Source organism: Rhododendron vialii, chromosome 9a (genome assembly GCF_030253575.1).
Source record: "Rhododendron vialii isolate Sample 1 chromosome 9a, ASM3025357v1".
NCBI lineage: Eukaryota > Viridiplantae > Streptophyta > Magnoliopsida > Ericales > Ericaceae > Rhododendron > Rhododendron vialii.
This window is the reverse complement of record NC_080565.1, coordinates 23,341,184-23,413,272: the sequence shown is the minus strand read 5'-3', so window position 1 is coordinate 23,413,272 and position 72,089 is coordinate 23,341,184. Positions and strand designations below refer to the sequence as shown.

Sequence of the window (72,089 nt, the reverse complement as noted above, 5' to 3'; positions counted from 1 at the left end):
ATCCCAAGGGAAAACTACTATTTTTGTGGTGGTTGATAGACTAACCAAGTATGCCCATTTTATGCCTCTCTCTCCATCCTTATACAGCCAAGGATGTGACACAACTCTTTTTGGATAACATTTATAAGCTGCATGGCCTACCTACTACCATTTTTTCTGACAGGGATGCAGTATTCACTAGCACATTTTGGCAAGAATTCTTCAAGTTGCAGGGAAGCTAGCTCTGTCTCAGCACAACATAACACCCATAGTCAGATGGACAAACTGAAATTATGATTAAATGCTTAGAAAATTATTTGAGATGTATGTGTGGGGATTGTCCTAAGCATTGGGCAAAATGGTTATCTTTGGCAGAATGGTGGTAAAACACATCTTTTCATTCTTCAATCAAAACCACACACTTTTATGCAGTGTATGGACAAGAACCACCAGACCATAACTTCATGAATTTGAAAACTTCTTTAGTGGCAGCTGTGGACAATTGCACCAGGGAAAGGGCTACTATTTTGAGAATGCTCAGGAATCTTCAACAAGCTCAGAATGGAATGAAGCATTATGTTGACAGATTAAGAACTGAAAGAGAATTCGATGTGGGAGACTGGGTTTACCTCAGGTTACAACCCTGTAGGCAAACTTCTTTAGCATTGCAAAGGAGCATGAAGTTGGCTCCAAGATTTTATGGTCCATTTCAAGTCCTTTCAAGGGTGGGCAAAGTGGCATACAAGTTATTACTACCTGATTCTGCACAAATTCATCCTGTGTTTCATGTATCCTTGCTTAAAAAGAAGTTGGGACAACATTCCATAGTCTAACCAACTCTACCACTTGTCAGTGAAGATGGGGTTTTACAAGTGGAACCAATTGCAGTGCTGGAAAGGAGGATGGTGAAGCGTAACTGTCACGCCCTCAATTTTTGACATAAATAATTAATAATCACTTTAGATAAATAAAGTCCTCTCTGTTATACAAAATATTACCCAAAATAACCTTTCTTTCCCTTGTTCTCAATTTAAATTCAAATATTACATTTCTAGCTCGAAGGCCCCAAGTGATCAAAATATTAGCATCCGAAGAAAAATATTGTAAAGTTTACATTAATCATCCTTTCAAATACTTCGTTCGAACCAGATGCAATGTAACTTCTCTTGGATACCTTTCAAAGTTATGACCACACATGCACATCAAGTACGCCATGTCAACTCCTTTCATTTGTACTTGAAAATGATAGGGTGAGCTACACTAGCCCAGTAGAGAAATCTATACTTAAACTATATGAAAATGCGATGAATGATATACCAAAGAGGTTTGAATGCAACAAGATATCACAATGAATATGAGTTTATCACAATGAGCAGTCATACTGTAACCAAAGGGATTAAGACTTCTCAAAAGTATTCCTAGCCGTTCACTCGTTAAACTAGAGGCAATAATACACTCAACATGATCTAAATAAACCAATAACGAATTCTCCACCTGCTTCTCAGATGAATACTCCAATCTGTCTCAATTTCACGTTGTCGGTTATCAAAACCCTTTTTCACATAAAACTTCCCTTTTGGATTGCACAATAGTGTAGAGGAATACAAAACTAGTACAAGTCAAGCTCCGTTGATTCGAGCTTGAATACCGGAATCCGTTGATTTATGCCCATATACCGGAGACCGTTGATTCGCTCATGAATACCAGAGGATTTTTAATAAAAATCTTTTTTCCAAAATCAAAATCCTTTCTTTTCAAAGTCTTGATAAAATCAATCATTTATCCCTTTCTCGATAATAACATATTAATCCATACATCATCATTCTCTGGTTTGCGGAATTTCACATCGCATATCTGTCACGTGTTTCGATTTCATTCCGGGCATTAGGGACCCAGTGCGTCCTTTATTCATTCTGGCATCACACCATATAGTAGATCTGTGGCTTTCTTGTACACTTCCGGGCATTGGGGATCCCGTGCGTCCCATTTTCGATATCACACCTTAAGGTGGATCCGTGGCTTTCTTGTGCACTTCTAGGCATTAGGACCCCGTGTGTCCCATTTCCGGCATCACACTTTAAGGTGGATCCGTGACTGTCTTCGTATACATTTTATCATCTCAAATATGTTTTCTCATCTCACTTTATACTCAACATATAGCAAGTTTATAACATTCATCACAACATGCCACTTTACTCACGTAATCACCCGAATACCTAGACAATGAACGAGTACTGTAATCATCTAAAATCAACACCTTACTTTCTTACTACGAGAACCAAAAAGATGGAAATCATCGTTGAATCATTTGAGTACAAGTAACCAAGCTTAGAGGTGGTTTGAAGACGTTTAGAAGGTGCTAGAAGTGATCAGAGGTCAAAACAACCCAAGTGGGAGCAACATGAACAAAATTGTCTTATAAGGGATACACTTTTTGTTGTATTGATACGGGAGCGGCTGGAATTCTGAAAAGCTGATGGTATAGATACAACCATTTTGGTTGTATCGATACTAGAATGTTACGATAGCGATTCTGCAGATTTTTAAGGATCAACTCAACAACAAAACCAAACGATTTATGGCACAAATAAGGTACAAAATCAACTTATAAACACATAGAATGAGCAAGAAATCTCTACCTCGAAGATTAGAAGCAAAATCGAGCACTCCGAACAAGCCCTAGACCATTCAAAGCCAAAATCCACCAAATACGCTTCCTCCGAGCCAAGCTACGCAATTTCCAAGCTCTAGAATGCGAGCACACGATGGAGAGGGTATGGATGATCCTTGTGGGTTTCGAGTTATGGGGTGGAATTTTAGGTAGGGGGGGGGGGGGGGGGGGGGAGAGAGAGAGAGAGAGAGAGAGAGAGAGAGAGAGAGAGACATCAGAACGAATAGAGAGATGTCATTTTATCCCCTACACACACCCACACTTATATATACTAGCATATACACAAATTACACTTGCACTCCCTCAATTAACAAGCCTAACACATTGACCCCAATTCATATAAACTTAACAAATTTCATATTTTCCTCAATTTTTAACATTTATAAAACTTTTAAATAATTTCTTAAAATACGGGCCCGGGTCTTTACAATAACAATAGGGCTGTAGTCCATTAATGGCTGGTGCAATGGTCCAGATCATTTCCAGAAGATGCAACATGGATGGACTATGAAGAATTGGTTTCAAAATTCCCTGACTTCCAGCCTTGAGGACAAGTTTGTTTCTAAGGGGGCAGGAATGTTATGATTAGCCAATTTAGCTATTTTTGTTACTTGAACTACCTGTACTAATTAGGTGCTGAGTCAGCACTAGTTTGTTAGTTAGTTTGATAGCCTTACGGTTGAGGTATAAAGAGGGAATTGTAGAGAGGGAAAGGCACGTCTGTTTTCATTTGTAAACTCCTGGGTTGGAATAAGCAACATTCAAACACATAGTGCCACCAACCCACTCTGTTGGATTCTCCTGATCTCTTCCTCTCTTCTTTGTCTTCTAGCTATTGTCCCCAACATATCTCTCTAATCGACCCAGCGAAACCCTAACTCTAGTGACGACTCCAAAATTTCTTATCAAGGTGTCATTAAATTTTTTTTGTCAAGAACTCTTATAACTCATCAAACCGATTAGTCATTTTTTAAGTCTAATTGTACTAAAAAATTTGGTTTTTATTATTTGAAGATGCAAATAATTTAATAGACAAAAGAGGTCATGCTCTTCTTCTTTTTTGGGATAAGTGGCCTCCTAATCATTTACACAACGTAAATATATACAAAATTTAGTAGTAGTATTTGACAATCTATTTAACCAGCATATGAACAAAATTATTATACATCAATTTGCCAAGTTGATTACCAATACAATGACAAGAAATGAAGTAGATTGTGTAGAAATTTTATATCCATCTCAAAACCAATTGGCAATGAGTGGAGAGGTCCCGAATGTTATTAAGTGATCATCCATTCTACTCCCAAGTAATGTGGGACTTTATTACCTTAACATCCCCCCTCACGTGCAGCCGCGTTCTGAAATCTGTCACATGTGACTACTTTTGGGTCCTATCATTGTGCAGCCTTTTTGCTGGTCTGTCATCATGGGGTGTGATTGTAAATTTTTTAAAATGTGGGGTGGAATGGGCCCCGCTCTGATACCATATAGAAACTTTATATCCATCTCAAAACCAATTGGCAATGAGTGAAGAGGTCCCAAATGTCATTAAGTGATCACCCATTTCACTCCCAAGCAATGTGAGACTTTATTACCTTAACATATAGTATCAGCAAACAGTGGAGAATACATATGGAATTAAGGTGTTCAAAATGGAGGCTAGAGGGTACTGTTCAATAATCTTGCCATCTGTTAGGATTGTGAAACATGCACTATTAGAGTTCTAAGTTTGAGGATATATATTCAACTGACCACCTCAACGGACCACCCCAAGCTTCATGTGGTGACTTTGCCTAGCTAACTCCGTTCACAAACAGAAATATCATCACAAAGGGGTTGTTTGATAACCCATTATTTCAACATGTAAAACTGAATAGGTTAAGTAAAAATAAAATAAGTTAGTTTGATGACCAAAATAAAGGCTTACTGAAAATTTTAAGTGCACGGAACAGTGAAGAACAAAAAAAATAAGTTGCTCCCCCCTACTTAATTCACTACTACAATAACCCATAAAAATTACAGTTATTGGCCGTGATTGTAAGTTTTCCATCACGCTTTTGCTACCGTGATGGATTTAGTTGTGATTGTAAGTCACTCTCTTTTATCACGGTTATAAATCGTGATTGAAAGAGAGAAACAATCATGGCCAAAAGGCGTGATCGTTTCTCTTGTATCACAGTTATAAGCTGTGATTGTTTCTCTTGGGCGTGATCGTTTCTAGGTGTGATTGTAAGTCCAATACTTTAGATCACGGTAATAAACGTGATTAAAAGTCCAAAATGATCACATCGTATGTCACTTTAAATCACAGTCTATAACCGTAATTGAAAATTCAAAATGATCACACCACAAACTGAGATGAAAAATCATTGCGTGTGATATTTTCTTTGTATCTACTAGACCTTCTTTTTTTGTCATTGTCAAGTTTCGAACCCACACACTCTTGGTTTATTTCTCAAGCCCTAACTACTACGCTAGCCAAGAACTTCTTTTACATTAGGAAAACAAAACTATTTATACTTACTTCCTAAAGTGAGAAAACTTTTTCTTCCTTAAAATTTGCTGAATTTTTTGAAATGCAATTAACATGATATTAAAATATATAAAAATACATATATAAACATTGTTTAAAAAAATTTAAAATTATGACAATAGTTCTTCTGCCAATCAAAATTAGTTGTTGGTCACCAAAGGATTTTCTTGGGGCGAAAAATTTAGTTTTAGCCAGTAAATTTAGTAGATAATAGTATTTTTTGTTGTAGTGTGCGTTTTGTATTTTTATGAAAATTATCACAACCTGCAGATTGTAACATTATGGACAAACTTTAGATTTTATTTTATTTTATAAACTAAACATTTCACATGAATTTTGTGTTTATATTGAATTTTAATTTCAATGGTAGCTTTCCAATTGAATTTTAATCCTTTTGAGACAAGGTTAAACCATAATAATATAATTGCTTTTTTACCTAATGTGTCAAACACTTGGAAAAGGAGTTTTTTCTTTTTCTTTTTCTTTTTCCGGAGACATGGTTGCCTTCCTCTCATTCTCTCAACTAAGGCCATGTTTGCTTCTCTCTCTCTCTCTCTCTCTCTCTCTCTCTCTCTCTCTCTCTCTCTCTCTCTCTCTCTCTCTCTCTCTCTCTCTCTCTCTCTCTATGGTCGAATATCTCTTATTTTGTGAACTCTCTATATGGTCGATCTCTGAATTTGGCTTGGGTTTCATAACTTCTATTTTTTTTTGTTTTACATCGGTTACGTAACTTCAATGCCCAATTTACTAGAAGGCTTCTAATGATGGTGATAGAGCAAATTAGAGGAGGATCGAACCAAATTGATGATCAGATTTTTATGCTCAATGTACGTGAGCAAATTGCAATGTAATTTAACGCCATAAACTACTCTTGAGTGCAAATATAATTTTGCTACTTAAACCATGCATTGACAAAATTTCAGTAATCAACAATATTTAGTATAATTGCCCATCGTTGCCAACATTATATATATATATATATATATATATATATATATATATATATATATCTTGTTATGATTTTGATAGCTATATGTTTTTTTTATATACTTGATTATGTTAACCAGTTTACCATGAATATATGTGTCACACCCTCGATTTTCAACATAAATATAAAGGGGTTTTCCACAATAAAACCTCACGATTAACCGTACCATGCCCCAAAAAAGGGTTTAACGTTTCCATTCTCATAAATTACACTTTAAAGTTCAAATGTTTACAAAAAGTACATCATTGGCTCAATGGCCCCAAATTCAGCAAAAGCATCAAACGGAGTTACAAATACATCTTCCAAAAATAGATTTACAAAGATGGCCAAGTAACTTCTTCAATGTTAGCTTTCAAAAATCATGTCCACGCCCAAGCACTCCAAGCATGCAACTACTGCCCTGTGTTAGTTCCTGAAAATGATGGAGGGTCTGAGCTACACTAGCCCAGTAGAAAGCTCTAATCTAACAACGTATGCATATGAAATGTAGGAATAGTCACGAGATGAACAATGGCAGCAAGATCAAACGGATGGACAATAATAGCAGTTTGAATCCAACACTCCATTTTCAAAACCAATCGTGAGTCTTACCGAACAAACTTTGAAAAACACCATATGTCAAGACGTGTCTCGTACATGTGTCATGAGCCGAAGCTCTAACTGGGCCAATTAAAGGACCCCAATGTCCTCTGCCAGGCTCTTTACCCTTTCGGGATGTCCTGAAATATCAATTATGAGCTTATAACTCATATCGGGCCAATTAAAGGACCCCGATGTCCTCTGCCAGGCTCTTTACCCTTTCGGGATGTCCTGATATATTCTCGTCGTGTCCGCAAGGTTTCAAAATCCATTTTCCATCACGTTTATACCGTTCAACCCAACTTTGATTCATAAAACGATTTTCGTAAGATCATGTCCAAACGAACATTTGAGTCATGGGAACGTTCAATGAGGTCTATGAATACAAATGATTAAGTTAGGGATCGTTTGGGAGGTGTTTGAATGAGTTGGAAGTGATTGAAAACCAAAACGGTGAAGTTTGAAGCAAAACAGTAAAAGCTGGAGATAAGCCAAAGGTATCGATAACAATAGATTTTCTGGGTTTTGGAGTTCAAAGGTATCGATACATATGAAGATGGTATCGATAACAACGGATTTTCTGGGCTTGGTAACGTAAAGGTATCGATAACGATTGCAAAAGGTATCGATAACATAGCTGTTCGAGCAGATTTTCTGCAAATTTCAATGGGTTTCTCAACAACAACAACCACAACAATATCAACGACGATCAATGGCAAGAATCAAGTTACAAGAAACAAGTCATAAACATATATTGATAGTTAGAACTCCCTACCTCAAAGATTGAAGAACGAATTCAAAGAATTTCCAAGCCCTAGCCTCAAAATTTGAAACCGAATGGAATACGCCTCCACCAAGCTCGAACCAGCGAAGGACGGGCCACAATCCGCGTAGGAGTGAATGATTAAAGGCTGGTTTGTATGGATTTTGGATAATTTGGGAGGAATTTGAGTGAGAGTGAGAGAGTGGAGAATGGGAAAGTTATTCCCTACACCCTCACAATATACACACTACACACACATCACACTTTCACCCCTCCATTGCAACACCTTATCACATTAGCCCCAATTCTCGATATTTCAAATCAATTTCCTCATTTTATTCCTTATAGAACATTTAAATCAATTTTATAAATTTACGGGTCTTTACAATATGAAGGATAAAGTTTGAGAATCAGTGAATTTAAGACTTCAACTCCTTGTACAAATCAAACTGCTTATTTAATTTAGTGCTTAAAATTCTGTATGTATCAAACAACTTCTCAATTTAAAAATTTCAGCTTTCAGTTTTTAATTTTTAGTTTTCAGTTTTATAAAACAGTCCCAATTTCACAAACAAAAACTTCCCAAAATTGATAGTTAAGAACCCTTAATTTCTTAAAATTCAAACCATATGAACGTAAATTTTTTCTAGATTCTTCACATTGACATGGCTCCCTCAGTGTAAAATTTGCAAGTCGATCATTGGTTAGAAGGATCATAGCTTTCATAAGAGAGAGATAGAGAGTGACCGCCTAGAGATCCTGTTTCGATCGAGCTAGTGGTGAATTGGCTCTGCCAAGATGAATATTATATAATACAATCCGAAACTAACAAAATTTCCAAAAAAGTCGAAATAGAAAATTTAAGTGAAATTAATGACGTCTTCTTAATTCTTATACGACATACTACTACTACCCAGGGGTTTATACCTATAACCGCTAATTGCCTTTTTCTATTCATACACATAGTCCGCCAACAATGAGTTGTCATTGATCCACATGCAGTAGTACGTTCCAGTAGCACGACGAGCAGTTCCAATAAGGGATAATTAAGTCATATACACTAATAATAAACAATGTGTGTGTGTGTGTGTGTGTTTATATATATATATATATATATATATATATATAAAACTAAACTTTAAATGTGGATTAATTTAGTGTGTATATTACTGATCGATTTGTAGATTACAGTGTTTAATATATACCTGTGGTACCATTGCTCACCAAAATGATGAACCATTGGCAAATCCAAGGGAATGAATGCAAATTAACAAATATTAACTAGCTAGCTAGGACTGGTGAAAAAATTAACAATTAAGCAAGCTGAAACAAGAGAAGAAGACTTCCAAATTAAACTCACATCGATCATTAGAGTCAATAACCTGTACATGCTGAAAGCCATCAAAACAATTAATGTCTTAGTTTTTTTCGAAACTTCTAATAAAAACACTAGACTTAATTGCCTATCACCCACATGCAGTTCTTTCACACACACCATTTCATTATTTTCCGTTTTATACTCTTATTTTATTAGCCGCCACCATCTCTCTCTCTCTCTCTCTCTCTCTCTCTCTCTCTCTCTCTCTCTCCTAGTACTTTTTTTTTTTTTTACTTTTTCTTGTTCTTGTTCTGCTTCTTCTTGGACCCACTGGTTGCTGTGGACCCTTCATCAACATTTCCAGGAGGAGTATTATTCACTTCCACCTTAACCTTATCATCATCATCAGTCACCATGGTCAGGACACTTTCTTCGCTAGTGGACTGGCGAAGAATTCTCCCACCATTGTTGCCACCATGAATGGCTAACTTGGTTCCATCAGCGGCGACGGGGATGATAAGATGGAAGTTCTTATCACAGCCACAGGCTTCACAGTACCTGGACCCCACAGAGTCGCGAGCGAACTCCCCACAGCCGTCTAAGACGTATCTGCCTAGTTCTGCAGCGTAGTTTCTTACGCATGCACCGTACACCAGATTGTTCTCACCCTCCATCTGTGTGTGTGTGTGTGTATTTTTTGTGGGTAAACTGTGAGTCCAGAGGGTCTCATTTGTAGCGGTGGTGGACCTACTCTCCCATAAAGAGATTTGTTGGTTCTAAGGCGTGTGTATGGGTGGGAAAATTATTCTATGTCCCTGGGGCACCGTCATGTGGTGCTCCAAACCGCCATGTGATGCCCCAAATTATTTCTCTATCACATATTTGTGTGATCCCCACCACAAAGTGTATAGAGTCCACACAAACGTGGGGTAGAGAAGAATTTGGTGCACCATCACATGGTGCCCCAATGGCATGAAATAATTACTCGCGTGGGTGGGTCCTTCTTTTTGGACTCACATCCAAACCAATCTAACTTTTTTTTTTTTTGTTGGCAAAAACAACTACTTCATCCGTTCCAAAATGAGTGACCTTTTTGGGACTTCGTGCTATTTTCAAATGCTTATAACTTTCGATTTATGAAATTTTATGTGATCGATTTTGAAAACTTTGTTTAATAGAACTAATTATAATCTACCAAACAAGATTCATATTGCATATTTTTTGACATTCATATTGAAAGATATAAGCAATTGAAAATGACACGCTTTTTCAAAAAGGTCACTCATTTTGGAACGGAGGAAGTATTAGGGAAATCTTGATAAATGATACATCAAGATGGGGGAAATCTTGTCTCTTGTTTGGGTTTTTTTGGCCCGGGTTGGCTTCTTGCCATCTAGAGGTGGTTATTTTTCCCTCCTTGTTCCTAGTGGCATATGATTGTCAAAGTTCTTCTTGCTCTGTTTGATACCTCGTGCTTTGGATCATTTTAATTTTTGTAATCTGTTTTCAAAGATTAATAAATTTTCTTTGCTGTTCAAAAAAAAGATGGGAGAGAGGGGAGAGGGATCCAACTAATTAAAGGTTAGAAAAAACAAAAATACACCTATTGGGACGAAGCCCAAAAAACCCAAGGGACAAAGCCCAAACATCTAAAAAGACCAGCCCAAACAAAAGATGTCCTGAGCACAACCCAAGAAAAATCTAAACCTAACCAAAAGATACAACATATATTCCCGCTACAGCCACCCAAGATCCGGATACCACTACTTGATGACCGCTAAGAAACCGCAACTCCGGCCCCTATAAACGATCTGAGACGTTGTCCATTGGAGTTCCATAACACCGGGACAAGCCGCCTGATAAGAGTAATGAGAACACTGGTACACCTAAGCCACAACAGCAGAACGCAGCTCACTTCACCATAGTTAGGTCGGTTTACAGTTGTACAGAGTAGTGCTATGCTAGTGCCAGCTGTATACCAACTGTAGTAGTTGTTTTAATTAAAAGGAGAAATATCTTCATCTTGTATAAGACCTCCTGATGTACTCTTGAATTGAATAGTGAGACTACGATTTTGGATCTCTTCATGGTATCAGAGCTTTCTTGAGCTCCAACAAGTCTTCGATCCTCACTTTCCTCTTTAATTCTCATTTTTCCTCTTCAATCATGACTTCGATTAGTTTATCATCGTCTTCTTCTGTTCTTATACCAGAAAATCTCAAATTGCTGATCTTAAATCTCAGTTCTCTTATCACGATGAAACTCGATCACACCAATTACATCCTCTGGAAGAAATAGGTTCAAAATATTCTTCAAGCAACCTATTTGTTTGGTTATCTCGATGGCTCGATCGCTTTCCTGTCTCCGATTGTCAAGGATTCGACTAGAAAAGATGTTGCAAACACAAAATTTATGAAATGGAAGGTCATTGATTCACATTTGGTGAGTTGCCTTACTGCAACCCTAACTACACAAATTTTCTCACTTGTTCTTGGTCTTTCTACTACTCGAGAGATGTGGCTTGCCTTAGAGAAGCGTTTCACCACACTCTCACGATCTCACATTCATCAGTTGAAAGATCGTCTTTCAATTATAGAAAAAAGGGACAAAATCCATGGAGGATTATCTGAAACAAGTTAAAGACATTGCTGATCAATTAGTTATAACTTTTTGCCCTATTCACGATGAGGATTTGGTATTTCACATCTTGCATGGTTTGCCGAATGTCTATGATGCTTTTAAGACCTCCATCCGAACTAGATCTGAACTAATCACGCTTGATGAATTGACTTCTCTGCTTTGTTCTGAGGCTATACATCTTAAGTCTCATTCAAAGGCTTCTTCTTCAAATGGTGAACTTACTGTGGCTTTCTTTGTTGTGACGGCATATAATCGGAATGCCTCTCATTTCTCTAGCAATCGAGGTTCCAATTTCATGAGCAGAGGTCGTTTTTCCTATAGATCTGGTTATAGAGGTGGCCAATTTTCACATAGAGGTGGCGGTGGCAGAGGTTTTGGAAGGAACGATTTTAAGGCCACAAGTTTCTCTCCTAGTTCTGGATTCCATGGCACTGCTGATTCCTCTGGTGCTAATTTTTCTAGTGCTTCAACCTCTACTAGATAAGGTTCTATTGTTTGTCAAATCTGCAATAAGCCTAATCACACAGCTTGGAACTGTTGTTATCGGTTGGACACTAATAGGCGCGTGATATTGCATATATTAGCACCTGGATAGGGCATACTAGTGCATTAGATGCGCGGTTTATCTCATTTTTCCACTTAATGCTGTTGTTTCCTTGGTTTTTGTGTTTGTGGTTAATTTCAAGAAATAAGGTGGTTTTGTTGCCAAGTTTGGTTGGCGAGGTGTGAGAATCATTGGATGTGTGTGCATGACAAGATGATTCAGTCGAGGCGAGCATGAAAGGGCTTGGAATCCCACGAAAAGAACGCTTATTGATACTAGGAATGTTAGTATCGATACAGTTGAGCTTAAAATTGGTCCGGAACAAGTCAGAGGAATTCATATCGATACAGTACTTTTTCGTATCAATACAAGGAATGTTAGTATCGATACGTGTCCGTTAACTCTAGAATTTCCTTTATCCATTTTTTATTTTGGAATTACTTTGTTTTTAGGAAAGATTAGTATAAATGCTTTAAAGTTTTAGTTTATTAGGGTTAAGAATTTTACTTAGCACAATTGAGTTTTTGAAGATTTCGGATTCGAAGTTTTGTTCTTGAGCTTTCTTGTTCTTCCGTTTGGAATACATCATTCGGAGATTCGTTTCAGGTTTTCTTATTTATTAAAGTCTTTTGTTTTCCTTTATTTGTTTTGAATCTTTGGTTCCCTTATTTATTTAATTTTATAAAATTTAAAAAGCATGATTAATTCTAGGGTTTTATTCTTTTTATTTTTAATAATGAGTGAGTGGTTTTTATGAGGTTTGGCCATTAGGTAAAGGTGCGCCGCGAGCCAATTAGGTTTCATCTTGCAATTTTTCCGTACATTAATTTAATTAAATAATTTTAATTAGTGAAAACCATGTTCGTTGGACGAATTTGAGGCATTGCCAGGACTCATGTGAGTGGGAATGGGGGACCAAAACCTGTTCGCCGCTGTGTACGGGACCGACAACCTTAAGATTAGCATCCTTTTGGGTTTTCAATTCTCCCTAATTTTAACCATTTTTAGAACTTGAAAAGCGAGCGGATTCTGATTGAGTAGCGAGCGCCAGATTCCCTACGACTGTGCCTCTCTTTTTAATCGTTTGAACAAGTTTTCTGTTTGTATTAGTTAATTAATCAATTAAAAGACAAGGGGTGGCTACCTAAGAGCTAATTTTAATACTACAATCCGAGGTTCTACAGCACACACTTCACTGTCCTTAGTGGATTCGACTCCGGTCTCACCTGGTATTGTGCTACATCAGTTTCAGCCCTACATTTAGGGCAACCCATTATTTTAGGTCTAGGAATCCGTCAAGCATTTTTGGCGCCGTTGCAGGGGACGGTAACGTTTCTTAAGAATTCGGGTTGTCAATTTTATTTTATTTTATTTTTAGTTTCTTTAGTTGTTTCAAGTCAACATAGGTAGAGGTAAGCAATCCTCAATCGTAGGAAAGCAATCACCTCTAAAGCCTAAGTACTATCGAGACAATACCAAGTGTCTTGTAGCCATTGAGAGAGTTCTGAGAGTAACTGTGGAGGAAGAGTCTTTTAGCGGCGAGTCGTTTGATATCGGTGGCTTGTTCGTTGATTTAATAATCGAACCACCGATGGCAGAGCCACCAAGGTCGATGCGTGAACTCATGCATCCTGAAAGGACCACTCCTCTCGGACCAAAAGTTTTGCCGACTAAGACGGTAGAGGCACGCAATGCCTTCACCATTAAGCCTAGTATGCATAATGCCTTCCCCTTTTCTACGGGAAGGAGAATGAGGATCCGTATGCTCATATTCGCTATTTCGAGCGGTTGGTATGCACCATTGCTACCACTGCTCAGTGGGAGAATGCTTGCCTTCAACTTTTCCCATCCTCGCTTAAAGATAATATGGATAAGTGGCCGCGGATGCAGAAAGCCCAGTCTCTCATGACGTGGGCTGTTGTCCGAGATCTATTTTATAAGAAATATTTCTCGAAGAGTAAATCGAAGCACCTAACTTGCCAAATTCAGTCGTATAAGCAGAAAGAGGGCGAGTCGTTTTTGAGATGTTGGGAGCGGTTCAAGGACTTGCTTTTGTTCTTGCCACACCACGGGTTTATCAAACCACAATGGGTGTCTTTTTTCTACTTGGATCTGAATGTTGTGACAGCCCAACAGATTGAGTATCTCTGTAAGGAGAAGAATTTTCTCGAGAAGTCCCCAGACGAAGCGTGGGACTTTCTTGACGAGTTGGCAGAGAAACACCGAAGTTGAGAACCGTTTGAACTTAGTGATAGGGCCATGGTTGCACAGGGACCCAGTGGGTTTGGCATTTTCCCATCGAGCCTGCGAGAGCATAATGTCCAGTCTCAACTGGACAAAATGGCTAGGCAATTAGAGGACTTGAAACTTAAGCAAGTCCATTAGGTGATTGAGGTGAGAGTCGAAGAGGTGTGTGCATTATGTGAGTGTCCGAGGCATCTTGTCACTGCTTGCCCTGGGTTTCCCATTATTCAAGACGCATACCATAGTAATAAGGCTGAGGTGAACGCGATTAGCCAGCGTTGGGACCCGTATTCAAATACCTACAATCCAGGGTGGGCCCAAAATCCACTTCTGAGTTGGAGGGATGGAAAAGCCCCGGTGCAACCCCAGGCACCTCTTCAGCCACAAGTTCATCAATCCAGGCCTCGAGGCCAAATGACCCAGTTTCGTTACCCACCTCAGCAACAGCAAGGGTTCGGTCCTTCATCTTTTGGACCACCCACAGGCATTAACCATCCCTTGCAGGATAAGCAGACTGATGAGATGATGAAGGCTCTCATGCAGTCTCAAATAAGCTTCACTGAGCAGACTAAGCATGCAATTGGTGACATTAGGACCCAATTGACCCAGTTGACTATGGCAGTTGGACAAGTCCAATAGGAGAAGGGAAAGTTTCCTTCTCAACCTTTAGTCAATGCCGCCGGTACTCATTATGTGGGCGATTCTTCTAGCCCGAGTAGTTTGAATCCCAGTCTGGAAGAGGCTAAGGCGATCACCACTTTTAGAAGTGGGAAGGTGATCGATAAGGACTTACCTCCAAAGCAAAAATCGGTTCCACCTCCGGTGTCGGTAGCTATTCCAGCAGTCGTCCCAAATCTGGGAAGTGTCCCTGAGGAAGAGAAAGATGCAAAGTTTTCTGAAGTGGTGGTGCTTGCATCTGCGGCCCCCATGACTCCAACGCCACCCATTGCTTCGTATCCAAATCGCTTGGTGGCGAAACCTAACGTCAATGTGAACTTTCAAATGCTTGAATTATTCAAGAAAGTTCAGTTTCCTATCTCCTTGATGGAAGCCATTGACGCAATTCCTCAGTTTCCAAAGGTCTTGAAGGATCTATGCACGTCAAAGCGGAGAACTAAGAGTCAGAATAAAGTGCTTCTGATGGAGCAAGTGAGCTCCATTCTCCAGGCTGAGATCCCACCAAGCGCAAAGACCCTGGTTGTCCCACCATCCCAATAGCTATCGCAGGCCAAAAGTTTGATAAGGCTTTGCTCGATTTAGGAGCAAGTGTCACCTTGCTCCCTTATAAGTATACTTGAAGCTAGGCTTAGGCAATTTGAGAGCCACTCTAGTCACGCTACAGTTGGCTGACCGGAGTGTGAGGATTCCAAAGGGGGTGGTGGAGGATGTTTTAATTCAAGTGGGCAAGTTCCCTTTTCCAATCGATTTCATCGTCCTAGATACATGCCCGATACCAGAGGTTTTCGAGAAGACTCTTATCATCCTTGGCCGTCCATTTTTAGCCACCTCCAGTGCTGTCATGAATTGCAAAACAGGACAAGTCCAACTGTTGTTTGGGGACTTGAAAATGGAGGTGAATGTTTTCAATGTGGATAGTCGAGTTGAGGATGATGAGGAGGTATATGAGGTGAGTTTGATCGACACGCTGGTGCAAGAGCATGTCGATGTCGATAGTGTGTTATACAAGGATCCTCTGGAGATAGCCTTAACCGCTGAAGAGGCGTCATTCTTAGATTCTCTAGAGGTAGAGAGTTTGATGGAGATGCTTGTAGTGGAGGATGTGTGTGGCGCCGCTTGGAACCTAGTTCTTGAGCTGCTAGGCGCCCCACTTCCTAAAGCTCTCCCATCGTCTGTCCAGCCGCTTAAACCAGAGTTAAAGCCTCTACCGGATACGCTTAAGTATGCCTTTCTTAAGGTAACAATACTTTTTCGGTGGTGATCTCCTCATCCCTCGAGGCAGATCAAGAGGCTAAGTTGCTTGCCTTGTTGAAAGATCATTTAGGCGCGATAGGCTGGATAATAGCAGATTTATAGGGTATTAGTCCAACGGTTTGTACACACCGCATTTTTCTAGATGAGGACGTGAAGCCTTCTAGGCAACCTCAGCATCGTCTGAACCCCAATATGAAGGAGGTGGTTTGGGCTGAGGTGCTAAAGCTCTTAGATGCGGGTATTATTTACCCGATAGCCCATAGTGAGTGGGTGAGCCCAGTGTAGGTGGTGCCTAAGAAGGCTGGAGTGATCGTCGTGAGGAACGACGAGGGCGAGCTGGTGCTGACCCGTGTTCAAACCGGGTGGCGAGTTTGCATAGATTACCGAAAGCTCAATGCGAACACCCGGAAAGACCACTTCCCTCTCCCATTCATTGATCAAATTTTAGAGAGGGTGGCTGGCCGGGCATTCTATTGCTTCTTGGATGGGTACTCTAGCTATAATCAGATAGAGGTAGCCATGGAGGATCAGGAGAAGACCATTTTCACGTGCCCTTACGGCACGTTTGCCTACCGTCGCATGCCTTTTGCCTCGTGCAACGCTCCTGGAACCTTTTCAATGTGCATGATAGGAATATTTAGCAACATGGTAGAGCAGATCGTGGAGGTGTTTATGGATGACTTTTTAGTTTTCGGGGATTCGTTTGATGAATGCCTCGAGAATTTAGGAAAAGTTTTGCAACGATGAGAGAAAAAACAGCTTGTGCTTAATTTGGACAAAATGTCACTTCATGGTGACCCAATGGATTGTGTTGGGACACATTGTCTCATCCAAGGGAATTGAGGTGGACAAGGAGAAGATTGATTTGATCGCAAATCTTTCCACTCCAAAGTTTGTTAAAGACATTCCATTTTTCCTCGGTCACACCGATTTCTATCGGCGTTTCATTAAGGGATTCAGTGCTATCTCCTGGCCATTGTGCCATTTACTGTTGAAAGATACGCCCTTTGTGTGGTTTGAGGCGTGTGAGGAGGCTTTTCAGACGTTGAAGCGGAGTCTCACTACTCTGCTGATCATGCAGCCTCTGGATTGGAGTTTGCCTTTTGAGTTGATGTGCGATGCTTCCGACTATGCTGTCGGGGCAGTTTTAGGGCAATGACGAGGGAAAGATCCCTGCATCGTGTACTATGCGAGCAAGACATTGAACGAGGCGCAAATGAACTACACCATTACCAAGAAGGAATTGCTCGCGGTGGTGTTTGCCTTAGACAAGTTTCGGTCCTACTTGGAGGGTTCGCAAATTATGGTGTATACCGATCATACGGCCCTGAAGTATTTGATTACCAAGCAGGATACGAAGGCTCGCCTTATCCGGTGGATTCTTTTGCTGTAAGAATTCCACCTTGTGATTAAGGATAAAAAAAGGGGTTGAGAATGTAATGGCCGACCACCTGTCTCGTTTGAGGACCCCAGCTCTCATCTCCCCATCGTGGATACTTTCCCTGACGAGCAATTGTTTGCTGCTAATACGTGCTCATGGTTTGCAGATATCGCCAATTATTTTGTGACTGGGCAAATTCCACCCCATTGGTCTACAGCTGAGAAGCATCGATTTTTGAGAGAGGTCCGACAAATATATTTATGATGATCCATATGTGTTCAAGTATTGTGCGGACCAAATTGTGCGCCGGTGTGTCCCCGAAGCTGATCAAAGGGCAATTTTAAAGTTTTGTCACATCGAGGCGTGCGGAGGTCATTTCTTCGCGAAAAAGATCGGTGCCAGAAATTAGGTAAAATTTGCCCGCAGAATATGATGCCCCTCCAGAACATTTGTGATAGAGGTCTTCGATTGTTGGGGCATTGATTTCATGGGCCTGTTTCCGGTGTCATGCGGGTATGAGTACATCCTCCTGGCAGTGGATTATGTTTCCAAATGGGTTGAGGCTATCCCCACTAAGACTAGTGATTCTAAGGTCATGCTAGAGCTCTTGCGAACTAACATTTTGTCAAGGTTTGGCATGCCACGTGCCATTATCTCCGATCAAGGCTTGCACTTTTGCAATAGGTCTATTAGGGCGTTAATGAGCAAGTATGGCATCTCTCACAACGTGTCTACTGCTTATCACCCTCAAACTAACGGTCAGGCTGAGCTAGCGAATCGTGAGATCAAAGGGATTCTTGAGAAGACCGTGAACCCGAATAGGAAGGATTGGTCACTTTGGTTGACCGATGCCTTATGGGCCTACCGCACTGCTTACAAGACTGTGTTGGGTGCTTCACCCTACCGACTCGTTTATGGTAAGGCCTGCCACTTGCCCGTTGAGATGGAGCACAAAGCCTATTCGGCCATTAAGATGCTAAACGCGCGTTTACCTAAGGAGGGTGCCCATAGGAAGCTCCAGTTGTGTGAGCTCGAGGAGATTAGGAATGATGCGTATGAGAGTACGAGTATTTATAAGGCTAAGGTTAATGTGTATCATGATAGGAATATTCAGCGAAAAACCTTTGGTGTTGGTCAGAAAGTGTTACTGTATAACTCGCGCCTCCATCAATTTCTTGGTAAGTTGAGGTCCCGGTGGGATGGTCCCTACGTTGTGAATAAGGTATATCCAAATGGTTCAGTAGATGTTTGTGACCCTAAGAATAATAATATTTCCAAGGTTAATGGACAGCGTCTAAAGTCATTTTTGGAATATGTGGAAGTAGGTGAACCAGATGAGGTTTTGGTCGATCCTGTTTATTTGGATGACCCTGTTGTGCAGCTGTTGTGGCTACGTTCCGACAGGTAGCTTTTGCGTACCACTCTCTTCATTGAGAAGTGGACCCGGCCCCTAGCAATAGGAGTACCCATCATTGACTTGGGTTTTATAGCTTCGCACGCCACTATTAAAATAAGGATTGTGTGTCTAACTCTGATTAGTATGGGCAATTTTGTGTCGATGACATGAGATTTTACTAAGTTCTGTTGTTTTGGCACCATCTATGTATTTTTGTCTTTTATTTCTTAGTTCTTTGCTTCTTTCATTTATAAAAAAAGGGGAAAAAATAGATAATTGAAAAGAGAACAAAATGAGCATCACGGTCTTGAATAGCCGCCCGTTCCTTGCCCATTGGCGAGAAATGGGGAGAAAAGTATGACATGTTGATCGTGTGAAGATTTGGTGGAGTATTTTTTTTTCTTTTTCTTTTTGTTTTGGGAACCCGGATACCATGAACCGGGAAGTACTACTCTCATTTGTGTTTTTCGGTAGTGGTGCTTTCTTCTTTTGCAGGGTGCAACATTCCACACGGTGACAGGAAATTTCTCGAACATCGGCTGAGGTCATGGTGGTTGGCTGCCACCCGTTGGTCCATTTTTCCTCCCTGGTATTTTTCTTTTGCCGTGTCTCCATGCTTTGGGGACATAGCATGCATTTAGTTAGGGGGAGGGGTGTACTTTGTACACATTTTCATGGCATTGCTAGGGGCAATTTTTATTTTTTTTAATTTTTAATTTTGGGGATACGTTTGTTATACTTGATTGTATGATTGGGCGAGCATGTTAAAATTAGCCAAATTTTTGTGCCTATTTAACTTAGATTCATGCATATATTTGGCACTTTGTGAACATGTTTGTGTTATCGTTAATGTTAAGTAGGTGTCCCCACATGGTTAATTTTGTATCCTAAAACACATTCCCATATTTCTTTGTTTTTCTTTTTCTCACATTTGCGAAAAATAGTAATCTTTTGTTTCAAGCAAATTGAATATTTTTCGTGCATTTGTGAGAGTTAGTAACGTGCAGAGGGGATGAGACAAGGCATTTTTGCATGATTAGACTACAAAGAGTCCCATTGTCCAGTTTAAATCAGTTCGAGTCAATTCCTGAGTCAACTTAGGAATCCGGTGTGTTGGTTGGAGTCAGTTGGGGGGGGGGGGGGGGGGGGGGGGGGGGTGTCTAGCTCTGTGCATCATGGTTGTCTCATTTGGAGCATTGTTGTTGTTGGGAGTAGAGTTGAAGAAGTTTTCTTGGGTGTCATGCTTTAGGAACCAAAAGCCTTTTTCAAAAAAAAAAAAAAAACCAAAACCCTTAGCCACAACAAAAGAAAAAAAAAACAAACAAAGAGAAGAAAAGAGAGAGATAGAAACGTGGCTAGTAGTCCAGATTCACCCCGTACTGCACCAGCATAAGGCTGTAGCGCTTTTGACCTACCTTCCTTTTAAAAAAAGAAGAAAAGAACACGCTGTGCGGAATAAAAAGGAGCAGCCGGCCCTTGCTATTCATCCTCTCTCTCTCTCTCTCTCACTCTTCATCTTCTTTACTTTTTTCCCAGCAAACCCCAAAACTTTCATAACCAAAAACTCCACCAAATTTTACCAAACATCACCAAATTTTTTCTTTCCTCCATCTCTCCTACATAATCCACTCCAAATCCTACCCAACCCATAAAACCTAACCCAACTTTTGCATGGCACCCAAGAAGCAAACTACGGCTGTAGAGAAGGGCAAGGGAGTTAGTTCAAGTGCTGCTCCAGATGTGGATCCGGGTTTGGAGGCTGATATTCGCCCAGTGCAGGGCCAGGCTAGGAGACGAACTCAGGATTAGATTGAGAGAGACAAGAGGGAGCAATGGGAACTTTCATTCAAGACAAGGAAGTTGAAGGCGGATAGGCATATCATCAAAGATAATTTTCAGCTGGAGGACGAGGTCATCCAGGCAGTTGACCGCTAAGGTTTGTCTTTCTGGTTCGAGCCCAATCCTGGGTATAATACTGAGTTGGTGGTAGAAAATTTTATAAGAATTATTCTTTGCCTGAGGACGGGCAAGAGTTTCATCCCAATGCCTTCTTGCTGTCTAAAGTTGGTAGGGCTATTGTTAGAGTGACTTCGGACATCATTGCTGGAGCTTTGCGTTACCACAGGCCCACGGTCCCTACCAATTACGCGGTGTTTAACTTCGAGTTTGTGCTAGAGGATGTAGTTGTTTTGCTATATTTTAAGAGGAAGAATGCCCAGATACCGCACAGGCCTGGCAAGTTTAGGCCGCTTTTCCGTTTTGTTAATCAATTAATTTGTTACAATCTGGACCCTCGGGCTACTGAGAATAAGCCCTCTGTCACCACGGGTAATATAATGTTTTCGTTCATGCATGAGGATACTGTTTGTGATTGGGCCAGGTTCATTTTCTTGAAGATTGTTGAGTTTAGAGATGCGCCAACCCAGACTAGGATGCCTTTCCCATGTTTGATACCTGTTAATTGTTTGGGCGGCAGATCAGGGCGAGCAGTTGGCTGCCAAGTATTACAGGAATGATGAGTTGAGTCCGGGCCCCATTGATAGCTCTATTTTGAAAATGAGTGCAGCCCATTCTAGTGGGGTCGAGAGTGCTTTGTTTGAGGGGCCTCTGGCGAATGCCAGCACGACCACGTGGCTGAAGAAGATTTTCTGTCTGGAAGTGGCAGTGGCCAAGAGCCAGCGGAAGTTGAAGAAAGAGGTGAGGCAAGTTAGGAGGCAGTAGCTGGTTCAGGCCCATCAAAATAAGTGGATCATTAAGCGTATGACTAGGCAGTCCTCAGCTCTGTATCAGCCCGTTAGGCTTCCGGCCCGGGAGGATAGCGATGATTTCAATGATAGTGATTCAGACTGAGTTGGTTCTTGATGCACAGGGCTGGTTGGGGGGGTGTTATTTTAGGTGTTATGTCATATGGTGGTGTGTTTATTAGTGTTGGTGGTTTTTATTATTTTTCGTTCATTATGGGTCTATTTTAACACATTATTCGTAATTTTTTCTTTTCAATGTTGGACTTGTTTGGCTGGCACTGGTTGGTGCAAAGCAGGTAGTTAGGGGTAAGGTGGCGGCTATCTGGGTAGTTATCCTTTAGCTACTATAGGCCGCCACCTATTTTGTAGGTTCCCCTTCGTTTCTAACCACGGTCAATTTTAGCCTGGAAGTCCTTAGTGGACCTTGTGCACAGTTATTGATTTTTATAAATGCATGTTTATATGGACGTTACTTAGTTATGGAATCATTTTGTTTCTTTTGTTACTTTTCGTTGTGGCATTTATTTAATTGGCACGTGGTAGCCTTTGCTTCGGCTCCACGTTATTCGCCAAGCGTCTTTTGTGGGATGTGTGAGTGTTCTAGTGAGTGAGTGGCATTGTTGCTTCATGGGGGCACTTTTCTCCGCATGCGTTAGGCGTTAATATTGTTTATAATTTTGTCGAAGCATGCATGCATTTGAGTTACAGGTTGTTGGCTGAGGTGATATCTTGTGTTTCGCCTGAGTTTTATATATTACGCATAACCCTCGTATCCCTTCTTTTGTGTCTTTGTTTTACTTTCTTGTTTGTTCGTCACTAGGGACTAGTAACACTCAAGTTGGGGGATGTGATAGGCGCGTGATATTGCATATATTAGCACCTTGATAGGGCATACTAGCGCATTAGATGCGCGGTTTATCTCATTTTTCCACTTGATGCTGTTGTTTCCTTGGTTTTTGTGTTCGTGGTTGATTTCAGGAAATAAGGCGATTTTGTTGCCAAGTTTGGTTGGTGAGGTGTGAGAATCATTGGACGTGCGGGCATGACATGGATTCAGTCGAGGCGAGCATGAAAGGGCTTGGAATCCCATGAAAAGAACGCGTTTTTTTTTTGATAGGCAACAAAGTTTTATTAAGAAACTTGACAAGGGGTACATCAAGTGAGGGGAGGGGAAGGAGAATCCAACAAAAAGTTGGAAGAAAACACCTATTGGGACAAAGCCCAAAACACCTAATGGACCTCAAGATGCCCAGATTAAACAATAAAGCTCAAAACCCAAAAGGCCAAAAGCCCAGATTTACAATTCTGCCGAAAACCATAGTCTGGCCCAAAAGGACCAAACCAAACCCTAACGCCCCTAAACTCAGACAGCCCCAGAATGCCGCCACATCCATCGTCGCCGCCGCCACAACCACACACCCAGACCACGACCCAACCGTCTACACCGCCGCGACACCCACGAGCCACTGGATCCCACAAGTGGCCACCGAGAAACCGACGATTTGGCCCTCACAAACGGCTGGAAAATCGGTAGCCGAGCTTCCATACGCTGTTGAGCCGAAGTCCACCACCAACGAGCGAAAGCAGACTAGCACCGCCAGCCAATGCCGCCAACAGTAGATCTGCAAACACCCATCCATCACGAGGTCGCCACCAAGCCGTTAAGCACGAAACCAACTGCACCCAATAGCGCAGCCGGCACGGAGACCCTGAGAACCCTCTCCACCAAACACCGCCACGCCTAGCCATTAGGACAACCAATAACCCCAGATGTGGTTACTGGCGGGAAAACGGTGGCTGGAGAAGATGATCCAGGCGCAAGGCAAAACGGGAATGGACGATCAAAACATGCTGAAGAGAGAGGGGGGAATGCCCGGGGGGAGGAGGGAGAAGGCAGCGCCTCCCCCCAACCCTCCGGCTGAGAAATCAGTCGGTCGGAAACTGGAAATGTTCTTTCTTATCTATTCTGGCATTTCTTACCGAAAAGAATGCGTATTGATACTAGGAGTGTTAGTATCGATATAGTTGAGCTTAAAATTGGTCTGGACCAAGTCAGAGGAATTCATATCGATACAGTACTTTTTGGTATCAATATTGTTGTTAGCATATGCGTTTCAATACAGGGAATGTTAGTATCGATACGCGTCCGTTAACTCCAGAATTTCCTTTATCCATTTTTATTTTGGAATTACTTTGTTTTTAGGAAAGATTAGTATAAATGCTTTAAAGTTTTAGTTTATTAGGGTTACGAATTTTACTTAGCACAGTTGAGTTTTTGGAGATTTCGGATTCAAAATTTTGTTCTTGAGCTTTTTTGTTCTTCTGTTCAGAATACATCCTTCGGAGATTCATTTCAGGTTTTCTTATTTATTAAAGTCTTTTGTTTTCCTTTATTTGTTTTGAATCTTTGGTTCCCTTTATTTAATTTTATAAATTTTAAAAAGCATGATTAATTCTAGGGTTTTATTCCTTTTATTTTTAATAATAAGTAAGTAGTTTTTTCTGAAATTTGGTCGTTGGGTAAAGGTGCGCAGCGACCCAATTAGGTTTTGTCTTGCAATTTTTCTGTACATTAATTTAATTAAATAATTTTAGTTGGTGAAAACTATGTTCGTTGGACGAATTCGAGGCATTGTCGGGACTCATGTGAGCGGGAACGGGGGACCAAGACTTGTTCGCCATTGTGTATGGGACCGACAACCTTAAGATTTTCATTCTTCGGAGTTTCCAATTCTCCCTAATTTTAACCGTTTTTTGAACCGTGAAAAGTGAGCGGATTCTGATTGGGTAGCGAGCGCCGGATTCCCTACGACCGTGCCTCTCTTTTTAATCATTTGAACAAGTTTTTTGTTTGTATTAGTTAATTAATCAATTAAAAGACAAGGGGTGACTACCTAAGAGCTAATTTTAATACTACAACCCGAGGTTCCATAGCACACACTTCACCGTCCTTAGTGGATTTGACTCCGGTCTTACCGGGTATTGTGCTACATCGGTTTCAGTCCTACACTTGGAGCAACCCATTATTTTAGGTCTAGGAATCCGTCAAGCAAACACCTCTTTTCAGCCATCTCTTTCCACTTCACAGTCCAATACCAGAGCATTTGTTGCTTCCACATCCACTTCACCTGCTACGGATTGGTATCTAGACTAAGTTGCAACACATCATCTTACCAATGACCTATCAAACTTGTAGCTCTATCAATCATATCAGGGCCATGATCAAGTACTAGTTGGTAACGATGTTGCACTGCCCATCCAACACTCTGGTAAAGGCCTTTTACCTACTCCTTCTCATTCTTTTCTTCTTAACCAGGTGCTACATATTCCCTCGTTAACAAATAATCTTGTCTCAATCCAGAAACTTACCAAAGATAATCACTGTACTGTCACTTTTGATGATTCTTCCTTTGTTGTTCAGGACAAGGACACAAAGAAATTCCTGTCTAAAGGTCAAAATCTGAATGGACTTTATCAGTTTTCTCCATATCCATCATCCTCTGTCCATCAACCAATAGCTCTACTTAGTACCACAACTTTTTCTATGACTTGGCACAATAGGCTTGGTCATCCCTCTCCCCTTAAGTTTCAGTATCTTGCTAAGCATTTACAATTCAATGCTTTAAATAAGTGTACTTCCCTTTCTTGTACACACTACGCTGTGTCTAAAAGTCATCGACTGCCTTTTGCTTTGTCGAATTCTACTATCAATCAACCATTGTCTATAATCCATAGTGATGTTTGTGGTCCATTCCATGCTTCTATTGCTGGCTTTACCTGTTATGTGCTCTTTATAGATGATTTTAATCTCTTCACATGGATTTACCCTTTATAGTATAAATCTGAAGTGTTTTCTAAGTTTCTCTTGTTTAAAGCTTATGCTGAGAAACAATTTAACTCTCCTCTTCAAGTCCTACAAACAGATGGTGGGAGTGAATATATTGGAAACAAGTTTGCTGATTTTCTGTCTCAGCATGGCATTGTCCATAAAAAGTCTTGTCCTCATACTCCTTCTCAAAATAGAGTTGCTAAGAGGAAACATAGACACTTGGTGGAAAGCACTATAGCTCTTTTACATCAGTCCTCTTTACCATTGCAATACTGGTTTGATGCCTTAGCCATTGCTGTCTTTCTTATAAGTAGAATGCCAAGCTCTATTTTCAACAATAAGACTCCTTTTGAAACTTTATTTCATTCCATACCTGATTATTCATTCTTTAGAGTTTTTGGTTGTCAATATTTTCCTTGGTTAAGGCCTTATACTAAGAATAAGCTTCAACCTAGGTCTATACCTTGTGTATTTCTTGGTTACCACCCTTCTTATAAGGGGTTCAGATGTCTTGATGTATTAACTAGTAGAGTTTATATTTTCAGACATGTGCTCTGCTATGAAACAGTTTTTCCTTTTGCACTTCCTGTTACACCTGGTAGTTCTCCTCCAATTCCCTCTCTAGCTCAATTACAATCTTTCTTTTGGTCCAACCAAGTTGCTCCATCTGTCTCCTCTCAAGTTGCCCCTCTTTCAACTTCTATTCCTCCTAACTCTTTATCCACAGAAGTTTCATCTCCTTCATCCCAAAGTCCATCATCATTTATCTTTCAACCTTCTGCTCCAGGAACAGCTCTTCAAACATGTTCCCCTTCATCTTTTGCAGTTCCAATCCAATCTCTTGAAATCGTCTTACCACATGCATTACCTGAGACTGCTCCTCCTTTTCGTCCACCTCATCCCATGATAACTAGAATAAAGTCTAAATGTACATCCTCAAATCCCTCATGTCATTCTGCTCTTACACTTCCTTCTTCTTTTATTGAACCACTCACCTGTCAGGAGGCCTTTCAAACTCCAGAATGGACTCAGGCCATGAATGAGGAATTTCAAGCGCTTCAAAACTAGCACACTTGGTCTCTAGTTACTCTTTCCCAAGGCAAGCATGCCATTGGGTGCAAGTGGGTGTTTAAAGTTAAAAAGAATTCTAATGGTACCATTGCAAGACATAAAGCTAGACTAGTTACTAAGGGGTATTTGTAGAAAGAATGAGAAGATTTTCAGGATACATGTAGTTCAGTAGATAAGCCACCCACTGTAAGGATTTTGTTATGCATAGCTCTTCACTTTAATTGGCCTTTGAAGTAGTTAGACATTTCTAATGCCTTTCTTTATGGCAAGTTAGAAGAAGAAGTGTATATGGTTCAGCCACCAGGCTTTTTTCACACCAGTACTCCCAATCATGTTTGCAGATTACATAAGGCTTTGTATGGCCTAAAACAAGCCTCACGGGCCTGGTATTCCACATTCTCAGCCTTTCTTCTTCAGCATGGATTTGTCAATAGCCATTGTGATTCTTCTATTTATCCATAAAACTCCATCTGTTATTACCATTCTTCTAGTATATGTGGATGCTATCATATTAATAGGCAATTCAAATGAACATATCCAACAGCTTGTCTCTCACATGCACTTAGCTTTCTCTATGAAAGAGCTTGGTACACTATCCTATTTTCTAGGCATATCTGTTCAGCCTTGTGCCAAAGGTTATTTTTTGTCTCAAGCTAAGTATGCCAAGGAGATTCTCCATAAAGCTGGTCTTTCTGAATGTAAACCCTGTTGTTCTCCATCTGTGGTCAAGGCATCCATTTCTTCTTCTGATTCTTCTGCTCCTTTTGCTTTTCCTGCTCTCTTTCGTAGCATTGTGGGAGCACTTCAATATCTCACTATTACTCGCCTTGACACTTTCTCTGTTAATCAAGCGTGTCAATATATGCATGCCCCTACAGTTGCAGATTTTGCTCCAGTCAAGAGATTGCTCCGAGATCTTAAGGGCACTTTAGATCATGGATTGGGTTATCAACCTTCTTCTTTTGCTCTCAATGCTTTCCCTAACTCTGATTGGGCTTGTAACTGTCATGATTGCAAGTCTTCTTCTGGATACTGTGTTTTCCTTGGTGATAACCTCATTTCGTGGTCCGCTTAAAAGCAAACCACCGTGTCCCGCTTTTCAACTGAAGCAGAATATCATTCTTTAGCTCATACTGCTGCAGAACTGAGCTGGTTGCAAATGGTGCTTCATGATTTGCATATTTTCGTTCCTAGCACTCCTGTTTTGTGGTGTGATAATACTTCAGCAATTGCTCTAGCCACTAATCCTGTTTTTCATGCAAGATCCAAACACATCGAGGTGGATTGTCATTATGTTCGTGATAGAGTTTCTGCTAAGGCTGTTACTCTGCAATATGTTCTAACTTTTGATCAACTGGCTGATGTTTTTACTAAACCATTACCTATTTCAAGGTTTCTTTATTTGAAGGGCAAACTTTTGGCCGTTCCGCCTCCCATTCGTTTGAGGGGGGATGATAAGAGTAATGAGAACACGGGTCCACCTAAGCCACAACCACAACAGAACATAGCTCACCTCACCATAGTTAGGTCGGTTAACAGTTGTATAGAGTAGTGCTATGCTCATGCCAGCTGTATACCAGCTATAGTAGTTGTATTCTGTTAAAAGGAGAAAATATCTTCATCTTGTATAAAAACTCCTGATGTACTCTTGAATTGAATAGTGAGAATACGATTCTGAATCTCTTCACCGTCAATGCCACCCACGTACCACCAACTCCGAGCAACACCAGATCCCGCCATGCTGCAGCTGGACACCACCCAATCCTCGTCGAATGAAATACTACTACATAGACATGTTGTACAAAATATTGCACAAACTGTTGTGTTTGTCGAGTTTCTCAATACTTACACTAAGTCACGTAATTTTAGTCTATTGAGATTTTTTTATTAAAAGATGTGACTTTAAATAATTGGGCATAAAAACTTAAAAATAAACACAAATATTGTATAATTGTTCATTTTTCTGCAAAAATTTGCCAAAGTACCTCAACTTTTTATAATGCATAGACAAAAGCGCATTGGTTCAGACGCAATTGTTTTCGGAACTGTGTTTGTTATACGTGGGTCCGAAACAATAGTTATTGATCCCACACACCTCATAAGATCTTGGAGACATCTATGTCCATAGCATTTTTTTTTAACATTTATCCAAAAAGCAGGCATGACTTTTGTAGTGGACTAATAGTACGAGATGTAGAGAATGCATAATTAGAGTAAATTTGGTTTAGTTTGAATTGATTAAAACAGTTTTCCTTGAAACGGAATCTTCTATGGAAAAATTAATACGAATAAGGGCTGGTTTAGCTTATATAAGTTAGTTGGTTTATTATTATTATTTTTATTCAATTATTTTTTGGATTTGTTAGTTTCATGTTAATTTTTTTGAGGTTATTGGTTTGATTTGATGATAGAAATCAACATAGAAAAATATTACTATGAACAAAATCCTCAATTTTATGAATAAAGAAGTGAGCCAAACAATGTGTCTTTTGATATCAAAATATTCAAACTATTAACAAATACTAGAAATTGAGGGGGTTCAAGCCAATCCTCTGGGTCTGTAAAATATAATACAATTTTAAATTTTTTTTTCATGTATCATTTGATTTTTCTTCACTAGTGTTTGCACTATCTGATCATACTTTAAAATTACTTAAATTTGTGAGTAAGTAGATAAATAAACTCAACAAAATAATATAAATTAAACCCATTAAGTTTTTAACCAAATATTTTTTTCTATATTTAGTTTTGCATTATACAAATTTTGTACAAGATTTCTTCACCGCTCAATTAAATTTTGGAGCCACCAATTTGGTTAGAAATAGAATATTGTGAATCATGTAATGTCTATCAATGAGTTTGTGTACTACACATTTGTACTATTGATAGTTAGGTGTTGTAAGTAAGATAATTAAATGCATTTAAACAAATTTAATTTAATGAAAATAGCTAATTGTTTGTAAATATTTGTTTTACATGGTTAAATACATTTAATGGGTTGTTATACCTGAAAATACCAAACTTTACATAAATGCACACTTTTTTAACCACATGAAAAATATACTCATTGATCCATCCCAAAAATTTCTTGTACTTTTTGGGCAAGTTTGGCATTTTTAAATTACTTACTCTCTTCATCTAACTTTAAATGTCCCTTATGAAAATTCGTGCATTTTCAAATCCAAAAAAAAAAAATTATTATATATTATTTTTACACCAAATTAAAGTACCAAATTCCCTTATGGAACATTTAAAGTGAGATGAAGGGAGTAACTAATTTTAAAATGACAGACTTGCCGAAACAGGACAAGAAATTTTGGGATGGATCGCCGAATATTATATCTTTCATGTGGTTGAAAAAGTGTGCATTTATGCCGAATATGGTGTTTTCACTTATAACAACACATTGAATGTGTTTAACCATATAAAACATGTATTTATTAGCCATTTTCATTAATTGGAATTTGTTAAAAATGTATTTAATTAAGTTAACTTAATTACTCCAACACAGATTTCTGCAGGGGACATTTAAAGTGTAACAGACGGAGTATATTTTCCATCCCATTTATTGTACGTTATGTTTTCATCGTGCTCACTTTTGAAGATTATGTTTTTATCTCAACATTTGAATAAAAATCTGGATTCATCTTTTCTCTCCCTTAATATCCCTAATCATTATGTATCTTAACCTTACTCACATGTACATGAGTAGGGTTCGATTTTCGTAAGCACCCATCCCCCCCCCGGCACCCTTAACTCCCCAGGATAGAGTAAATTAGGTTTAGCGAATCGCAAAAAAAAAAAAAAAAAAATCTTCTCGTTCTTAAATTTTCTCTCTCCCACTAATTTAAATCTCTCTCTCTCTCTCTCTCTCTCTCTCTCTCTCTCTCTCTCTCTTCCAAAACTTCAAATTAAGAGATAAACCAAATATAAAAATTTTAATTTTAATTTTTAAATTTATTTATTATAAACCTAATAATTTTATCGCAAAAATTGACATCAGTGTACACCTTAAGGCTCTATAGTGGAGTAATAGTATTTGATGAAGGGAGTGCTTAATTAGAGTAAATTTGATTTAGTTTCGATTGATTAAAGCTGTTTTCCTTAAAACAAAATTTCATATGAAAAAATTAATACGAATAATGACTGGTTTAGCTTATATAAGTTAGTTGGTTTAATATTTTTTTCTTTTTTTAATTATTTGTTAATTTTGCGTTAAATTTTGGCATATTATTGGTTTGTTTTGATGAGAGAAATTAAAAGACTAAAATATTATGATGGAAACCCATAATTTTTTGAATAAAGAAATGAGCCAAACATTGTGTCGTTTGAAATCAAAATATTTAAAAAGTTAATAGATACTAGGAATTGAGGGGTTCAAGCCAATTTTTTGGGTCTGTAAAATGTACTACAATTTTACATTTTTCCCACGTATCATTTGATTTTTCCTTACTAGTGTTTACACTATCTTATTCATGTATAGTAAAAGTAAATACTAAAAAAAACTACTTAAATTTGTGGGTAAGTACGTAAATAATTAAACTCAACAAAATAATATAAATTAAATCCATTAAGTTTTCAACCAAATAATTTTTTTATATATAGCTTCGCATTATAAAAATTTTGTACAAGATTTTGACACCTTTCAACTGAAATTCTAGAGCCACCATGTTGGTTAGCATTAGGATGTTGTGAATCATGAGTAGCCCATCAATGAGTTTGTGTACTACATACATTTTGTACTATTGATGGTTAGATGTAGTAAGTACTTTAATTAAATGCATTTTAACAAATTTCAATTAATGAAAATGGTTAATTGTGTGTAAATGCTTGTTTTACATGGTTAAATACGTTTAATGGGTTGTTATACATGAAAGGACCAAACTCTGCATAAATGCACACTTTTCCAACCACATGGAAAATATACTCATCGATCCATCCCAATTTTTTTTTTTGTAAGATGCTACATGCACAACGGTTGTGCAAAACATCAAACACAACCAATCTCCACCCGTCCATTGTTGTAATAAATGGTCAAGATTCGTTCAAATTTTTCCTTAGAAGAGTTAAACTTTTCTTTTGAAGAGTTTTTTTAAAATCTAGAACGTCCAAACACATCTGAACGGTCAGAATTGGTTACACAACACACACAACGGTTGTGTGAGTATCATTTTCGATTTTTTTGTTCTTTTTGGGCATGTCTGCCATTTTTAAATCAGAAAGTCTGAGCTTCCCGACGGAAACTCCCGACCGAAATCCCGATGCCGCACCGGGCCCACTCCGGCCACCGGACGGCTAATCGGAGCCGACCAAAAATTCTAAAAAAAAACCGAGTGGGTCTGCGCGAGAATTAATAGCATCCGATGTGTGTAGGTGGCCGATCCAAACACTCCATTTTTTTGTATTGTGTGTATACAAAAAAATGGAGTGTTTGGATCGGCCACCTACACACATTGGATGCCGTTGATTCTCGCGTGAATCCACTCGGTTTTTTTTAATAGAATTTTTGGTCGGCTCCGATCAGTTGTCCGGTGGCCGGAGTGGACCCGGCGCGGCGTCGGAATTTCGGTTGGGAGTTCCTGGTCGGGAACTGTAGCCTTACTCTTTTTAAATTCCTTACTCTATCTATCCAACTTTAAATGTCCCCTAGAAAAATTCGTGCATTTTCAACTTTCCAAATCCAAAAAAATATATTTCTATATACTCCCTCCGTACCAAATTTTTTGTCCGGTCCGCAAAACAGAGTGTTAAAAATAATGCAATTTTTTCAAGAAAAAATTAAAACTTTTTGACAAATTAAAAATACTCATTGATATGTAGTAAGTTGTTGAATTTTTTTTTATTTTTTCTTGCAAAAATTGTATTATTTTTAACACTCCGTTTTGCGGACCGGATAAAGAATTTGGGACGGAGGGAGTATTATTTTTAAAGTTTTTTTTACACCAAATTAATGTGTCAAATTTCCGTATGGATCCTTTAAAGTGAGACAGATGGTGTAAGTAATTTAAATATGGCAGACTTGCCGAAAAAGGACAAGAAATTTTGGGATGGATCAATGAGTATTGTATCTTTCATGTGGTTGAAAAAATGTGCATTTATGCTGAATTTGGTGTTTTCAGTTATAACAACTCATTGAATGTATTTAAACATGTAAAACATGCATTTACACACAATTAGTCATTTTCATTCATTGAAATTTGTTAAAAATGCATTTAATTAACTTATTTACTACACCTAATGAGTTAACTTATTACAATGCGGATTTCTGCAAGGGACATTTAAAGTGGAACGTAGAGGGTATATTTTTCATCCCCTTTAGTGTATGTTATGTTTTTGTCATGCTCACTTTTAAAGATTATGTTTTCATCCCAACATAAGAATAAAAACCCGAATTCACCTTTGCTCTCTCTTAATTTCTAGAAGCTTTCTCTATCTTAATCTTATACTCTCATGCACATGGGATAGGGTTCGATTCCCGGCACCCATCCCCTTTCCTAAGTCCCCTCGAATATAGTAGATTAGGTTTAACAAATGGCGAAAAAAAAAGAAAAAAAAAACACTTCTTGTCGTTAAATTTTCTATCTCCTACTATTTTAAATCTTCCTCTCTCTAGCTCTTCTCTCTTCCAAAACTTCAGATTAAGACAAAAAACTAACATAAAAAACTATAATTTTAATTTTTAAATTCTATTTATTATATACCTAATAATTTTATCACAAAAAATTGGATTAGAGTAAATTTGGTTTAGTTTGGATTAATTAATTGAAACTATTTTCCTTAAAGCGGAATCTTCTATGAAAAAATTAATACGAATAAGGCCAAGTTTAGCTTATATAAGTTAGTTAGTTTTTTTTTTGTTGTCTTTATTCTATTATTTTTTGGATTTGTTTCTTTCCTGTTAAATTTTGTAGGTTATTGGTTTGTTTTGACGAGAGAAATCAAAAAGTACAATATTATGATCGAAATTCATAATTTTTTGAATAAAGAAATGAGCCAAACAATGTGCATGCCTTATGAAATTCAAACTGTTAACAGATACTACGAATAGAGGGGGTTCAAGCCAATCCTCTGAGTCTATAAAATATAATGCAATTTTTCATTCTTTTTCCACGTACCATTTGATTTTTCTTATGTAGTGTCTGCACTATCTCATTCATGCATAGTAAAAGTAAATACTAAAAAACTTCTTAAATTTGTAAGTAGATAATTAAACTCAACAAAATACTATAAATTAAATACATTAAATTTTGGAAATTGATGTTCACACTCCATTTTTTGTCTTTGAGGAAAAAAAATACATACACTTCCAATACTAAAAATCAAGAAAAGGGAGCGTGAATATCAATTCTCTAAATTTTGGACCAAATATTTTTTTCTATATATTCCATCCGTCCCTATTTAATTGTCTATCACGGTTTTACGTGCATTTATAACGGTTTATATCTTTCAATGTATATTGCTAAAAATATACAATATAGATCCTGTTTGATAGATTCCGATTTTTCCTATAAGACAATGATTTCAAAAATATCAAACATAATATGCGTCGAGAGATATATGCGGTTGAAAATGCATGCAAAACCGTAGTGGACAATTAAATAGGAACGGAGGGAGTATAGTTTTGCATTATACAAATTTTGTACAAGATTTGCTCAACTGAAATTCTGGAACCACCATGTTGGTCAGTATTAGGATATTGTGAATCATGTACTGCCCATCAACGAGTTTTTGTACTACTACCCACATTTGTACTATTAATAGTTAGGTGTAGTAAGTAAATTAAATGCATTTTAACAAATTTCAATTAATGAACTACCCACATTTTGTACTATTATAGTTAAGTGTAGTAAGTAAGTTAATTAAATGCATTTTAACAAATTTTAATTAATGAAAATGGCTACTTGTGTGTAAATGCTTGTTTTACATGATTAAATACATTTAATGGGTTGTTATACTTGAAAACACCAAACTCTACATAAATGCACACTTTTTCAACCACATGAAAAATATAGTACTCATCGATCCATCCCAAAATTTCTTGTCCTTTTTGGGCAAGTATGCCATTTTTAAATTACATACTCCCTCCGTCTAACTTTATGAGTCTCGTATGGAAATTCGTACAGTTTCAAATCCCAAAAAATATATATTTCTATATATTATTTTTAAATTTTTTTTTACAACAAATTAAAGTACCAAAGTCCCATCCTGTATGGAACATTTAAAGTGAGACGGAGGCGTAAATAATTTAAAAATGGCAGAGTTGCTGAAAAAGGACAAGAAATTTTGGGATGGATCAATGAGTATTATATCTTTCATGTGGTTGAAAAAGTTTGCATTTGTGCAGAATTTGGTGTTTTCACTTATAACAACCCATTGAATGTGTTTAACTATGTAAAACATGTATTTACACACAATTAGCCATTTTCATAAATTGAAATTTGTTAAAAATATATTTAATTAACGTACTACACTCAATGAGTTAACTTACTTACTCCAACACAGATATTTACAGGGGACTTTTAAAGTGATATTTACTACACTTCATCCCATTTACTGTATGTTATGTTTTTGTCGTGCTCACTTTTGAAGATTATGTTTTTATCTCAACATTTGAATAAAAATCCGGATTCACATTTTCTCTCTCTTAATCACCCTAATCATTATGTATCTTAATCTTATACTCCCGTGCACATGAGCATGGTTCGTTTTCCTAAGCTCCCATCCCCCTCCAGAAATCCCCTAAGATAGAGTAAAATTAGGTTTAACGAATCGCAAAAAAAAAAAAAAAAAATCTTCCCCACCTTAAATTTTCTCTCATACTATTTTAAATCGTTCTGATCTCTCTAACTCTTCTCTCTTCCAAAACTTCAGATTAAGACATAAAATGAATATAAAAAAATATAATTTTAATTTTCAAAATTTATTTATTATAAACCTTATTATTTTATCACAAAAATTGGCCTTAGTATACACCTTAGGGCTCTATGAAGTGAGTTTTGTTCACCCTCCTTAAAAGAGAGTGAACATTAACCACGTTCATATTGGTTAAAATGGTGTAGAGCCCACCACAAAGTGATGTCATGTTGACCAAAAAGTGTATTACAGAAATAAGCATGACATCACTTATAGTGGGATATACATTATTTTAACCAATAAAATAGAGTGTAATGTTCACCATCTTTTATAATGGGTGAACAAAATTGTACTGAGGCTCTATAGTGGAGTAATAGTATTGGATGTATGGAGTGCTTAATTAGAGTAAATTTGATTTGGTTTAAAACTATTTTCCTTAAACCAAATTTTCTATGGAAAAATTAATACGAATAAGGGCTGGTTTAGCTTATATGATTCAGTCGTTTTTTTTTTTTTTTTGTCTTTATTCAATTATTTATTTATTTGTTAGTTTTGCGTTAAATTTTTGCATATTATGGGTTTGTGTCATTTTTTTTTATCTTTATTCAATTATTTATTTATTTGTTAGTTTCGCGTTAAATTTTTGCATATTATGTGTTTGTTTTGATGAGAGAAATCAAAAGATTAAAATTTTATGATGGAAACCCATGATTTATTGAATAAAGAAATGAGTCAAACAATGTGTCTTTTGAAAGTCAAATATTCAAACTGTTAACAGATACTAGAAATTGAGGGGGTTCAAGCCATTCCTCTAGGTCTGTAAAATGTACTACAATTTTACATTTTTTTCACGTATTATTTGATTTTTCTTCACTCGTGTTTACAATATCTCATTTATGCATAGTAAAAGTAAATAGTAAAATTACTTAAATTTTGGAGTAAGTACATAATTAAACTCAACAAAATAATAGTATAAATTAAACCCATTAAGTTTTCAACCAAATAATTTTTTCTATATATATTTTTTGCATTATGCAAATTTTGTACAAGAGATTTTGACGCCGCTCAACTGAAATTCTAGAGCCACCATGTTGGTTGGCGTTAGGATGTTGTAAATCATGTACTGCCCATCAATAAGTTTGTGCACTACATACATTTTATACTATTGATAATTAGGTGTAGTAAGTACGTTAATTAAATGCATTTTAACAAATTTCAATTAATGAAAATGGCTAGTTGTGTGTAAATGCTTATTTTACATGGTTAAATACGTTCAATGAGTTGTTATACCTGAAACACCAAACTCTGCGTAAATGCACACTTTTTCAACCACATGAAAATTATACTCATCATCGATCCATCCCAAAATTTCTTGTCCTTTTTGGATAAGTTTGCCATTTTTAAATTACTTACTCCCTCCGTCCAACTTTAAATGTCACCTATAAAGTTTGAGCATTTTCAAATTCCAAAAAGTAATATTTCTCTATATTCCTATGAACATTTAAAGTGAGACGGACTGACGGAGAGAGTAAGTAATTTAAAAATGGCATACTTGCCCAAAAAGGACAAGAAATTTTGGGATGGATCGATGAGTACTATATTTTTCATGTGGTTGAAAAAGTGTGCATTTATGCAGAATTTAGTGTTTTCAGTTATTACAACTCATTGAATGTATTTAAACATGTAAAATATGTATTTACACACAATTAGCCATTTTCATTAATTAAAATGTGTTAAAAATGCATTTAATTAATTTACTTACTACACCCAATGAGTTAACTTACATACTAAAACATGATTTTTTGCAGGGGACATTTAAAGTGGAGCGGAGGGAGTATATTTTTAATCACCTTTATTGTACGTCATGTTTTTGTCGTGCTCTTTTTTGAAGATTATGTTTTCATCCCAACATTTGAATAAAAATCGGGATTCGCCTTTTCTCTTTCTTATTCTCAATTTTTCTCTATCTTAATCTTATACCTCCTTGCACATGGGCAGGATTTGATTCCCATAAGCGCCCATCTCCCCTCCACCAAATCTCCTAAGATAGAGTAGATTAAGTTTAACAAATGACAAAAATTAAAAAAAAAGTTTCTCGTAACTATAATTTTAATTTTCAAATTTTATTTATTATAGACCTAATAATTTTATCGCAAAAAATTGGTCTCTGTATACTCCTTTGGGCTCTATAGCGGAGTCATAGCTAGTATGGGATGTAGGGAGTGCATAGTTAGAGTAAATTTGGTTTAGTTTGGATCGATTAAACTATATTTTTTTTTTCCCACGAATACGGGAGGGAGTGTTTTCTTTTCCTCTGCCCTCTCTCTAACTTTTGCAGCGGCTAGGGTTCTCTCCTGAGGGGTGGGGGCTGGCCCCTCCTCCTCCATATCCCCTCCTCCTCCCCTCCCCCATCTCCTGACCTCCCACTGTCGTTTCCCCGTTGTTATCCCCGTCCTCCCTGTTTAGCTTGTTTTTGTTTTCTGATTTCTTGACCCAGAGATCCGGCTCTTGTGGCGTTGCTCATCCGTGATGTCCGCCGTTTTCTCCTGGTTCAAGTCGGAGCAAGGAAAGCGGCGTGTGGTGGGCGGCCCAGCGGTGGACGTCGATGCGGCTGAATAAGGGAGATGTGTTCCGGGATGTGAGTTTTTTTTTCTATTTTTCTGTGTTTTCTACTGGCGGGTCTCCCCGTCCGGTTTCTGTACCAGTCTGGGTGTTCCAGATCTGGTGGGTGATGGTGGTGGGCAAATAACTCGGCGCCTATTGAGGAATGGTCCGATGTTGGCGGTCTTTGTGTCTTTGGTTGTCTGTTTTGGGGCTGGTGGGTTTCGGTGGTGTTGTTGGGGTTGGTGGTGATCCGGTGGTGTTTCTTTTGGGCTGCGCAGCAGTTTCGGCTGGAAGAAGACTGGTCTTCGGTCGCCGTGGTCTGGTGGTGTTCAATGCTCATCTTGTTCAGGCCGGTGCCCCGTGTGGTTTGTCCATGAGACCTATTAAATTTTAGTTGATTTGTTGTTTTGCCTTCAGATTTCAGCGATGCTTATTTGTTTAGGGTTTGAGCTGTGGATATCTTTAGATCCTCTGTTATCTAGACCGAGATTGGCTTTTATGTACCGGCGTTATTGCGGGGCCTGCTTCGGCAGTAAGAGCTTGAGATCGACATTTATGTTACTTTGGTTCTTTCCTGTATTTGTTCTGGAATCTGTTTGCCCGATGGGCTTGTGTTGAATGAATGACTCTTTTCAAAAAAAAAAAAAACTATTTTTCCTAGTACGAATAAGGGCTGGTTTAGCTTTATATAAGTTAGCTAATTTATTTTTTGTCTTTATTCAATTATTTTTTATATTTGTTAGTTTCACGTTAAATTTTTGCAGGTTATTGGTTTGTTTTGACAAGAGAAAATCAAAAGAGTAAAATATTATGATTGAAACCCACAATTTTTTGAATAAAGAAATGAGCCAAATAACGTGTCTTTTGAAATCCAAATATTCAAGCTATTAACAGATACTAGGAATTGAGGGAGTTCAATCAAATCATTGGGTCTGTATGTTGTACTACGAATATTTTACTTTTTTTCAACTTATCATTTGATTTTTCTTCACTAGTGTCTACACCTCAGGGCTCTATAGGATAAACTCATGAAAAAAATGATAAGTTTATCAAAACAAAAAAAAAAAAAACAATTAGGATAATTTATTACATTTTTAATCGATTTATAGTATGGAGCCAACATTATAAGTCTGTCATATAAGTTTGCAAATATATAAACACATATGATTAATTTATCTGATTTGAACACCTATATGAAAATTTTATGACGCATAGTCATCAACAGTATTTACAATAAATGAAAAAAATAATGAATTTATGGTATAAGCTAACAAATGTAACAAAATTACTATGCAGAAATTGTGGTAAAATTTAGCGCACAAAAAATTACTAGAATAAAATGGGACTACTATAAAATCAATCTTGATTACCGAAAACGTTTTGAATTTTTGATAAACTTAAATTCAACTATGTAAATTGGTCATTGAGATCAATTTATCTGATTCCATTTAGAAATGATTAATTTTCATTAATGGTTAAATGTATATGCCAATATGATAGAATTATCATAACATAAGAAAAACTTTACGTCAAGACATGTATATATATTTACCATATGTGAAACTCACAGGTCTCGGTTTCTTGGAGATCAAGAGATTGATTGTACGGCAGAATGTAAGGCCGATGTGTGAATTTCAAGCATGGGCTCTAATGGCGGTACATTTAATTGCAACATTTTTCCTGCATGTTCAAATTCCCTTTGTGATTCGAACATTAAACAACATGATGCCCCCCAGTTGTAGCTGCCAGACCAGTGAACACACGTAAGACATCTTCTGCGATTCATGGTTCTGTAATAAGTAGTAACATTTTTATTGAAGGCGCCTATATAAAAAAGTAATGGAGAGAGAAAGGGGGGCACAAATCAAATGCAATTTCTATGAGAGAAGATGAACGAGATAGGAGTAATACTTACGTGTTGGTTTTTTTTTTTTGGAAATTGATGATCTTCGATTTCTATTGTGAAATTGGAGCTTATCGGAAGCAAATCTGTTGCATTTCTTTTCATGATTGTACGGTTCTCTTGGATTTTGTTTATGTTCAATTAAGAAACAACCATATTGCTTAAATATGGCTCCAAGATTTGAAATAAAAACATATCTGGAAACAATATATACTTGTACTGCAAAATAATGGCAAAATGGTAAATCATACATAAAAAAAAGGAAGAAAAGAAGATGAAACGTAACCCACCAAAGTGATCAGGATGAAAACTTACGTGGTATCTATAATTAAGACCATGATTTAATTGATTCTAATGTTTTCTACGATTTTAAAAACCCTTTTTTTTAGTATAACTAATAAATATTAATCGGATAAGATCTAATTTGCATAAGTGCGAACCTTACAGATCCCGATTGAATTTTGATGATACGAACCGTTCAATGTTATCAGAATGTGATTTTAAGAGTCCTCGCGAAAAGTTAGCGAAAAATTTGACCGAAAAGTGTTTTATCCGAGTAGTTTTCATTAAATAGTTTAATAAAAAAACTGCTCAAAACAAGTACTTTTCCGTCATATTTTTTGTTGATTTCTTGCGGGGACTTTTAAAATAACATTTTGCACACCTTGAACGGTTTGAATAATCAAAATTCAATCGGGAAAGGAAGGTCCGCACTTAAGGACCTCACTTAAGGTCCTCACAGTAAGTGAATTGTGTGTGTATGTGTGTGTGTGTGTGTGTGTGTGTGTGTATATATATATATACACAAAACTTCTTATAAGAGCGTCCTTATCGTATTACGGTAAGGACGTCCCTTTCCCGACCAATTTGTGATGATCCGAGCCGCTCAATGTGTTCAGAACGTGATTTTAAGGGTACCTTGTTCAGAACGTGATTTTAAGGGTACCCGCGAGAAATCAGCAAAAAAAAAAAGACTGGAAAGGACTTGATCCGAGCAGTTTTTGTTTGTATTTTATCGAACGGTTCAAATAAAAACTGTTCAAATTAAGCCCTTTCCGATTTTTTTTTTGCTGATTTCTTGCGTGTACCTTTAAAATCACATTTTGAACACATTGAGCGGCTCAGATATTTATTTATTTATACACTCAGCTTTCTATGAGGGTGCCCTGAATTAAGTAAATGCGAACATCCATTTACAGCTGTTGGATCTCATCCAACGGCTCTGATTTTAAAAGCCTATAACTCGCGGGTAGAAAGAGCTCCTCTTGAAACATGTAAAATCTATCAATTGTATATAATTCACTCATTGTTGACTCCATGGGGTATATAGTTTTCAATTGTGGCCTTTCATTGACGTCTTTATGATCGATCGATCCATATCCAACTGATTATGCCGTATGCGTGAAAATGCCCTCTCAAACTGCTCGCATCACAAAGTTCAACAAAGAATTATTTTCAAACACATACCTCTTGAAGAATGAATAGGTAATTTCGGCTCTTTGACTACTAGTCATGTGGACAGAAAAAATGTGTCTAACGTATGTGGGAACCCATCTCTCACGAATTTTGTATAAGTTTTGTAATCAATCATTGCCCAATAAATTATCTTTGTTTACCACTTCTACCCATCCAGCCTCGAATTATTCAGGGGTTTTGGAATTCCATATACAATTTTTGAACTCCTCATCATATTTTTTTGTAGGACAATGCACTTATTTTTTCAAAAAACTTATTCGTTATGTGCCACATGTAATACCTGTGATGCGTATTCTGAAAGAGCAATACCAATTGCTTTTGTTTTTGCTGGATCCCGATTAGTTATGATCATTTTGGGAGGGCCTGTGGACATTGCTTTTCAATCATTCTTTGGAAAGCCACTAAAAAGTCTCAGCTGTTTCATCACATAAGAATGTACCCCCAAAAGAGTAGTTTGTCTATGGTGATTAACCCCTAAAATAGGTGCGAAAATCATAGAATAATGGTTTGTGTGGTAAGTAGTATTAAAACATCACCACGTCCCCAAATTATTGGTATGACTTTCTAGCGGTTGCAGCCGCCCAAAACCAATGTGTCATCCTCCCCTCATCATCTTTCTCGATTGTAAAAATAAAATCGCTGTTCGTTTCTTTTTCAATCTCAAAATGCTCGTACAACATATCGGCGTCATGTCCATCTACCGATTTCTTCTTATCCATCTGATAATTATACATATTTTCACTACAAGAAAAATTCAATTGGGTGACGAATGAAAATCGTCACAAATTGCATGTTTTTCGTCACAAATAATATAGGTGACGAAAAAAAATTTGTCGACTAAAGGTTGTCGAGGATTCCTACCTGGTGACGAAATTTATTTTTCGTCACCTATAGTGCCTTTTGATGACGAAATATTTCGTCATCAAAATGTGAATAATTGGTGACAAAAATTTTTCCTCACTTATTGTGCTTTTTGACGACGAAAAAATTCGTCACTGATGGGTCACATTGGTGACGAAATTTTTTGTCACTAATATAAGAAATCGGTGACGAAATTTTTCGTTGCAAAAGATGTTTTCATATGGGAAAAGAAATCCATCTTTCTTGCTCCTGCTGGGTTTCGAACCCGAGTCCTTTGAGTTTTTCGCGCAAGTTCCAACCAACTGCACTACACACACTTTTCAGTAAATATTTGAAATATCTAATATATAACACATATGTTTAACATGAAAATATATTTCGAAAGTAATTTTGGACCTTTAAATATTAAAATTAGCAATTTTGATAAACATGAAAGTTGTAGGCAATTGAGTTATTGTTCAAATCCAATTTGAATTATCTCAATCGGAGATTTTAGTAAAGAGTTATATCCGAAATACATTTAGTGACAAAGCGTAATTCATAAATTTCGTCACGAAAGGTACCCATTTGACAACGAAATATATTTTTTGTCACTGAAAGCGTTAAAATGGTGACGAAATTATTTTTCGTCACCAAAGTTAAGCATTTGGTGACGAAAAAAATATTTCGTTACTAAATTGCTCACATTTGGCGACGAAATATATTTTTTGTCACCAAATGATTATCTTTGGCGACAAAAAATAATTTTGTCACATTTTTTAAACTTTCGGCGACGAAAAATGTATTTTATCGCCAAATGGGTACCTTTAGTGACGAAAATATTTTTTTCGTCGCTAAACAGGCATAATTAGTGACGAAATTATTTCGTTACGAAAGTTGTCAAAATAGTGACGAATTTATTTTTTCGTCGCCAAATATACTCATTTAGTGACAAAATTAAATTTCGTCGCCACTTTTTCGTCACTAATTTTCATTTTTCTTGTAGTGTTTGTTGTATGAATCCAACATGTTCAAGACCTCCGGATTGCAACTCAAAAAGACTCATTTGTTGACAATGTGACACATTTGCTGTTGGTTGTTCTATTAAAGCTTTTTTGGCAGATGACACCTTACGATAGGATTGGAGAAAATGCACCCTCCTTGGAGACGCAAGTGGGTGATTATGACCCACTAGCAAAAAATTGGGAGACAACATACTTTTCCGCCTTCTTCACAACAGCCAATTTTGCACCACAACCCTCTCTAGTTATCCCCCGATGCGGTGTAGTTGGTTGAGTAAATTTTTGGACCCCCACCCCTTATTTGCAACAACAATACTTCTTCCTAACGATTACTCGGCTTTACTCTTTCTGCTAGAACTCGATCGCGTACCAAATCCTAACTCTTTACCATAATTGTTGTAAAAGTTTTGAACGGCTTCTAAATTGTCAAACTCTTAGTTGATTTTCTGTATGAGGTCATTCTTAACTTGGTGAGTGTAAAGTACGTGTGAAGAATTAGCAGATGATTCACACGGCATACCTCAATCCAAAAGACAAAACAATAACAATTGATCAACATCGCATTCAATCACACAATAACATTTTTCCCTAATTTTTAACCCAAAGAGAGAGGGAGAGAGACAGACCTTGGTTGGTGGTTGGTCGGTGGTGGCATAACGCTTTCATTTTGTCGATCAATCTCCATAACTGGTTGGAAAAAAAAATAAAAATGAATCTTCTTTTCAAACTGATTTTGGTGTTAACCCTACTTCTGATAGTTGTTCATGTTTAGGTAATCAATTTCTCTGAAATGATGGACAGCTTAGAGCAAATTTGTTCATGTTTAGGTAATCAATTTCTCTGAAATGATGGACAGCTTAGAGCAAATTATAGGAGCAAATTAAGGACTAGTACCCAGCAAAACAAATTAGTGTTTTTGTAGTGTTAGGGTTCAGCATGAGTGGATCAGACGAAATTGAAATCATTTCGAACCCTAACCCTAAAATCAAAATCAACCCTAACCACAGAGAGAGAGAGTGAGATTCGATATTCTTGTTTAGTCATTTATGAAAAGCCCTTATCTGGTTCAAATCGGCAAAAAACCCCTAATTTTTGAATCGTTGAACCAGCAGATAATGCAGAGAGGGAGAGGGAGAGAGAGAGAGAGAGAGAGAGAGAGAGAGAGAGAGAGACCTTGACCTTGGTGCGTCGTCGTCTTCTTCTTCGTTCGATTTGTTCTTCGTTCTTCTTCGTTCGAAATTCAGAATCGCCTCTTCTCTCTCTCTCTCTCTCTCTCTCTTCGTTCGTCTGTGTTGTTTCAGAATTACCTCTTCTCACTAATCCGATCCGCATTTTACCCGACCCATGCCTATTTCTACCTGCGAGCTAGGCTTTTAAAATCAGAGCTGACTGTAAATGGACGTCCGCATTTTACTTAATTGAGGGCGCCCTCAAAGGAAGTAGTGTGTGTGTGTGTGCATATATATATATATATATATATATATATACACACATAATTTTACGTGATGTCCAGAATAGTGAGCAACAGATTTGAGACGAAGGGATTCCACTTCCCACTTGCTTTTTCTATGTTTATTAGATGTAAAATTTTGAATTTTGTTAGATAATACTCCTCCGTTTGTTTTAATGTCTCAGTTTGAAAAATATGTAGTTTTATGAGTCAACTTTCACTAGTACTTTACACTTTTTCATCAACTTTTCTCTATACTTTCCAAAATTATCCTCCATTTAATACTTTTTACATCAACTTTTACCTTCACTTTGTAAAATTATCTTCCACTTTATTCAATAACTTTTCAAAATGGACACTTATTTTGGGACAACCAAAAATGAAATACTGGTCACACTTGAATAGGGAAGGAGAAAGTAATAATCAAAGATACTTGTAAGGTTTCATCAGGAATTGTGATTTTGGCACTCCAAAAATTGATAGATGGGCTCCAAAACTGAATTGTGTTGATACACAAAACGACGTCTTTTTGAAGCCTATCCATCAATTTTTGGATTGCCTAACTTGAAAAAAAAAAAAAAAAAAAACTTGAACTCAAAATATCAACATGACAGCTAGGCCCCACTGCGCAGTTCTAACACTTATAACTCGACATATTCATCTAGATCCTGGCTTGCATTTAACAGCAATTGTGCACAACAACCGTGCACAAATCACGACGTGGAGTTCACTTTGGGTCTCACAAAAATGACTCAAGTCATTCATTAGATGTACTTTTTCCGTTTTATATTGAGAGTTCACTATGAAAAGTCATGTCATTTTTAAAATAAAAAAATCAACTACTTCCGTGTATAATTTTTTGAATTTTTTCGCACCAAATTAAAGTACTAATCGAGATCTTCAATACGGTGCGAAAAAATTCAAAGAATTATACACAGACATAGTTGATTTTTTGATTTGAAAAATAGCAAGAGAGAGTACGAGACTCTCAATATGGAACGAAGAGAGTAAAACATTTTTTTGAGGGCCTCAGTGAAAAATTACCTCAATCCGATACGCATAAGTGCTCGATCCAATCATTTAACTTTTCAGGATCTAAAAATCTAAATGAAAAGTTAGATAACTAGATCAACAAATATCAGATTGAGCTAATTTTTCGCGGTGTCCCTCAAAAAAATGTTTTACAACGAATGAACGGCTCAGATTATTAACGTGGGACCTAGAGTGGTCCCCAAAATGTGATCTGTGCATGATTGCTGTGCAATTAGTCAGGTTGTTTAGCAATTGTTTGAATGACAAAATTAAAAAGGAAAACTTTGTCGCAAGTAAAAAATTAGACCCCACTATTTTATTGTTGCTAACTTGTCCATTTTAACCTACGTAGGCTCCGTTCCGCTAACTAAAATAAGTACTTATTTTTTGAATTAAACGTGACGTATTTTGAGAGAATTGACCTGTTTCGTAAAATAAAAAATAAGTATTTTAAAAATAAGAACCTTAATTAGCAGAACAAGATACATAAGCGTACTTACCTTCATAACGCACACACTCTAGTGAATTGCTCTTAGTTACTTGCTCCACGTCCGCTCAATAACATGGTGCAATGATATTGAGCAGAACTCCATCAATAATGAAACAGGAACTCCATTCTTTTTAAGAATGTTCGTAAGACATGGATAAAGGAGCCAAATTTAAAAATAAATAAAATTGTTAAAATGGAGGAGGAAGAACTTGGGGAAAGGATCAATGCTCTTGACGACTTGGAGGATGATATATATTTTCGCAGAGGATGATGATGACTTCAAGGGTAGTGCCTCTCTTTCCTTGAAATTTTAATTCTGTGGTTTGGCTTTTTTTGCTTATTCTCTTGGTCTTTCGATTTTGTTCTCTCTGTTTTCTTTTGGGTTTGGCAATGTTTCTTCTGGATTTGGTGTTGTCTGTCATTGGATAGTTTTTAGGGGGCATTCGGCTTTCGTTCTTTGGTTTGTGGTGTTTTAGTTGGCATTTTGTCTTCTTTTAATTTTGGCTCTCGGGTTATGTATGCTCGTGTGCCCGTAATCCTTTTAATTTTTGTAATCATTTTCAAAGATTAATAAAATTATTTTTTGAAAAAAAAAAAAAAAAGGTCGTGTAACGATGACATTCAAATTTTGAGCTTGATGCCCAAGTTCGAATCTATAGGTGCGACCCTGAAATTGCTATGGGTGCATCACTTTCTGTACAACTCTTGTACACCACCTTATATGCGACCTATTTGAGGTCTCATACAAATACTCCGAGCCTTTCAATTTGTTTAGAATATTTTTTTGAAGAGTCCATGCGAGACAAAGTTCCCCCAATGTTTTTCACTCCACCAGTTGTCGTTGATTAAGAAAAAATTAGGTTAAATTCCATGGACACCCCCACATCTATTCACTTTTTTCATGCTCACCCCTTCAACTTTAAAGCACCTAAACTGACCTCCTCATCTATGAAACCCTTCAGTTACATGATCATTTGTTGGTAGAGCAAATATCACTAGTTAATTTGGTCATTTTTCAGATGAAAATGACTTTGAACACTACTGTATATATACTCTTTCCGTGCCAAATTGTTGGTCATGTTTACTATTTGAAACCTCTAAAAAAATTGCGATCTATTTGTCATTTGTTGTTCCGATGTGATTTTGCTTCAAAAGTGTGGATTCTTTCACCTTTTCGCCTTAGACCTGAGGAGCTTGTAAACTGTAGACATATGTCTGACTGGTGGTATTGTATTTGTGATCGTATCTGTTTAGCTCATCTCCCCTCTTCAACATTGGGTCTCGGCCTTTCATATTGCTGGTGGATCTGGAAAACTCGAAACGATTTGGTGTTTAATGGTACAAGTTGGCCTGCGGAGGCAGTTAATGGAAAGGCACAAGAAGATTTTTTTGAGTTTCTAGAGGCTAATATCAAGCCTTCCCCTACTCAAGTGGCTTCTTCAAATCCTGAGACTTTGGTTTGGAGGAGACCCAAGGAAGGCATGATAAAAATTAATGTTGATGCAGCGGTATCAAAGGCAACGAGCACTATTGGAACAGGAGCAATTGCTCGGAATGCGAACGGCTCCATTTTGGGAATCTTTATTAAGTCATATGAAGGTCTCACCTCACCTCGGCTTGCGGAGGCTATGACAATTAGAAGTGGAATGAATTTGGGTGTTGCTCTGAATGTAGGATGTGTTCTTATTGAATCGGATGCGGAATCGATTGTCCGAAGCTGTTACATGTCAAAAGATCCACTCTCTGATATTGCAGTTTTGGTACAAGATTGTTTAGCATTGAAGGATTTGTTTCAGTTGTGTGAATTTAACTTTGTCAAACGTGATTGTAATAGGGCTGCACATGCTTATGCAAAGAAAGCCTTTTCTTGTAGTTTGTCCGGTCTGTGGACAACTACCTTGCCTCTATGGGGTTCCTCTCTCTCTGATGTTTAGGCGTTTTTCCGCCTCTCAAATTAATAAAATCTTCTCCCCTTTGTCAAAAAAAAAAAAAAAAAACCTACAAAATAAACATTAGTAACCATCTAACCGACCATGTTTATCTTGAAAGAAATAAATGACCAGAACATTGAAGTCCATTTTAAATATGTTTGACAAATTCTCTCAAAACAAATACTTTCTCCGTCCAAAAATGTTGCTCATTCTTTCCTTGTTTGGCTATCCCAAAACAAAGGGCCAATTTGAAAAAAAAAAAGTTTGTGCTTCTTTCTTTTTTTTTTTTGGGGTACAATTATGTACTGTTCATAAAAAGTTGGATTCCTGAAGCATGAGCAACAATTTGGGATGGAAGAAGTATGATTCGACGATGTAATTACAGATTCTTAATTAACTTGAATCTGAACCATTGATTTCTCTTTTTGTGGTGATTTGTCGCGTACGTAGCATTGTTCTTTTCTTTTCTTTTTTAAGGATAAGGATAAGGATAATTTTGTACAAGAGAATAGGGACCTACCATATGAACTGCTCGAAATAGTAAATGAGGTTTGATAAGTAACGGACGGAAGTGAATCTGGACAGCCTGTTGCCTTTTCATGGGGTCTAAGATTTTCGATAGTACTACTAACTAGGACTCATGTTAGCTAGGATCACATGATTCAATTTGCCAACATGGACTACACTCCAATTCCAACCAAAAGGTCAGCCAGCCAAAACATAAATCACCTGATATGCCGAACACAGAAAACTTCCACACATACAGTCAGTCACTTCAGAATATTTTGAAGAAAGAAAACATACATCCAGATTTCATCTAATTATGCATGAAAGTCCGTAAGTAATGCCCTTAAAAGGAATACGCGCACGATGTACGGCGAACAAGGCTAGCCTGCAGAACGTACGATAACTTCCACGAGCCAATAAGGGGACGTCGCCATAGCTTGGAATCCAGAATTTGGGAAACAAAAACACATATCTCTTGTTCAAACGGATTTCCACAACCTTAATTACTTTGGAATTAAGGAGCGGAAATCTATCAGCTGCAGACAACAGGTCAAACTTGATTTCATTCTCTCGATCCGATAGAAACCCATACTTTTGGCTTTCTGCGCTTTGAGAAGTTGATGAACCTATTCAAAGAGAAATTGCGAACACCAACCTCGAAAAACACTATAAGAAGCTAATTAAATCAGGAACTTCTTGATTTTTCACATATGCTTGGTAAGGAATTGGAACCAAAGAGGCTGCAAAAGGATCTTCTTCTTCACCACCATTTCTTCTTCTTCTTCTTCCCATATCACCACTTCCAATCTCTCCACTAAACTTGATCAAATCTTCCTCAAACACCTCCCAATCATTGGTAATCACCGTCTTCATCCGCTTCGAATCCCCCTCTCTGTCCGCCACCCGGTCCTCCCTCACTGCAACAACCGCCTTACCCGTTTCGAAAACAGAACAATCCGTATCCGCCTCAGACACTCCACTTACCATCCGCTCGACCTCCCGGAAGTCTCTCTCGGTGACTTGCTCCACTCTCGGGCACTGCAAAGCGTTCGCGACCTTCAGCTCCTTGCAGCGCTCGATAAACATCGAGAGCTCTTCGCCCTGCTCTCTCGACTTGTGCAGGATTTGGAGTGCCATTGAGGCCTCGGTTCTCCCCGCGGAACAAATGTTCAGTAGAACTTTGGCGATGCCGTTGCAGATTTTGCTGTAGATTCCGTAGACGTCGATTATGACACAGTCCATGGCTTCTAGAATGAGAACAGCTTCGTTCATGCCTTGGGTTTGGGGTTGGATTTGAAGCAACAGGTCGAGCAATCCCTGCAGTCTTTGGAGCCAAATGAGTGGTTGCAACATGGAGCTTTCCGTTTTGGATTCTGCTATGGCGTATTTTGATTGTGCCTTTCGTTCCTGAAACGGGAGCGAACCAGAATTCTTGATTAACCGGTCTAAATTTGAGTTTTTGAACCTGAATTATAGATATTTTAACTTGATAAGATACAACACGTCATTTTTAAAGAATCTTGTATCATTTCTTATAACGGGGCGGAGTCAGAATTCTTGATTAAATGATACTTATAAATTTGAATAGAATATAGCCCCAAAAATTTAGAAACTTTATTTGTTAAGATGTATCGTTTCTCATAACGGGGCAGATTCAATTTTGTGTTCAAAATTTTTTTCAATCTAACTTACCAGAAAAACCATTTTTCAATCTCAAAACACGATGATTTTGATACATAATCGAATGTCAATGAATGCATTTTAAGAAAGGAGTAAAGAGGTTTGGGCACAGAGGTGAATAAATCGCGTGAAGAAAAACCGAACTGTGTTCAGATTATGACGAAATGCATGGGGAAATTCAACATAAGGACAGATTTCTGGTCCACAAAAGCATAATAAGCTTGAACAAAGACGTAAAATCCCCACATCTTCTACGGGCTTATTATACTTTTGTATGATTAGTAATTATATTGAAATCTTTAAACTTGCCTGAAGATAGACAGACATAAGGGCAGATTTCTGGTCCACAAAAGCGTAATAAGCCCGAACAAAGTCATTGAATCCCCACATCTTCTTTGGGTTTCCGTGTCCGTCGCTGAAATTCGACAGGTCGAACGGCAACCGTCCGATCGTCCTCACCGCCTTAGAATCGCAACCCAAGGCACCATGCATTAAAATGACTCCCTTGAGCGCCACGGCCCAGCTGCGGGTCCTCTCCATTCGGTGGGAGAGGGCCCACAGGAAGGCCCGGAAGCACACGGGAGACGAGCAGATAAACCTGAACACCACCCTGGCTGCGTCGTAATCGACTTTTGTGTCGTCGTGGCTGGTGGCCTTGATCACCGACAACTCAACCCCGGGGTGGCGGTGCGCCGTCTTCCGCGCTAGGCTCGCTGCCAGGATGCTGTTGCGGTCTTTCAGCGCCCCGGACGCCCTTTTCCAGAGCCTCCCCATGTTTCCTCTGTTTTTCAATTCTCTTTTGCCCCCGAGCACTGTTTTGTTTTTCGACATGGGGCTTTTGATATTGTTTGTTTTCGGCCTGGCGCCTCCCTCTCTCTCTCTATGGGTTTCTACGGAGTCAGGTGGTTGACGCCTTTGTTTGAGTTCCTAAAGATAACCCAATATTGGCGGCCGCAACAGTTATGAATTAAAAATGGTCAATTTTTGGATACGGGGTTGTGGTGTTTGCTATGTTCTCTGTTATTTTTGGAAACATATTTATTGGTGGGATTGGCAGTCGAATGGATGCTTTCAAATTAAATAGAAAAGTAAAAAACTGACTTTGTCAAAGTCGTTATGCTGTTACGAGACGCTTTGCTGATTGGGAAAGGAGAAGAATCGAGAAGGGAGGGAAGAAATGAGACGTTTTGTTAAATAGAAAACGTCCGGATACCCACCCCCCCCGACGGTCGAATATAAAAAAAGATACGTTCGGTTTTAACTCTCACAACACCTTATTGTCGCTCTCTCATATATTTCCTATAAGAGATTAAATTATTTATACTAGTATTGTAAACATTTGTTTCTTTCAAATCAATTACAGTGTGTCACATCGCAATGTTCTATTAATTAGGATTCATATAAACTCTTTCATATGTGACAATTATATGAACGGAAAATTTGAAACTAAAGTAGGATCGAGCTAGCTAACGTGGTAAAGAGTGAAAAAAAATTGGTTCACATAAATATGTGATGTATCTTGCCTCTCATAAAAAACGAAAACGAAGAAATTGGAACAGAACTTTTATGGGAGTTTTTGAAACAATAAGCAGTAGCACAACGAGGGATGTTTTAAATCATAGAAATGAAAGAAAAACTAATACTCCATTAAGCTTTTTGGGTAAAATGTACATAATTCAAATCGGATCATTGATTCAATTAGTGGCGGACACATGATTTCAGTGAATGGCCATGGAAGTTCCACCAAAAAAAATTTATTAAGAGTTTAGATGATCACTATCGAGAGAGGTAGTGAAAATGTTTTTCAAGAATTTAGAGTCAAAGTGCTATTTTTCTAAAATCTAGACTGTCGAAACACATCTGGACGGCCAGCATTAGTTACACAACCAACACTGTTGGGTAAAAATACCCGATCACCCTCACAACGAAAAACAATCACACACAAAAAAGACACAAGATTACGTGGTTCTCCAAACTCGGGTACATTCACGGAGAGATAGAATAATCCACTATAACAATGAAGAGTACAATGGTGAAATACAAAAACACCCTCACTTGGTATTTTTCCCACACTCTTTTTCTTCACTGTTACAACCCCTTTTCTCTCGGCTCTCACACAGTCACACTTGCACACACAAAATGTTGACTTTCCTTTTTGTTCTCCGCCCTTTTTCATTTTTATCTCTCTCTTACCCACACACGGTACAGGAGACCCAATAAATAGGCATGACTAGACTGGCACAAAATGACCCTTGAACTGCCAGAAGAATTTGGAACCAACCACAGATTCTCCTCCTTAGAATAAAGCACAATTGACTTGTTCACTTAGTTTCCTTGATCATTTAATTTTCTCGGCCAACACCCAACAAACCGGCCTTTTCTTTTTCCAAATCACATGGGCAAAACCGAACAAACACCCCCTTTTGCTCATGTGAAATCGCACCCCCTCGCTTGGGTGTCTAATCGAAAATATCGGAAATTAAATTTGGTGCGAAAGAAACCCTCTTCCTTGCGCACAATTTTTCTTTATCAACTTTTTTCAAAATCAACAATTGAGGCACTTCCTTCTCAATGTTGCTCACACATAATGCCTCGCTTGTTTGTGCCTTCACACGCCATACTTGTGTAACCCGGCGCCCATAATTTTTCCTTGCTCAGTATCCACCATTTGCATGCCACACTTCAACTCGACCTTGAAGCTTGCAAAGATTGCCCGCCATTTTTCCTTGCAACATCACTTTATCATTCTTGAAAACCTCAAGAACATCATCCCTTGTCGCAAAGCTACAACCCTTTGAATGTAACATTCCCAAAGAAATTAAATTTTTCCTTAGTCCCGGCGCATGTCGAACTCTGGTCAACCTCACAACTCTTCCATCGGCCATACGAAAATGTACCGTTCCTATGCCAACAACCTTATTCACCATGTTGTTTGCCATCCTAGCGGTACTTCCATCACAAGGCTCATACGAACAAAAATATTTTCTATTTGAACACATATGGAAAGAACAACCAGAATCCATAACCCAATCAAAATTCTCCGTACCTTCCGTGTGACATCCCACTTTTTCAGTAAAAAAATAATAATAATATTTTTGACGCAAATAATTAATTCTTTCATTTTTCTTTTTCAAACTTCTTTCTAATAAAAAAAAAAGATATTGATTATTATAAACTGCATTTATTTCAAAAATTCTTCTAATCTCGAATAACTTATATTTTTGTGTGTGTGTGTATGTGTGCATGTTATATTTTTGGGCCGGTTAGTTTTACTTGGGTTGGATTTAACTTTTAAACTCAGGCCAGGCTAGTTAGTGAGAGTGTACGTATTTGATTATTGAGGAGAGGGCCCCTTATGCTTTTATAAATATTGGGGAATTAGGGCTAAGGAGTATTAGTTTTCTTAAAGAGGAACTGTGAGAGAGTGAGGAGAACGAGAGAGAGAGAGCAGCGGCGGTGGGAGACGTTGGGCACGGTTGCATACAACTCCTTTTGTTGGTTTCGTGAGGTAGTTTCTTCAACCTTTTTGTTCTTTTCATTTATTGATCAATACAGTCAATGGAACTCTTACATATGTAGGATTGGTTGGGTTCTTATTTGTAGAAAGGAGAGTGAGAGAGTTAGAGTTGTGTGCGTGTGTGGTGGCTGTGTATAGCCATGGGTATTGGTGAGTTGTGTCGTGGTGTGCATGTGAATGGAATTTAGGGTTATTTTAATAAAATCGGGTAATCAATTCTTGGGGTGGGATTAACGCATTAGGCTGTTCATAGAATCTAGATTAGGACAGTTCTATATTAGTAGCTTTCATGCCTTAAATTGATTTCGGTACATGCAATTCTTTTTATTCAGCCTAGTAGAGCACTCGGGCATTGCATTTTGGCGATCTACCGTTCGATTGAGGTGAGTGGTTAAGCATGTGATCCCTTCTATTGGAATCCTCTTGAGCCTATCGATTCTTTACAGTTCGTTATTGGTTGTGATTCGATGATAATTATTCCTATTCGTTGCTCTCATAATTATTGGCAATTGACGTACCCTTTGGCATACAAGGTTCATTGATAAAAATTAATAGGATTGTTGGATTGCCCATATTTTTCTTGTTGCTCCATAATATTATTGTGACTCTGCAACGGCACGGAGAATAATCCTGGTGCAGGTGCCTCCAGCTCGCCGTTGTTCTATTTGTGTTTGGGACCATAGGCTGTGTTGATATTTATTAAAGTCCAAGGAAAAGACCCGTGAGATATCGTGGTGACTTTGGCCACTAGGGAAAAGACTTGTGAAATACCCTGTGACTATAGTGCTCAACGGATAGGGAAAAGACTTGTGAAATACCCTGTGACCCTATTCCGGATCGGCTTAGGGAAAAGGTCCCAGGCGCCATCCTGTGGTGACTCTAAGTGCGGTGTTGGATCCAACGGGCGAAGCCCTGAGAAAATATTTGGCATTTGGTACTTGGTAATTGGTGAGTATGGTTCCCACTTTGGTTTAGACTCCCGTTTATCGTCGTTCATCGTTCGGATATTATTTGACTCATCGTTTGGTATAATTATTGTGGTGATTTGATTATTGTTCATATTATTCATTAATCTGTATTCGTCTTATGGATACTATTTGTTGAGCCATTGACTTCGTTAGTTTGTTGGTATTATTCGTTGAACCTTCGACCCTCCTTAATTTGACACCATTTCTTTGGAACCCTCATTATCGTTCATTCAAAAGTATGCCACTTTGTATTATCACCCTTAGCATGCTTAACTACTCACTGAGCTCGTCAGCTGACGGATTTATTCCACATTTTTTTTCAGGTTAGTGCATGGGGCATTGTAGTGGACTCTGCGGCATTGTCGGGCCCTTCTGTTTGGACCTCTAGGACGTCTGCATTTTTATTTCTTTTCTATTGTCAAAAAGCTTCCGCATTTTTATTAGCTTCCGCACTTTTATTTATTGGCAGTTTATTGTAGAATTTGGAGTTGGAGAATATGAGAGGTTGTGTCGTTTGCTTAAGAAAAATATTGGTTTAGTGTCGCGCATTTTGTTGTAATAAAAAAAAATCCAGCTTTTCTTATTTGTTTCAAGTTGGTAAAATATTTTATTGAGGCTTCGCGTTCCATGATTGTTACATGGTTCACGGCCGGTCATGCTTCCGGATTTGGGGTATGACAAAAGTGGTATCAGAGCCTAAGTTTCGATTTTTATATTTGCATTTGGCATAGCATCATGTCTTAGAAGAGGTCCAGGTCCCCGGAGTCCCATAGGCTTGTGAGTGCATCTTCTATTTGTGTAATCTCGCATTTAGCTTATTGATTGTAGTATTATGTTTTCAAGGTTAGGGAATGGTTCGTCCACGTCGTAATACTAGGTCGACAAATGAGGGCCCTACAGTTGGTGGCCGAGGTCGGGCCACTCCTACAGTTCGCGGCCGTGGTCAGGCCACTCCTTTAGCACGTGGTCGTGGCCGCGCCAACCCAATAGGTTGCTTCGCCTTCAAACCTCGCCTTCAAATATAAGGTTGAATACCCCAAGCGTAGGGCTAGGTCGTTGGTAGCATAATATCCGGAAGTCCGGGATCGTACCCACTGAGAATTTGAATATAGCTTACTTGGATTGTAGGTTTTGTATGGTGGATTGTGGCGTTTAAGACGGCCAACTTAGTTTTGTTCTTAACGGTGGAAAATTACCAAGGCAAAAGACTAGGATAACGCTTAATAAACTAAAAGGAGGCAAGTCTAGGGATCGTCTAACCCTTGACAAAGGATGTTACCGGTTCTCAATATAACTCAGGCGAGAGTCACGACCGCGTGCTCACGCCCGGAAGATTTAGTTTTAATGACTACGTTTATCAAAAGATGTGATTAACCGGAATTACATCAACCTATTTTTGCTAATGTATCTAACACGTAGGGGGCCACGAGCCCTCGGTATGTCGCTTGCCAAGACCGCTTGACTAAACTTCATACCAAGGAGTTAACACGACTCGCTTAGACCAAAAAGGTTAGGTTCATGAAATTCCGAAAACCAAGATTTTAAGCCCGAAGGTTTGAGAACCAAATAACCACCTAAGTACTCGGGAAAGATTACCCCGAGACTTGGCCTATCAACTACTCACACATAGCTAAAGCATGAAAGAAAGCATAAAAACGAGACATGACTTTTAACCGATAAAAACGAAAACAAACTTGATATTATAAAAGATCTAGTCCGTAGGAACAACTTTAATAAATGAGAAATTAACAAACGAGAATTACTTACTTGAGTTCTAAGAGATTACACTGGAAAAGCTTGAAAGAACATTAATGGAGGAAAACTTAAAGCTCTTAATTAACTAGATAACAAAGGGGAGAGAGGAGACCCCTATTTATACACAATGGGTTTCTCTCTCCTCAAATATCTAAAAACATACTATAAAAGGCAAGTATTCCATAAATGGAAAGTCCAAAAAGTAGCAAAATATCTGGTCGGAAGCTCTCCGTATCGATACAGAATAAGCAAAGTATCGATACCACATCGTTAAGCTGAAAAGGCCAATCTCACGTAACAATCCCGTATCGATACAGATTATGGCCGTATCGATACGGGACTCTCTGATTGGAAAGATAACCAACGCGTATCGATACAGAGCTTAATCCGTATCGATACGCAGAGCTTATCTCTGGATCTTCAAGCCAGCCTCCAGAACTTGGCACCCGACGGCTGTTGGCTTGCCCGATGCTCCTCGCCTTCGTTCTTTGGTCACTTTGGCACAAGTTCCACTGAGCAATGAGTCTTGAATTAACTTGGGGGTTGACTTTGCACTCAAAATACGCCTTTTAAGGGCGTTTTGCCTGAAACACTTAACAAACTACCTTACGAGTAATATCGTTATAAAAGCTAGATAAATGCAAGTTAAAGCAACATAAAACGGGACTAGTCGCACCAAATATCTACAATATTGGGTGCGCATCATAGGTCGTGGCCGAGGTAGTGCTGAGGCTGAAATTTTTGATGATGCAGCTGAAACAGAAAATGATGCTAATCTTGCCGACCCCGCTGCGGATCCAACTGATCCAATTACAGAAATTATTGCAAATTCTGGTACACCCACAGGTTCTATTGACCCGATAACTGCTGTTCAGGCCTTTCAGACTTTTATGGGATTATTTGCAGGGCATCAGGCCCAAGTGGCACCAGCAACTGCATCAAGTTCTCTGACATTGGACAAAGGCAATACTTTTGATAGATTTCTGAAGACTAATCCACCGTATTTTATGGGGACTGATAAGCCATCGGATGCTGAGGCCTGGCTATTGCAAATGGAAAAGATCTTTGATGTGTTAGGTTGTTCTGAGGCTCAAAAGGTGTCTTTTGCTGCATATAAGCTGCAGGGGGGAGCTGAGCATTGGTGGCGGTCAGCAAAGCAGCATTACAAAGATAAGCAAAATGAATTAGTATGGAGCAATTTCAAAAAGGATTTTGAGGAGAAGTACATCCCACCAGCAGTTAAAGACCAAATGCGAACTGAGTTTTTAGCTTTAAGGCAGGGAAATATGTCAGTGGCGGAGTATCAGCAGAAGTTTGATGAATTGTCAAGGTATGCAGGAGTTTTGGTGGAAAAAGAAACAGATAAGGTGTGGCATTTTCAAAGGGGCCTTCGGTTCGATATTCATGGGAGAGTTTCTTTACTTGACGTTAATACACTACCTAAACTTGTGACTAAAGCATTGACAGCAGAGAATGATTTGAAAGAGGAGAAGATGAGTGAGGAGCGTCAGTTTAAGAGATCTAGAGAATGGTGGCAATTAGGACAGAGCAGTGAGGGTAGTAACTCTAACAAGAGGACTTGTACGCCTACGCAGTCAAAGGGTGATAGGAGTGAGCGGATTGAGTGGTTATGCAATCGTTGTGGGAAATCTCATTATGGTTATAGTTGTGATGGCTCGCCTAAGTTATGTTACAATTGTGGACAACCTGGACATGTAGCTGCTCATTGTAAGGGAAAAGAAGATGGAGGAAATGATATTGATGCGTCTAAGGGGCAAGGTGCAATTGGTTTTATCGTATTACTAGAAATATCATGGTTTAATTAATTAGTACGTCATGTTAATTTGTGGTTTTAGCTACTGTTTTTGAATTTCGAGGACGAAATTCTTTTTAAGGGGGGAATGATGTGACATCCCACTTTTTCAGTAAAAAAATAATAATAATATTTTTGACACAAATAATTAATTCTTTCATTTTTCTTTTTCAAACTTCTTTCTAATAAAAAAAAAAGATATTGATTATTACAAACTGCATTTATTTCAAAAATTCTTCTAATCTCGAATAACTTATAATTTTTTTTTGTGTGTGTATGTGTGCATGTTATATTTTTGGGCCGGTTAGTTTTACTTGGGTTGGATTTAACTTTTAAACTCAGGCCAGGCTAGTTAGTGAGAGTGTACGTATTTGATTATTGAGGAGAGGGCCCCTTATGCTTTTATAAATATTGGGGAATTAGGGCTAAGGAGTATTATTTTTCTTAAAGAGGAACTGTGAGAGAGTGAGGAGAACGAGAGAGAGAGCAGCAGCGGTGGGAGACGTTGGGCACGGTTGCATACAACTCCTTTTGTTGGTTTCGTGAGGTAGTTTCTTCAACCTTTTTGTTCTTTTCATTTATTGATCAATACAGTCAATGGAACTCTTACATATGTAGGATTGGTTGGGTTCTTATTTGTAGAAAGGAGAGTGAGAGAGTTAGAGTTGTGTGCGTGTGTGGTGGCTGTGTATAGCCATGGGTATTGGTGAGTTGTGTCGTGGTGTGCATGTGAATGGAATTTAGGGTTATTTTAATAAAATCGGGTAATCAATTCTTGGGGTGGGATTAACGCATTAGGCTGTTCATAGAATCTAGATTAGGACAGTTCTATATTAGTAGCTTTCATGCCTTAAATTGATTTCGGTACATGCAATTCTTTTTATTCAGCCTAGTAGAGCACTCGGGCATTGCATTTTGGCGATCTACCGTTCGATTGAGGTGAGTGGTTAAGCATGTGATCCCTTCTATTGGAATCCTCTTGAGCCTATCGATTCTTTACAGTTCGTTATTGGTTGTGATTCGATGATAATTATTCCTATTCGTTGCTCTCATAATTATTGGCAATTGACGTACCCTTTGGCATACAAGGTTCATTGATAAAAATTAATAGGATTGTTGGATTGCCCATATTTTTCTTGTTGCTCCATAATATTATTGTGACTCTGCAACGGCACGGAGAATAATCCTGGTGCAGGTGCCTCCAGCTCGCCGTTGTTCTATTTGTGTTTGGGACCATAGGCTGTGTTGATATTTATTAAAGTCCAAGGAAAAGACCCGTGAGATATCGTGGTGACTTTGGCCACTAGGGAAAAGACTTGTGAAATACCCTATGACTCTAGTGCTCAACGGATAGGGAAAAGACTTGTGGAATACCCTGTGACCCTATTCCGGATCGGCTTAGGGAAAAGGTCCCAGGCGCCATCCTGTGGTGACTCTAAGTGTGGTGTTGGATCCAACAGGCGAAGCCCTGAGAAAATATTTGGCATTTGGTACTTGGTAATTGGTGAGTATGGTTCCCACTTTGGTTTAGACTCCCGTTTATCGTCGTTCATCGTTCGGATATTATTTGACTCATCGTTTGGTATAATTATTGTGGTGATTTGATTATTGTTCATATTATTCATTAATCTGTATTCGTCTTATGGATACTATTTGTTGAGCCATTGACTTCGTTAGTTTGTTGGTATTATTCGTTGAACCTTCGACCCTCCTTAATTTGACACCATTTCTTTGGAACCCTCATTATCGTTCATTCCAAAGTATGCCACTTTGTATTATCACCCTTAGCATGCTTAACTACTCACTGAGCTCGTCAGCTGACGGATTTATTCCACATTTTTTTTTCAGGTTAGTGCATGGGGCATTGTAGTGGACTCTGCGGCATTGTCGGGCCCTTCTGTTTGGACCTCTAGGACGTCTGCATTTTTATTTCTTTTCTATTGTCAAAAAGCTTCCGCATTTTTATTAGCTTCCGCACTTTTATTTATTGGCAGTTTATTGTAGAATTTGGAGTTGGAGAATATGAGAGGTTGTGTCGTTTGCTTAAGAAAAATATTGGTTTAGTGTCGCGCATTTTGTTGTAATAAAAAAAAATCCAGCTTTTCTTATTTGTTTCAAGTTGGTAAAATATTTTATTGAGGCTTCGTGTTCCATGATTGTTACATGGTTCACGGCCGGTCATGCTTCCGGATTTGGGGTGTGACATTCCGAAGTCACCGTGAGCAAATCACCATCATTTTCAGTGGAGCTCTCAACCACCGCCGCTTTGGATTTTCCTTTCTCTTTCTCTATCTTGGCTTTGAGTTTTGGGCAAAATTTCATTATTTGTCCTTCTTAATTCATTACAAAAGTAGCACTTTCTTTTGTCAACCCCCCGCGACTCACCACCTCACGAGGATGAGCGCCCCCTTGGTTTAGACCCATTTTGCCTTTCGGTCGTCTGCCCTCTAGCTTGACTTCCGGAAGATGCAACCGTGGCACGATCCTCTGATATCCTCTCGCTCTCCTTCCTCCGCATCGACTCATGGGATAGGAGTGTAGCAATAACCTCATCAAGTCCGAGAGTGTCTTTCCCAAACAATAATGTAGTTTGGAGATGCTCATACAATATCGGCAAGGAAACCAACAAAATGATCGTCTTATCTTCCTCTTCAATCTTTGCGCCAATGGCTTCCAACTCTGTTATTAGCCGATTGAACTCATCCAAGTGCTCATTAATATTTCCTCCCTCGGGCATACTTAATGCATACGATTGCTTCTTTGACGACAAAGTTCCGCCGGATCCGTTTCATTGATGACTTCTCGGAGAGTGTTATTCCCGAGATACAATTGGATGGTGCTATTTGCAAGCTCTCTCATCTCCTCCCATTTATCTTCCTTCATTTCTTCTGGCTTTTCGGATTTCGGCTAGAGTGCTTTCACCAAACCTTCTCTCACCAAAATATTCCTCACCCTTCATTGCCAAAGAGTGAAATCATTGTGCCCATTGAAAAGCTCAACCGTGAACCCGATGCTTTTTCCTGCCATACCGTAGCTTTGATACCACTTTGGGTAAAATACCCGATCTCACCCGCACAACAGAAGCGTAACGAAAAACAAAACACACACGAAAGAGACACAAGATTATGTGGTTTCCCAAACTCGAATACGTCCACGGAGAGATAGAATAATCTACTATAACAATGAAGAGTACAATTGTGAGATACAAATACACCCTCACTTGGTATTTTTCCCACACTCTTTTTCTTCACTGTTACAACCCCTTTTCTCTCGGCTCTCACACAGTTACACTTGCACACACAAAATGTTGACTTTTCTTTTTGTTCTCTGCCCATTTTCTTTTTTTACTCTCTCTTACCCACACACGGTATAGGAGACCCAATAAATAGGCATGACTAGACTAGCACAAAATGACCCTTGAACTGCCAGAAGAATCTGGAACTAACCACAGATTCTCCTCCTTGGAACAACGCACAATTGACTTGTTCACTTAGTTTCCTTGATCATTTAATTTTCTCGGCCAACACCGAACAAATCGGCCTTTTCCTTATCCAAACCACATGGACAAAACCCAACAAAAACAACAGTTGTGTGTTTAGCATTTTTATTTTCTATATACCAGCGTCGGGCAAGTGGTTAATACCGGTGGACAAGTGGTCAATACCGGTCACCAAATGGTATTAAATTTTTCTATTTTGATGGTTATATGTCCATCGCATGTTTAATTTTGTTAAAACCTATAACTATTCTTCTTGATTAACGAAGTCAATTCCCTCAATAAGCTTCAGTAATACTCCTATTTACCATTTTTGTAGTAGCACCCCGATTTTTCAGAACGTTAAATAATCCAAGTACTAAAATGATTTCGTTTATTTAATTATAATTACATAAAAGAGGTTCAAGTGAGATATTACAACCATATTGAATTGAGTTTGGTTTTTCCAATCATATCGACAGACCTCAGCATTTCGTGGCAGGCGGCGGAAGCGACGGACTCGTCAGTGATGCAAGGATAGAGAGAAAAATAAAGGCGGGTTACAAAGGGGTACCGGGTCAGCGTCTTCTTGAGGTTGTTCGGGCGGAGGGGCTTGATGTTGTAACGAACGCTATGAATGCAAGTTAAGAACGAGAAATTGAAAACTAAACAAGAAATCACAAAGACACAAGATATACGTGGTTCCCCAAGATGGGTACGTCCACGGGCGAGGAGAGAGAGGATTCACTAACCAACGTGAAGAAGAGATACAAAGAGCCGGCTATAATCCGTAACTCTAGAAAGGCCACAATATGAAAGCCCAAAAGATAATTCCTAGAAGTCCCCCAAAAGCCCTATTTATAACAGGCTGCAAAAACGGGAACAACATAATTAACCAATGTGGGACTAAAGAATACAAGGCATTCCTAACAATTCTCCACCTTGACTTAAATTCCACTGAACCAAATCACCAAATATAGCTATCGCCTTCTAACCTCTCACTCGCCAAATGCCCCCGAGGGGCGATCAACTGCAAATACCAAGCAAGCCCAAGCAATGCTTGAACTTGGCAACTGGAACTGGTTTAGTCAACATATCTGCTGGGTTATCTGCTGTACCCACTTTCTTCACCTCAACTTGCTTTTGTGAGATGATATCCCGAACGAAGTGATACCTAACATCGACATGCTTGGTCCTCTCATGATACATCAGATTTTTAGTCAAATGTATAGCACTCTGCGAATCACGAAATACTTAACTCACATCCTGTGCAACACCAAGCTCACAAAGCAAACCTCTCATCCACAATGCCTCCTTCACAGCTTCAGCAATGGCCATATACTCCGCTTTTGTTGTAGACAGCGCGACTGTAGCCTGTAAAGTAGCTTTCCAACTAATGGCACTTCCGGACAGAGTAAAAACATAACCTGTCAGAGACCTCCTCTTATCGTGGTCACCGGCAAAATCCGAATCAACATAACCAACAACATGATTACTAGAATTGGCAACCCCAAACAATAGACCAACACTTGCAGTTCCGCACAAATACCGTAGTATCCATTTCACAGCCTCCCAATGTGCCTTTTCTGGACGCCCCATATACCGACTAACAACACTAACTGCATGTGAAATATCAGGATGAGTACATACCATGGCGTACATAAGGCTCCCAACTGCGCACGAATATGGAACCTGATCGAGACATATACTTTTCCTCATCCTCCGACTGTGGTGACAACTCAGCTGAAAGTCGAAAGTGTGCTGCCAAAGGGGTACTGACTGGTTTCGAGTTCTGCATGGCAAAGCGCTCAAGCACTTTAAGAACATAAGACTTCTGATTCAAAAATAGTTTGCCATCTACTCGATCTCTGCAAATCTCCATACCCAAAATACGTTTTGCCGCACCCAAATCTTTCATCTCAAATTCACCACCTAACTGTTGTTTCAACCTGTTGATTTCTGATACACTCTTGGCAGCAATAAGCATATCATCAACATACAACAGTAGATAAACAAATGAACCATCTGGAAGTTTTCGAAAATACACACAACTGTCAAACTCACTCCTAGAATATGACTGGCTTATCATAAAAGTATCAAACCGCTTATACCACTGCCTAGGGGATTGTTTGAGGCCATACAAAGACTTACGAAGTAAACAAACGTGATCCTCCTTACTAGAAACAACAAATCCCTCAGGCTGACGCATATAAATCTGTTCCTCAAGCTCGCCATGCAAAAACGCAGTTTTGACATCAAGTTGCTCTAACTCAAGATCATAACATGCAACAATAGCAAGTAAAGTGCGAATGGAACAATGTTTTGCAACTGGTGAAAATACCTCATTGTAGTCAACACCTTCTTTCTGGCTGTATCCTTTCGCCACTAGCCGAGCTTTGAACCGAGCATCTTCTACCTCTGGAATACCTAGTTTGCGCTTGAAGACCCACTTGCATCCAACAATCCTCTTCCCTTTCAGCGGTTCTACTAACTCCCATGTCTGATTCTTCTGAAGAGACTCAATCTCTTCATTCATAGCAACAAACCACTGTGCAGACTCAGTGCTCGAAACAGCTTCTGTATAGCTGGAAGGCTCTTCATACTCAATTGTCTCAGCAACTGATAAACCATAGGCCACCATCTCAGAATAAGCCGAATACCTTTCAGGAGGCCGAATCTCCCTTATTGGCCTATCTTTAGCAATAGTGCGTGATTGCTCAACTAACGCATCAACCTCTGTGTCTGAACTCTTGAACTCCTCTTTAATTGGCTTCTTAATGTGCTTCTTCCTTGAGTCGAAAGATTCACTCAAAAACTCCACCTGCTTTGGAACACTCTGTTCCTGAATTGTATCATCAACCTGCTTAGACCCCTTAATCAGATAATTTTCATCAAAAGTCACATTCCTACTGATCAAAAACTTTAAATCATCAAAGCACCATAACCTGTACCCTTTGACACTTGCTGCATAACCCAAGAAAATACATTTCTTGGCCCGTGGCTCCAATTTACCCTCATTCACATGAGCGTAAGCTGGACACCCAAAAACATGCAGCACAGAATAATCAGCTGGATGACCTGACCATACCTCAAACAGAGTCTTACACTTAATAGCAGTTGACGGAGACCTGTTCACCAAATAACATGTTGTGAAAACGGCTTCAGCCCAAAATTCTTTGCCCAATCCGGAATTGGACAACATACAACGTGCCTTCTCTAAAAGAGTCATGTTCATTCGTTCAGCCACACCATTTTGCTGAGGGGTTTTTCTCACTGTGTGATGCCTCACAATGCCCTCATCACTCAAAATCTATCAAACTCGCCAAGATAAAACTCCATACCATTATCAGTTCTCAAACGTTTTATTTTCTTACCAGTCTGATTCTTAATCAAAGTTTTAAACTATTTGAATGTATTAAAGGCGTCACTCTTATGTTTCAACATATACACCCAAACCTTACGAGAGAAATCATCGATAATACTCATAAAATAGCGAAAACCACCTTTAGAAGTTACCTCTGCGGGACCCCAAAGATCTGAGTGAAAATAATCCACCGTGCCTTTGGTGCGATGAACAGCTGTACTGAATTTTACCCTACACTCCTTGCCGTAGACACAATGCTCACAGAAATCCAGTTTCTCAATTTTCTGGCCACATAGCAAACCCTGTTTGCTCAAAACTGTCATCCCCCTTTCGCTCATATGCCCAAGGCGCATGTGCCACAAACGAGTCAAGTCTGAATCTGAAACCTTGGATGAAGCAACCGTTGCTGCAGCACCTATAACTGTACTGCCCTGGAGTGTATAGAGGTTACCACGCTTTTGACCCTTCATCAGTACTAATGCACCCCTTGAGATTTTCAAAACTCCACCTTCACCGAGGAATTTGCAACCATGAGAATCAAGAGCACCCAGGGAGATAAGATTTTTCTTCAAATTTGGAACATGTCGAACCTCATATAAAGTCCTAACAATACCGTCATGCATTCTAAGCTGAATCATTCCTGAACCAATAGTCTTACAAGCCATGTTGTTACCCATCAAAACTGTACCACCATTGACCGCCTCATAAGTAGAAAACCACTCTCTATGCGGACACATGTGGTATGAACATCCAGAATCTAGAACCCACTTGGTCTTAGAGCGAGAATTGCCCTCTGTAACTGATAACACGTTATCTGACTCATCTGAACTTTCAGCAATTCCAGCGATTACTTTACCCCCTTTCTGGTCTTCTTTTTCCTTCTCCTTGAGTTTTAAACAGTCGTTTTTCCAGTGCTCGGGTTTCTTGCAATAATTGCACTTTCCCTTCTTCTTACCTGATGACCTGGATCCTCCCCTATTACTTGACTCCACCTTTTCTATTGTTCTTCCCCTAACAAACAAACCCTCCGCATGTGCATCACCCTCACCTGACACTTTCTTCCTCAATTCTTTCGAATATAGGCTAGCCTTAACATTCTCCATGGATGTCGTGTCTTTGCCATACAATAGGGTTGTAACAAAGTGCTCATACGAAAGTGGTAAAGAACATAGCAAAATTAGGGCTTGGTCTTCATCCTCAATTTTACTATCAATTTTTTTTAGATCCATAATAATACGATTGAACTCGTCTAAATGATCCTTAACAGGTATACCTTCTCGCATATGAAACGTATAAAGACGTTGTTTGAGATATAACTTGTTGGTGAGCGACTTCGTCATATATATGCCATCCGACTTCAGCCAAATTCCTGCTGCTGAAGTTTCTTCTTCCACCTCGCGAAGAACGTCATCTGCCAGACTCAACTGAATAGAACTCAGAGCTTTGGCATCCGTATCATCCCAATCTTCCTCTTTGATTCCAGAACTAGTCTTGCCCAACAAAGCTTTGCGCAATCCTTGTTGGGTTAACAGCGCCTTCATCTTTACTCTCCAAAGACTGAAACTGCTGCTCTGCCCATCAAACTTCGCAATCTCGAATTTAGCTGGCATAGCCACAGTCGCAAACGAAACCCTAGTTTTTGCAACTTAAGGCTCTGATACTAGTTTGTTGTAACGAACGCTATGAATGCAAGCTAAGAACGATAAATTGAAAACTAAACAAGAAATCACAAAGACACAAGATATATGTGGTTCCCCAAGATGGGTATGTCCACGGGCGAGGAGAGAGAGGATTCACTAACCAACGTGAAGAAGAGATACAAAGAGCCAGTTATAATCCGTAACTCTAGAAAGGCCACAATATGAAAGCCCAAAAGATAATTTCTAGAAGTCCCCCAAAAGCCCTATTTATAACAGGCTACAAAAACGGGAACAACATAATTAACCAATGTGGGACTAAAGAATACAAGGCATTCCTAACACTTGACTCTTGAGGCTAGTGCGATGGTGAAACTTGACGGAGTAGAAGGATTTGCAGACAAGGGGGGTGTTGAGGAAATGAATCCCACATTGTTTGGGAGTGGAATGGGTGATCACTTAATAACATATGAGACCTCTTCACTCATTGTCAATTAGCTTTGAGATGGATATAAAGTTTTCACATGGTATCAGAGCGGGGCCTGTTCCACCCCACATTTTATAAAATTGACAATCCACACCCCGCGGTGACAGATTAGTTGCATGATGATAGGACCCAAAAAGTGGTCACACATGACTGACCTCAAACGCGGCTGCACGTGAGGGAGGATGTTAAGGAAATGAATCTCACATTTCTTGGGAGTGGAATGGGTGATCACTTAATAACATCTGGGACCTCTCCACTCATTGCCAATTGGCTTTGAGATGGATATAAAGTTTCCACATGGTACACAAAAGTGGCTACACGTGACAGACCTCTAACGCGGCTGCACGTGAGGGGGGATGTTGAGGAAATGAATCTCACATTGCTTGGGAGTGGAATGGGTGATCACTTAATAACATATGTGACATCTTCACTCATTCCCAATTGATTTTGAGATGGATATAAAGTTTCTACAGGGGGACAATTTCTTGTCTAGTGGGTTTGAGGTGAGGCAGTCAAGTGAGAGGATGAGTTTCTTGGAGAGGAGATCATCGAAGTGGTTGCATGTTGAGTTTTGCTTTTTCAATTTGGGAAGGCTGAGAAATGGGTTTGAAGATGAAGAAGATTTATGGGTAGTTTATTTTTGTGGTGGTGATGGGCGGCGGCTGTGGTTGTTAGGGTTAAGCAGAGGAAGTAGGAGGGAGAGGAAGCAGGGAGCTGGGAGGGGGAGAGAGAGATTGGGCCCGAATTGCTGACATGGCGTGCTACATATACATGCAGTTGTGATTGGAGGTGTGGCTGGTTGTTGCATGCATGTGTCTCCAGCATTGCCGATTGAAGAAGTTAAACTTTCGGTTTAATATATTAAATACATCCACGTCTTCTAGCTTGGTCTAATTGTGTGTTAAATAAGTCGAACGATGGTACGTCTTGGTGTAACCTTACACATGCCAGGGTAAAATGATCATAACTATAATTAAATACGTTAGCATCGTCTAGCTTTGTAATTTTTATGTGGTAATTAATAAGTCGAACAATACTAGCAAATAATTAAATTGGACAAGGGGTCAAATAGTCGTAGCATAAACAATTTTGTATTAAGTCTAATTTTCTAGGAGTTATATTTGTACAAGAAGACGAAATAAGAATCAAAGTTAATCCAACAATTAACAAGCTAGAAAATGAAAGTTAGTCAAAGTAACAAATCAGGATATCAAATTTTTTTGTGAAAGGGATTTTAGGATATCATCAATTTTAGTCCAAGTATTTTGGACAGGTTGTTCAATTCTTTGATGCGGACGTCTCCAGGATGCATGTATCTTGATCGATCGATCGGTTTGGCCACCGGTCCTCCGGTACTTATGGGTTGCGTACGTCCTGCCATTTTTACTCAAGTGTTAAATGTACGTAAAGTTAAGCGCATATATATATATATATATACACGAGCAGGGACAGATCTAGTGTAGGCCCAAATGAATCACGTGACCCACCTGAAAATTAGGCCTCAAAGAAGAGCCCCAAATCTAAGCAAGTAATATATATAAAATATCTCATAAATTTTTAAATCTTCTTGATGGTTCCAGTGGTAAGATGTTGCTTCCCTGTGTGAGACCTGAGTTTGAATCCTTCGGTTGACGTTCTATTTTTTTTTGTGTTTCAATGGTTAAAAAAAATACCCTCCTTAAAATTTTAAATGGGTTGAAACTCGAACCCACGCATAAACTACCTCATGTAGTATTGGTACCACAAAGTCATTTACAATTATGTCATTTGCCACACAAATCAAGTCCTATAACTACAAGTTCCACGTAAATTTTTTTTAAAAAATACTTATTTTCTTTAACATTTTTTATTTTTTCTAGAAGCTCAAAATTAACTAATACTAACAAGAAAAATATTTGATGTATATATAAACTCATTTTGGAATTAAATAATAAAAATTGATGTGAGTTCACCTACGACTTTCAAATAAATAAAGTCAATCCTAAATGGGTGATCCATCTGTAAACAATATCTAGAACCGCCACTGTATATGAGTTCGGTCAGAAACATCTACATCTCCTGCAAATTAAGCTATGCTAGGAGGAGAATGGCGGGGCAGGGCGGCGGGCTTGGCAGTGAAAACTCCGAACTTCTTTGATGGTGGCTCGGAGTGTGGCCACGGCCGGGGACAAAAACCAGGGGAAGCCGGTTTCTCGCGCGACAAACTGAGGGAGTCAGACGGGGATGGATAATAGGATTTGAGGATCAATAGATATACTTAGAGAGCTGCTACCCACACAGACAAAAGTGCATAGATTGTGCACAGATTTTTTTTGGGGTTCACCACGGGTTCCACACAAATGATCTAAGCTGTTCATTAAATGTAAAACATTTTTTCAAGAGTTTTCGTGAAAATCAGCTCAATCCGATACCTATAAATTTTCGATCCAATTATCTAATTTTTCGTTGAGATTTCAAAATAATGAAAATTTAAATGATTGGATCGAGCAGCTATAAGTATTGGATTGAGCTGATTTTTCGGAGAACCCTTGAAAAAAGTGTTTTACATATAATGAACGGCTCAGATTGTTTGTGTGAGGCCCGTGATGTACCCCATAAAAAAATATGTACACATTTGTGTATAAAATGTCTGTGTGGATAAACATTCTGATATACTTAATGTTTTTTTTATAAGAACTTTAGTTATTCAATAACTATATAACTACACACAACGACACGAACACTTACACACACTCTCACTCATAATAGCAGTGGGTCTCACACACTGCACATAGAGAAGTGTCACTACTAGAATAATAGATAAAGACTACGCTCAAAAGTTTAAAACGATCACAGTTTTAATGAAAGTGTGATAAAGAAATATGGAATGAGATTTCATATCACTTTACTAATGAAACCGTGATAAAAAATAGTTTTTATCACAGTTTTGATAGAATTGTGATTGTAATTTCTTGTTTTAATCACATTTGGTTTTGAAGCGTGATGAAATATGCTCGCTTGTTTAACTACGTTTCGGTAAAAGCGTGATTGAATAAGTTCGTTGTTCGTTTCAATCACATTTTGTGTTGAAGCGTGATAAAATATACTCACTTATTTAGCTACATTTTCCTAAAAGCGTGATAGAATAATTTTGCTATTCATTTTCAATCACGTTTTGTTTTAAGTGTGGTAGAATAATTTTTGTATACTAACCACATTTTTTTTAAAGCGTGATAAAATCACTACAAGGAATTAGGTAATAAATACGCGACAATAAATTAGGTTATATATTTGGGCTTTTGGCTTTTTCTGGTCTTGGGCTTCGTCCCATTTGCTCTGTACTGTTTTAATTGGGCTTTGTGGCCTCATATGTGTTGTGCTTTGACCCTTGGGGTTTTCTTCTTGGTTGACATCTTGTCAATCAAAGGTTTAGGTTTCGGATATGCTCTTTGTTGCCTTTTTTCTTGCCTTTTTAGTCTTTGTAATCTATTTCAAAGATTAATTAAACTCTTTCGCCATTTAAAAAAAAATAGTCAATAATAGGTTTGAATTGGTTGCCAAAACCTTTTGCGACCAGATTGCTTGATCGCAAACTTAATCGCAATAGGCCGATTGCCTTAGGTATATATGGACGACAAAGGAAGATTGTGGTCACCAAAAAGGTCAACTCATTTGTGACCAATAGTACTGTTGGTCACGGATATGGTGAAATGGCAACCACATTCTCCTCTAATCAAACATATTTTGGTCACCTTGTATCATATTTGGTCACCAAAAGTTGGTATTTTTCAATTAAGTCTACGTTCTTCTAGTGACTAGATTGCTGGTTGTAAAAGGTTGTGTCTTTTATGACACTGTTTTTTTTGCTACAGAATCACTTTTACTAACTACTGTTTTTACATAGCAAAGAGATTTGCAACTCTCAAAGAACAAAATTGAACAACATTCATCCATAAAATATGAAACTTTAAATAGATCCAAGCATTCATAGCTCTCAAAAATCATCAAAACTACAACATCTTTAGTTACTTGTACCAAGTTTATTCAAAACAACATACATAACGAATGTAACAAGAATTCCAACATAAACAGAGGAAGTAAAATAGAAAACATGAAGAGTACTCCAACCACCTCGAACCAGTATAAGCAAATCTCACCTACAAATAGAAAAGATAAACAAAATTTTGAACTAATCACAAGATGGCCGAAGAAACACGGAAACGTCTACCGGCCTTTAACATAATCATATCCGACACGTGTCGGTCACAGATGCACAACACTCTTCGAACACGTGTTTGTGTCGTGTCCTAATTACCCGTATCTGTGTTCATGCATTTTATGTAGTAACATAGCAGTAATACCAGGCATCAGCTTTTGGAAATGGTTATGGGAACCCCAAGCTTGGTAATTGCTTGTACTTAGCACTTAAACATTATTTCCACTTAAAAATTGAGAGGGCAAGTTTAAACTTATAAATGGCTCAAATAGCAACTCCATTTGCAAACTTTCTCAATGGAGTTAGACCACCAAACAGATGAGGAACAAATTAAGGAAAACAAGTTGAAACAAAATCCATGCCTAAATAGAAATGAACAGGGTAAATTAGATAATTAAAACACAGGTTCTGCCCCTGCCAACAAATTTGACTATGAATTCGAATTTTATCATTTTTAACCTTGAACTTATACGATGAT

The 72,089-nt window shown here is 38.4% G+C and overlaps 4 protein-coding genes and 1 long non-coding RNA gene across 5 annotated transcripts; 4 read left to right on the top strand and 1 right to left on the bottom strand.

Moving 5' to 3' along the window:
- Nucleotides 1-27,030: 27,030 nt before the first annotated feature.
- On the top strand, nt 27,031-28,388 carry LOC131299718 (uncharacterized mitochondrial protein AtMg00810-like). Its single transcript, XM_058325297.1, has 3 exons — nt 27,031-27,658; nt 27,755-28,139; nt 28,274-28,388. Exons 1-3 carry the CDS (start codon nt 27,031-27,033, stop codon nt 28,386-28,388), a joined length of 1,128 nt encoding a protein of 375 aa, XP_058181280.1.
- Nucleotides 28,389-37,860: 9,472 nt separating this feature from the next.
- LOC131301618 (uncharacterized) lies at nt 37,861-38,731 on the top strand. The gene is made up of 2 exons (XR_009191360.1): nt 37,861-38,103; nt 38,185-38,731. It is a non-coding gene; the product is annotated as an uncharacterized LOC131301618 (long non-coding RNA).
- Nucleotides 38,732-47,493: 8,762 nt separating this feature from the next.
- LOC131299717 (uncharacterized) lies at nt 47,494-48,216 on the top strand. The gene has a single exon (XM_058325296.1). It carries the CDS (start codon nt 47,494-47,496, stop codon nt 48,214-48,216), a length of 723 nt encoding a protein of 240 aa, XP_058181279.1.
- Nucleotides 48,217-48,834: 618 nt separating this feature from the next.
- On the bottom strand, nt 48,835-51,423 carry LOC131301617 (putative clathrin assembly protein At1g25240). The gene is made up of 2 exons (XM_058327987.1): nt 50,710-51,423; nt 48,835-50,127 (listed from the first exon to the last, which is right to left on the bottom strand). The coding sequence occupies exons 1-2, from the start codon at nt 51,229-51,231 to the stop codon at nt 49,387-49,389; spliced, it is 1,263 nt and encodes a 420-aa protein (XP_058183970.1). The 5' UTR covers nt 51,232-51,423; the 3' UTR covers nt 48,835-49,386.
- A 4,228-nt stretch (nt 51,424-55,651) lies between these two features.
- LOC131299716 (uncharacterized) lies at nt 55,652-58,466 on the top strand. Its single transcript, XM_058325295.1, has 2 exons — nt 55,652-55,875; nt 57,349-58,466. The coding sequence occupies exons 1-2, from the start codon at nt 55,737-55,739 to the stop codon at nt 58,464-58,466; spliced, it is 1,257 nt and encodes a 418-aa protein (XP_058181278.1). The 5' UTR covers nt 55,652-55,736.
- Nucleotides 58,467-72,089: the final 13,623 nt, after the last annotated feature.

Coding starts and splice junctions, on each gene's coding strand:
- LOC131299718 (XM_058325297.1), top strand. CDS start 27,031: ATGGATTTGTCAATAGCCATTGTGATTCTTCTATTTATCCATAAAACT. Junction 27,659..27,754: donor TGGATACTGTGTTTTCCTTG/GTGATAACCTCA, acceptor ATACTGCTGCAG/AACTGAGCTGGTTGCAAATG. Junction 28,140..28,273: donor GCTCACCTCACCATAGTTAG/GTCGGTTAACAG, acceptor TGAATTGAATAG/TGAGAATACGATTCTGAATC.
- LOC131299717 (XM_058325296.1), top strand. CDS start 47,494: ATGTCTGACTGGTGGTATTGTATTTGTGATCGTATCTGTTTAGCTCAT.
- LOC131301617 (XM_058327987.1), bottom strand. CDS start 51,231: ATGTCGAAAAACAAAACAGTGCTCGGGGGCAAAAGAGAATTGAAAAAC. Junction 50,128..50,709: donor TTATGTCTGTCTATCTTCAG/GCAAGTTTAAAG, acceptor CTCCCGTTTCAG/GAACGAAAGGCACAATCAAA.
- LOC131299716 (XM_058325295.1), top strand. CDS start 55,737: ATGGTTCGTCCACGTCGTAATACTAGGTCGACAAATGAGGGCCCTACA. Junction 55,876..57,348: donor TGGCCGCGCCAACCCAATAG/GTTGCTTCGCCT, acceptor TGCGCATCATAG/GTCGTGGCCGAGGTAGTGCT.